Raw genomic sequence first — 72,089 nt, forward strand, 5'->3', positions numbered from 1 at the left:
TTTTGTTATTTTGGTTTTGTGTTATTCATTAAAAATTACTTTATTTTCTGAAACTGATGTGGAATTCTTTTGTGGTGTGTTATCATTGTGTTAGTGTTTGAAGTGTTGCACAAATATTTTCCACATTCCCTGGGAGTTAAACCTGACTGCTCTGTACCAAGCTACCTGAGCACAGGTTAATTTAGGGTTCACTTGTGACTTCACCCTGACAAGGATTGTGGTTTCTGCTTGAGTAGGGTTCACCACCCTAAACCAGGAACCCAATGCTACATCACCTATGACTTCAGTGATGTAATATTGATGCTAGCACCCCACTCTGAAAATTGTTCAAGCAATACTGCATTACATTATGTAAGAATGTGTAACTGTGACCATTTCGGTTTTAAATATGTATTGCTCTATTGTGACAGCTACAATACATGCCTGTTATTGGAAAGATACAAATATTAAAGTTTGGCAGTGCGAATCAGCACTGAGCACCGCAAAATGAAACGGAGCTCAACGGCACATCCTTAAACAAATGCACCATGGTGGAAAATAACGCTTCAAATGGTGCAAAATAGCAACAGTCTAGGTAGTACCACTATGGTGATTTCCTTAATATGAAAGCAATGCGAAGCTCAAAAGTAAAGAAGGAAGGTGTTTTTTAATAAGGAATTTGGGGTCTTCAATGAGCGGAAATGATCTTAAGTGGAGTGGAGTTACCAGAAGGTGTGCCGTGTGAATATCAATAGACTTAGACAGTGCAAGAAGCGGTATTATCAGACGGCAAAATAGCGGGTCTGAAAATCTTACAAACCAGCTCCGGAAAATACCTAAAATAATAGGTGGTGAGTCCAAACATGCATTTGTAAAGGTAGAATTGCAGAACAAATAAGACCGAGAATGAAAAATGCAGATTCAAAACACAAGCTTTCTGTCGTTTTACGGTTGAGTCGGTACACTGCTGTGTAGCTCAGTGCTTGGCGCGCATTTCTGTGCCACAGTCAGAACATTTTAAGTTACTTCATCACGTCCCACATTTGACCTTTTTGAGACTGAAAGTTATGTCTCAGTTGCGGATGTCTGCGGCACTGACATGCTGTCGCCAATCTTTCGGTTATCCACTTTGCACCACCTCTGACCGGTGTGACCGGAAAGGCGTGTGACAAGGGAGGGAGCTGAATCCAAAGAAGCAGCAATTTCGATGTGGAGGTGGTACCTAACAGACTGGCCACTCTGTAGCCTGAATTGTAAATGTTTAGGGTTGTTGCGCCCTTTCCCAGAGGAATACTTTTAGAAGGATGTTTTATTCTGCCAGCAGGACCCGGGTCTTTCTCAATGCAATTTGGGGATCTGGGAAATTTGCGTAATTTGGTTTCCTTTAATTCCGTGAAATTTCTAATAAATTCTGCAAAATTCTGCACAATAGAGTGAACTGCAGTTGCGCCATTTAGGGCCAGATGAGCAACGGTCTTTACCCATTCTGTGTCTATGGGAAAAAGTGTTCGTACATAAGGCCCTTAGTGCCTTATTTTAACGTTTGTGGCCAAAAATAGCACGAAAAATACTGAGTGTAGCGCCACTTTCCCTATGCCTCTTACCACCTCCCTACTGCCACCTTGTGTGTGCCGTATTTAAAATACGGCGCACCATAGTGCAGGGTAGGGGTCAATAGTGTAATTGTTCATGATGTTATTGATGTACTCTGCAAGAGTAGCGCCAAAATATTGGTGCTACTCCTGCAGAGTACATAGGGCCCCCTTCTAAAGAATGGAAGGCCCCTATTAATGCCTGCTCTTGAGTAGGCGTTAAAAGTGCCATAAAAAATGGTGTAAGGGAATCTCATAGATTTCCTTATGCCAGTTTTCTGGCTCCCCTAATGGGTGAACGCCCCCTTTGCATACATTATGCCTGGCTCAGGCATAATGTAGTGCAAAGGGTTACAGAGGGGCGCAATGCATGCATTGCGCCACACTGTAAATAAGGCGCTGTGATTTCGGCCTCTTTGGGCCACATTAACATCAATATCAATGACCATAAATGACTATAAATATACCCCTGTGTGAGCAAGAGCCACATGCGTTGCTTTATTCCTGTCTGCTCACAGTCAAATTTTGCAGTGACTGCCACACAATATGCAACATGACATAAGGGCGTAATTTAAGGTTTTTTGCATGACAAGCATAATGCAAAGTTCCCAACATTAAGTGAATTTCACAGGCTTAATTTAAATTTCACTCCAGCCTATACAATACTCGATGAACGATAACTGTTAAGTAATGAATGGCCAAATCAATATTCTTTTATCTTACTGACAACTTTATCAATGCTTCAGATGTATTATAAATGAAGATATGTGAATTAAAAATCACCATCACAGCATTTCTTCTGTTGGGATGACAGTGTCTAATGCCTTCACCCAAGGACTATGCTACTCCCATACAGGGATCATAAGAAATGCACAATTTGCACTCCCTGAAGTTGTTTCCATGCATTATTTGTGCCATTCATAACCTGTTATAAATCATGCAGCCAAATACCACTTGTTCATGTTTGTGCATCTTGGAATAGTGAGAAAGTATGTGCTATTTCCACTTTATGCCCCACTACAATTTATGAAACTCAGAATGGTGCACTACTTGTGTTCCTAGTAAATATCACAGCCGGGGGTACATGATTTTCTGGGTGTATAATTATCACCCAGAGCTGGCGTAGAATGAATCCATTTGGCCCAAATTTTCTAAGGTTTCTCACAGGTTCAAAAGCATAAAAAGCCATGCAAAAGCTTGCAAGGGTATTTACTTTCCAGTGCAAACGTTTTTTTTCACTGAAACACACCCTTTTCTCAACACAAACAGAACTTTGCACTGTTTTGTGTAGCTTTGCCTCTCTTTGCATAGCCTTGTATCACTTAATCTCTCCACACACAGACCTAAACACACCAGCAGCCTGCCTGAAACCATCAACAACTTCAACAACTGGATCATCACCTGTGCTAACATCCTGGTCCCCCACAGGCATAACAAAGATACAAGATCCAAACCTCAAGCTAGTTGATACAACAGAGAAACTCAGGATGACAAAGTCACACAGTAAACAAATGGAGCGCAGATGGCGTATGTGCCAAGTTATCATAGATAAACAACACTGCTGAACAAACCCTCTGCAGACACATCAATGCCCACCCAGAACAATGCTACCATACCTGGCCAAAGATATGGAGAAACTCATCCACGGATCCCTCACTAACTATCTCAGCAACCACCAAATCCTCGATGTCACAGAGTATGGCTTCAGACCCAACTGTAGCACAGAAACATACCTCATCACCACCACAGAGAACATTTGCATACTCCTGGACAGGGGAGACTCAGCTACTCTCATCCTCCTGGACTTCTCAGCAGCTCTCAACACAGTCTCCATCATATCATTATCCAACGTATTCACAAGATTGAAATCCAAGGACCATTACTCATCTGGATGTCATCCTTCCAGACTGGCAGGACACAAGCAGTCTGCCTGGCCCTCTACTCAACTGACACCCATAACCTTATCTGGAGACTATCTCAAGGATCGGCTCTGAGCCCAATCCTCTCCTACGCCTGTGGAAGAGCATGTTTAATTAACAAAGTATTAGGTGCAGAATTAAACGTGAAGAAATAACATGTAGGCCTGAAAACGAGAAATAAATGCATTTATTTTTATTTTCTCTAATTTCATAGCAGTCACAAAAGCCCAAGGCAACAATATCTGTAGGTTTTAGTTGAAGAATGCATCATTGAGCATATATTTTACTTGATTGTTATTAGATACATAGGCAAACAATATATTATGAATAACTGTTAAAATTTGTTTGGAACATTTGATAATGGTCCATGTTGTAAAGTACTTTCTTTTAACCTTCACGCATTCATAAGTTCAGAGAATGAATTTAACGCTTAGTTTGAAATCATGGAATCTCTTTCGTAATGAATACGCTTGATAGAAAAGGCTGCATAGGAAAGGGAATGTGATGTGTAAATGCACATTACACTAACCAAAAACTGTTTCTCTTCTATTTCTTACAGTGTTGTGAACCTGCATACAGTAGATAGTTTAATTGCAACATTAGAACATGATAAATAACATGTTTCATTGCTGCTTTGTTTAGATAGATTGGCTGACATTAGCTGCCCTGATCCAATGAAGACATAAAAACCTTATTGGTTGAACCACTGGAAGAGACAATGAAAGAAGTTGCATGTTAAAATATTGAACTAATATAAAATGGGTGTTCATAGATTGGGGGAAGTGCTGTGTAGCCATTTTAGTTATAGCTCCATGCACGTTATTTTAGCATACTAGGCCTGCCACTGTGCACTTTAACCTAGATATATTTTATTCAGCTTTGTTTTATTATTGTTACAATAGTCACTTTTACGGTCTTGTTTTAATTATTTCTATCTAACTGTTTTTGCCTAGGCCAGCACTATGTTCTCAAACAAGACATTCTTGCTCACTCTGTGCTTCTTTCAAGGCTACAGTAAGATAGGTTGCCGGTGAACGTGATACAAGTTTTGTCTCTGACATTCATAGAAAACATACATCCTTACGTAGGGACATTTTCTCAGAACATCAGCTGTTTTATTATAAAAACACTTCCCTGTTCCTTACACGTTAGAGGGAGATTCCAGCCAGAGAACCACAACTGTATGCTGATTGCTGAACGCGTCGCTACAGCTGCTTATGCAGACTTCAGGCCTTTGCTCAGGTATGGGGGATGATGTCTTCCCAGGGGAACCTTAAGGGCAGAATTAGAGCTTAACACGCTGTGCTCTATTATAGCCTAGGTAGGAATTAGTCTATTGATTCTAGTGATAATATGGTAGCGTTATTTCTATGCTTTACTCTCCTTGTCACAATTTTAATCTTGTCATGCTGTAACGTCCTGGTTATTGTAGCCCATGCTTTGCTATCTAAGATGCAGTCGCTTCATTAAAACCTTATTGAAACATATACTGCCTCTGCTTGTCATTGTGTATATGACACTACGGTAAATGAGAGAAACGGATAATACCTGAGTGACCACGGTTTCCCTGAGAAATCAGTTATGTCATGAGTTTGCCTCCCCAATCATCCCTGCCCTTGGGTAGAGATGAGACTACTGGATGAGTTAGCCGGAGCAAAATCTGGATTGGGGCGACAGGAGTCACCTGTAGTGGGACAGACACAGCCTCCCACACTACAGGCGATTCTGCCAATCAAAAATCCAGTAGTCTCATTAGGATAATGAGAGCCTACGCGACAGAAGGAATCCTATTTTACTTGTTGAGGGTTTTCAGAATTCTCACAGACCCTCTCTGAGATACTACTCCGACTCATTTTGAGCTGCTTTGAATTCAACACTTAGAATCATTGTGAGACATTTTGCCTGAAACTTATTTCACTTTGAAACTCTACTGAATTTCTCAATGCTTTCATAGCTCTGAATTTACAAACTCTTTCTTGGCTCTTTCAATTGATTGATTATCTTTTCCTTTTACATAACCATTCCTTATATTAGAAAAGGAAATCAAATGTATGGAACATGTTTTATGCATTTTTCTGTTTGACATTGATTTATTGTTCTTTGATATAAAGATTTGATCCTTTAAATTAATATGAAAAACTAAGAAAATGAATAAAAATACTAAACCTTCTTCCAACTCTCATCATTGACTCCTATAAACTGTGATTGATAAACTGAGCATTGTTAATGTTTTGATTTTCAGCTTCTCCCTGCTCACAACACACTTCCAAGATCTATTGCCTAGGAGCCATTAGTAAGCAGAAACCTTAAAAAATATTTATTCTGAAATAATGAGACAAAGAAGCTGCAAAAATTAAAAGTGGCCAAGGTAGATAAATGCACAATTGCCCTTAGCGCAAGTTTGAAGTATGACAGGGTGTGGTTCCTGAAGCGGTTGCCAGTAGTGGTTGCAGAGCAGTGAATTCCAGTTTGCTATTGATTTGAAGTGCAGGTCATTAGATGTTGTCGACTTCACATTTGAGATAGGGACAATGACAACATTTCTGGTGGTTGTACTAATATTGATTAGTGTTGATGAAGCCTAATGTGCTGCCTGAGATTAATTATTGTGGGTGTAAAACTCTTTTTGGTTGAAAAGCATGAAGGTTTAAAAACTTTAAAATTCTTGTTGGTGATTGTTCTATTGTTATTTTATTAGAAGGAGCAGACAAAGATTGTTATTTTTTTGTTGCATAGAATCATAGAATTGAAGCTTTGGATGTGCAGGAAGAAATTGTAAAGGAGGTTGAACTACTGCAAGGAGTGGGATGTGTCATATTGTGCCATTTTGTGTAAATGCAGTGCTGAGATTGACTGAGCTGTGTAGAGAGCTGCACAGTCATTGGTGCCCTGGACTACAAAGGCACGCTGAGATCGGAAGAAGGGCTTTTCTGAATTTGACATACAAGGAACAGAATCAAAACATTGAAACTTCATATTCTGTTTAATTGCCATTTGTTGAATTAAATTCAAAATCATGGACGTTTTCAAAGCCATTAGCAATATTATTAGAGATGATGTGACTATTGCTGTTCGACATGGTGACGAGGCACCCCTGAGGGTACGCCTGCATATCATATGATGATTGAGGAAGGGATACCTACATATGTATGGCTTTGTCAGTGGTGCAAAATTAGTGAAAAAAAGGGTCAATTGACTTTTCCTAAATGGGGGTAATTTAATTTGAGGCTTATAGAGATTATGAGAAATTCTTTGTGAAATAAAGCCACTTCCTATAGCTTGTAGTTACAAAAGAGAAATTTGAGCAGTCAGAGAAACTTGAGAAACCTAAAAGGAAAAAGATTAAAGGAGGTTTAAAAAAAAGGCTGAACCAGAAACAAATTCTTAAACAGATTCGGGAGAAGAAATTCTAAAGGAACTAGTAGCTGGGAATCAACCACCATATGTGGAACATGAAACAGGTGTTGATACAACAGTAAATAATAATGTAACAGTAGCTACAGCTCCTGTTCATTCAAATGTGTATCAGATTACTGGACAATTGCAAGTTTTACAATCTTTGGTTACACAGCAAGTGTTGATAAAAACAACAATACTACAGCCTATCATAACTCAGTTGGTTGTAGCACTGCCGGGTATGACACAGCCTGTAGTTCACAAAGTAATTCTTAAACTTCCAGCTCAAGTAAGGACTGCTGAAGTGATGATGCTTACAGGTGTTACTGCTTCCATAGTGACTGTAGCAGCACCTCTTACTACTGTGACAGCAGCCCAGCCCAATGAGTTAGGTGTAGCAAATGAAATAGAATCCCAGACAAATTTTGCACCAAATACAGTAGCTCAACGAGCCGTTGGGGATAGATCAGTGATAGGATTTTCAACTTCATAAAGTTCTTTGGTTGTTGTGTGGACACCACGCCTATTGTGAGGTTATTTTAGCAGCTTTTTATAGGCACATTATTTCAGCCATAGGCTTGCAGTTTGTGCTCTTACCGAAGTAGTAATTCATTTTATTTTCTGAGCAGAAGCTTCATTCTGCTGTATTTTTTTAAAAATGATGTTATCTAATCTGCTTTTAGCCCACAAACTGTTTTCATTTTTCTTAGTTTGACATTTTCGGTCAAGGCTGTACATGGGATTGTTGTCAGTTCAAAGTGGAACACCACAATCTCTGCCACTTCATGCAAACATACTTTTTTAGCGCCGCATTTGTGTTGTTTTTTTACGCAAATGCAGCGCAAACCTACAAAATACAATTGTATTTTGTAAGTTTGCCCCGATTTTGCGTAAAAAATTACACAAATGCGGTGCTAAAAAAAAATAAACATGGGCCCAACTGTTTTATTAGAAAACATCTCCATGCCCCCTATATGTTAGAGGGAAGTTCCAGCCAGAAACTTGCCACTGCATGCTGTTGCTTCATTGCAACTGTCTGCTGACACTTGGTGATTTTCTGCCTGTATGGGAGAGGACTCTTGGTGGACCAACAGCCCTCTTAGCTACTACCATGTTCAGGTATGGGGGATGGTATCTTCCCAAGGGTCCTGAAGGGCAGACTAGGGCTAACAATGCTGTGCTCTAATATAGTACTTTAGTGGCATTGGTAGGAATTGTAACACTGAGGATTGTGTCACTATGGTGGGAATTTTCCTATGTTTTACTTTGTTTGTCACTGCTCTGCTATCATAATGTTTTAATGTTCTTATTATTGCAGTACATGCCTTTTTAACTAAAATGCAGTTGATTTGATAAAATACATTGAACCAAGTCCTGCTTCTGTTTGCCTTTGCCTGTGTGAGATGAATGTAACAAAAAAAAAGAATAAGATCTGTACCACCATATTTTAACAGAGAAATCAGAATGTCATGCGTACGGCTGCCACAAATCACCGCCACTTTCAGGGGCTGGTAAAGTACTGTTAATATTATGTTTCATTATCCTTATTTTTGCCGTAGGTGCCTTTTTATATACGATTCAGTTGATTAAATAAAATACATTGAACAAAGTCTTGCTTCTGTTTGTCTTTGCATGTGTGAGATGAATTTAACTGAGAGAAAAGGATAAGATCTATTCCCCCACGATTTCCCTGAGAAATCAGAATGTCATGCCCATGGTTGCCACAAACCATAGCCACTTTCGGGTGCTTATGAGGTACTGCTCGCTGGCCAGAGATGTTAGGCCGACAGTTGTCATACATTGTAGGATTGGACTAAGTTCCCCACAATGAGGTGGTACTGCCACCCAAATCCAGGAGTCTAATTGTACAATGAGAGCCAACGGCACACTCCAAATAATACAAGCACCAGGATAGGGAAAGCAATTTGTTTTCATGACACAAACTGTATAGGGAGAGATTAACTTGTTTGAGAACAGGATTTTTCCTCCATGGTTTGAGGAAACTGCTAGGAAGGGTGCAAGGACAGAGGACACAGAGAAACCAAGCACTAGTTCAGGTTTAGAGGCTGAAAAACCATTGAATGTCTCAAGATTAAAAATAGGATTGGAGGAAGTAACTAAAGGATGTCTAGATCTAGATTATGTAAATCATTATCAAGAAAAATAATTGACTTATTTGTGCAAAGATATGACAAGAAGAGCTGCAGTTGTGCATGATAAATTAACTGAAATAGAAAATAAATAGAAAGTTGATCCTTCCAAAAGCATTTTGTTGCAGAAAAGTTTCAGGGTACGAGTGGATGATAAACATTACTGAATTGGTGAAATGCATTTGTAGATGGAGTGAATTTGATGAATTAGAGAGCAAATGGGAAAAGAAAAAGAAGAAGGAAAAAAGAACAATGGAAATGACTGAAATAAAAAGAAAGCCACCTTTAGACTCCCAGGTGAGAAGCAAACTACAGCCTATCCTTTAAGAGAAATTTCATGTTCCATGGCATGGGGGAGACCTTGCATCATTTATGAACAATTTTTCAAAATTGAGAGATAATCCCAAACAGTGATACATACAAGCTTAAAGATGTTCTAAGATTTCAAAAGTGTTATGGACTTATTTGAATACGTTTTTGACATTGTTGTTCCAAATGTTTCATTGGCTGAATATAAGATTGCTGCTAGTGGCCAGATGCAGAGCTGGCAAGAGATCCTCTAACCAATGCATCTTCATCTCTTGCAATGACTAAGTATAATGTGGTGATTACTTTCATGAAAGGCAGAGTTCCTCCAAAGGATTTGGATTATGTGAGGTTGAATTGAATTTAGCAGTAAGTAAAGGAGTCAGTGCATAAGTACTATGAGAGGTAATTGAAAGCATTTCAGCAGCAAAAGGGGCAATTGAATCTTGAACCAAAAGATATGGGATTCTTTATTTCAAAGTTCATACTCAATTTGGGACCTGAGATTAGCCAGCACATACTGCAGAAAGTGATTTGTTAGCAGAACAAGGGCCTGATCTATGAAAAGTTTGTGCCACCTTAGCATCATTTTTTGACGTAAAAGCGGTGCAAATGTACAAAATATAATTGCATTTTGTAAGTTTTCACTGCTTTTGCATCAAAAAATGATGCAAAAGAGGTGCAAACTTTTAATAAATCAGCACCTAGTCTTTAGACGAGGTTCTGAAGTATGCAAAATATTGCAGTGATGAGCAGGAGATGAAACAGCTGAAGCTTAAAGAGAAGTTCGTGTTCGCCAAGACAAAGTTGTTTTTTTTAGAATCCAGCGTTTGCAGGAAATGGTGATGCAATATAAGGTGTTTGATATTCATGGTGGAGTACAAGGAGTTAGATTTCAAGCAGGAATGCAAGATCTTCAAGGAGGTATTGTTGTTTCACAGAGTAGAGGTTGAGGAGCTCCAATTAATCCAAGTATGTGTGTGGATGTAGCAATGCTAAAGAGAATGACATCAAGTCATTTTTGTAACTGGGTGGGCCACTGGAAGAGGGAATGTAGGCTTAATCCAGATAAAATAAACAACAATCAAATACAGGGAGGAAATCAAATGCAAGTTAAAAATGTGTCTGCACAGCAGGTACAAATGTCAATGCAAAATCAAGTTCAATTAATGCCAATCCCACAAGCCTCTATGGGCCATTAGAATGTGGGTAACACAAGACTGAATCAAAATCCATTGCCCTCAGTAAATCAAAATGGAAAGCAAATGAAAAATCGAAATGCTATTCCTATTTTTGATGATCAATCAATCAATTAATCAAACATTTTTATAGCATGGCAAATCACCTTTGAGGGTCTTGAGGCGCTGGATAAGCTGGCTGCTGTACATTGGTTTGCTCATTCGAGCATCTAGGTCTTGAATTTTCTCCTGAACTGCTGGAGCAATAGTGCGGTCCTAAGGAGCAGAGGAAGGATATTCCATGCCTTGGCCACAAGATGCGAGAAGGAACGTATTTTGCTGTTGATCTGACAGATCAGGCATTTGTTGACGTATGCAGGTCCTTCGTGTGCAGGGCTTTGTAGTTTTTTGAAGTGGGGTATGATGTGTGTCCTTCTGGGGAGGTCAAGGATGAGTCTAGCTACTGTGTTTTGTATCGTCTGTAGTCTCTTTAGGAGGCAAGCAGAGATTCCTACTTAGAGTGTGTTTCCGTAGTCCACTTTGCTGCTGTCAAGAGCCTACGTGATGGTCCTTCTGGTGTTGACTGGGACCCACCTGAAGATCTTGCGGAGCATGCAACAGGTGTGAAAGCAGGCAGATGGGACTGTGTTGACTTGTTTATTCATCAATAGTTTATTGCCAAGAATAGTGCTGAGGTTATGGGAGTGGTCCGCTGGGGTAGGGGTTGATTCGAGTTCCGCAGGTCATCATGCGTTGTTCCACGGTGAGATGTTGTTCCCAAAGATGAAGGCTTTGTTGCTCCCAAAGATGAGTTTGAGACAGATGTTCTTCATCAAGTCAGTGATGTTCATCAAGCATCTGTAAAAGCTGGTTCTAGTGGCGTAGGGGTCTTCAGACAGTGAGAGGATGAGCTGGGTGTCATTGGCATAGTAGATGATACTGAGTCCATGTGGTCTGATGGTGTCACCCAGGGGGACATGTAGGTGTTCAAGAGTGAGGGGCTGAGGGACAATCACTGGGGGACTTTGTGGATTATCCTCTTGGGATCCAAGGTGAAAAGTGGGAGGTGGATCCTCTGGGTTCTACTGGAGAGGTATGAGGCAATCCATTTGAGGGCGTCTCCCTGGATCCCGACGTGGTGGAGTCTATTGATCAGGATGTGATGGGAGACGGTGTCAAACGTGGCTGACAGGTCTAGGAGAATGTGGAATGCTGTTTCTCTGAGGTGCAGGAGGGCAACAACCTTCTTGGTGACAGTGATCAGGGCTGTTTCAGTACTGTATTTGGCTCAAAATCTGGAAGGGGAGGGGTCCAGGAGGTTGTGGTATTCTAGGTGATGGGTGAGTTGCTGGTCGCTTTCTCGAGGAACTTTGCTGGATAGGGGAGCAGGAAGGTCCGGTAGTTCTTCAGTTTGGCTGGGTCAGTGGAAGGTTTTTTCAGGAGTGGCCTCACTTCTGCATGTTTCCAGTCCTCAGTGAAGGAGGGCAAGGTGATGTTGGTGTTCAGGATTTTCCTGGGCTCATTGCTGATCTTCTTTCTTCTGAGGTTGAAGATATGATGGGGGCAGGAGTCTGTGGGTGCTCCTGAGTACACAGAGTTCATGATGATATAGGGGCAGATTTATGGAAAGTGGTGCTGCACCAAATGCAGCACCACTTTCCCTGCACCCCTTAGCACCCCCCTAATGCCACTATGTGTGCTCCAATTTAAAAAAACGGCACACCATGGTAGGGGCAATAGCATCATTTATCATAACGCTATTGATGTACTCTTCAGAAGTAGCGCCAAAATATTGATGTGGGCTTTGTCCACTTTACCACTGCTAACCAGTGCTAAAGTCAATTTGCTTTCTAAATTGTGTTGGTGATTGGTTTATCCATGATTGGCAGATTTGATTTACTGTTAAGTCCCTAGTAAAGTACACAAGAGGTGCCCAGGGCCTATAAATCAAGTGCTACTAGTGGGCCAGCAGCACTGATTGTGCCACCCTCAGGAGTAGCCCTGTAAACATGTCCCTGACCTGCCATTGCAGTGTCTCTGTGTGCAGTTTTAAGTTGCCAGTTCGACATGGCATTTGTACCCATTTACCAGGCCGAAACCTTCCCTTTTACCCCATGGGCAGTGTGCAGTATATTTTAAAGGTAGGACGTGCTGATGTGTTTTACATGTTCTGATAGTGAAATACTGCCAAATTCGATTTTTACTATTGCAAGACCTATCTCTCCCATAGTTTAACATGCGGTTTGCCTTTAAATATCTTTTTATTGCCGTTTCCCATTGGGAGCAGATAGAGATGTGGAGTTTAGGGTCTCTGAACTGAGGTGTGTCTTGTATTTCATGATGAGTCATCCTGGGCTAGAGTAGGATGGAGTAGCTGACACCTGCACTTGAAAGGACTGTGCCTGTCCTCTCAAAATACAGTCTCCAACCCCCTGGTTTGTGTCAGGGGCAGATCAAGGAAGAGGCAGGGTCTTGTGCACTGCAAAGAGTTTCCTTTGAAGTTTGCCTACTTCAAAGGCAGAAATGAGTATAAGTATTGGACTGCTGACCCCACAATTTTAAAACACTTCTGGATCAAGAGGAATTTCTGTCAAGGAGAAGTGCAGAAGAGCTGTGAGGAGGAGTACTGCCCCTTTGCTGAGTGTGCTTGCTGGGTTGGCCTGCAGTTGCTGCTTCTGCCTTAGAGAGGACAAAGACTGGACTTTGCTGTGTATCCTATTTGTAAAGATCCTCCAAGGGCTTGGACTGAGCTTGCCTCCCGTTAAGAAGTCTTAGGGACATCAAAGACTTCATTTGCCAGCCCATGGACTCTCTTGCTGAGACCCCCTGATTTGCTAAGTGGTGCCACATCCAGTGCCTGGGGCCCTCGAAAGAGAAGTTGTCAGAACCTGAGCGAAAATCCACACACCCGAGTCAAGTGGCAGAAAAGTTGCTGCAGCGCCTGCACCACAGTTGAAAAATTGAGGCACCAAAATCTTCAACATCCTTGCACGGACACAAGGCTGCTTGTTTGGAAATCTAAGCATTGCTAACCTGGCGGAAAAAGAATCAAAGCACGGCCTCACTCCTCGCGAGTGAGGAATCAACACATTGCTTGCTTTTCCAATGCACGCACACCTGCCCGCCCGCCCATGCAGCTTTATTGTTGATGCATACCAGGTACTTTGTACTGAAACATCGCATCCATTGGTTTCTATGGATTAAGATTCTTTTTACTATAAAAATTCACATCTTTGCTTGTGTATGTTGGATTTGTGTTGTTTTGCTCTTCTTTGATTTAGATAGATATTGGCTTTTTTTCTAAACTGGTGCGGAGTTCTTTTGTGGTGTTTTCACTGTGTTACTGTGTGTGTTTGTACAAATACTTTACACATTGCCACAGAGATAAGCCTGACGGCTTGTGCCTTGCTACCAACGGTGTGATGAGGGCTTATCTGAGCTGTGTTTCTCCCTTACCCTGACTAGAGTAAGGGCCCCTACTTGAACAGGGTGTAAACTGACTGCCAACTAGAGACCCCATTTATAACAGATCTGTTATGTTCACAAGTGTATTTGCAGGAAAAGCAGGTAATCTAATTTCTCGCCACATGAGTATCGCATATGAGGCTAGACCAGTCTTTCTATCAGGTTTACTTCGCATATTCATTAGTACTACTGGTACTGCATCAGGCCATTTCAGTGAAGTTGAAGCACAAACGTTTGCCAATCTGGATTCAGTGGTTGCTTTGATCTGTTCAATGATTCTGGATCCTTCAGGTGATAAGTGCAAGGTAGCTTCTGTTCAATTTGCAAAGCTGCACAAAACAACAAAATGATCTCACTGTTAAAGTGGAACTAGCTCCCTCAAAAGCAGTTTGGCTGCATTGAGACTATCATTTCTCCTTGTTGGGTAGGCTGACACTCACCAAGAGTAAATGCCAGGACATATCTCAGCATGTTAAATACAAGCATCTTGATAAAGTCCCTCTGCATTCTGTGAAAAGGACCTTCTGATCGTCCTACATGGCTCATTATAACTGGTGTTCATTTTATTACATGTTACACATTTGTGACATATTCTTCTGCAAGGGCACTTAATCTGGGGTTAAACAATTCCTTTGAACTACCTAACTATAGTGTCCCTACCTAGATGTGTAGGTCCATAGCAATGTTGTATCACTGGAAATAATGGGCTATCTGGTAACACTGGTCTTCCATCTACTAAAACCCAAATGTCATTATCATCCTTTCCTGCATGGCTTTCAGATCTCCTCAAGTGTCAGCAATTGTCATCAGCATGGAATAGACGGTGTGCTCTTGAGATCCATCTGTGAATGTTCAATTAAATGTACAGGCCTAAATCGCACAGTAGCGTGCCACTTCATCTGCATATCTATTGCCGCCAGTGACATAACAATTGTTGCTCCTGTGTGCTTCACATTTAACAGCATCAATTTCAGTTGGAAGCTGGAAAGCTCCCAAAACTCATCTTACCTGTTCACCGTTTCTTATGGGTGAATTAGATGAAGTCATAAACCCTCTTTATGAACATAACTGTATGAAGTCATGGACCACACCATGGATATACCAACTATCTGTAAAAATTGCCACTCCTTTTTGGGCCTTCAAGCCTCAAGCTCTGGTAAGAGCAATCAATTGTACAACTTATGCTGGAGAAACTACTTGAACTCATGAAGCTCCTCTTATTTCGTGTATTGTGCAGACAATGTAAGCTGTTCTCATCATTTGTTCTTAGTAATGGGCCAACCATTCCCAAAAACATTCTGACTTTTCTTCGTGTGTTTAGTGGACCCATTCACAAAATGGGTTCCACTCTTTTCTTTTGACCCTTCTCTTGTTCATTTTTCAAGAATATGTCTGAAATACTGGATTTCTTTTTGACAGTATTACAACTTGCTTGGGGCCATTTTATATCAATTCTCAGCCAAATGATTCAGTAAAGCAAGGGTGTCTTGTATGCCAGATTCTCTTGTCCCTTATACCATTAATAGGTTCTCAAGGTATTGGACAGGAATTGAGTTACAGAGCATGATCAATGTTTTCAAATTGTTCTATAAAATCTGATTAGCCATCATGAACAGGCCAGAAAAATAAGTAAGGAGGCAAAAAGTTCAGGGATGACCTTGAAAAAATGGCTAAGTCCAACAAGTTCACATGGCACTTGATTATTACAAAGGACTAGCTGATGTGGTGCATTTTGTCTCTCAACAGGTTGAAGCTGTCACTGTAAGTCCACATTAAGAGCATGGCAATGACTTTAGGGCAGGAGACTGGGTCCTTGTCACAAAGCATGTGAAGAAAGTCCTTCCTGAAGCCAAGTTGGAAAGGTTCTTGTCACATCATTGTGATCACTTGTGTTAAGTGTGCTGGTCTGCAAAGCTGGGTACATGCTTCTCATACGCAGAGAACAAGAGATCTTTATGAACAACCAGTGTCTATGAGCCTGAACTGAGAACAGCGGTGAATGTATCACCACAAGTTGTACAGAATCATATAGAGGAAAGGAGAGCTTGTGATCAGACACAACAAAAAGAAAGGGGTGATCCAATTGACAGCTATCTCACAAAGTGGCATCGAAGGTCTTGACATAGAAAGAGAAACTCATGCTGAACTGACAGTTGAAATTCTTTAAGAACTACAGGAAGATCCAGAAGAAGGAACAAGTTCTGGGCCAGGAGCAACAAAAGATGCCCACAATGCTAAATGGCCAAAGACAACTGAAAGGAGCTAAAGTCAAGTGTGTCAGTTGGATCCATACCAACGACAACTGATAAAGAAACAGAATTAGGGGGTATAGGGACACAGAAGGACATCAACAAATACTCAGAAGATCCATAAGAGATAGAGTACCCTATAGAAGATATTCATATCTTGTAGTATACTCCTTAGTTTAGTATATACTAAACTTTGAATATTATTTTTCAAACTTCGACATGGTTCTTCACAAGTTCCACTAATGAGGAGCATGAATTTACATTCAAAAGCAGTAGAGATGGAGACAGCGTGGCATTACTTTAGACTAATTTCTACTGTTTCCACTGTTAAGGCCCGCTAAAGTAAATTAACATGCTTAATGAACCCATTAGATAAAGCTTTCATTTTAATGTTTAAAGAGAGAAACACACAATTTGCAAAGAATGCACATAAACACAAAGATGTCCTGAGGAATTTATGGAAAAGAAAAGAAGATAAAGATAGAAGGAAAATGTCTGTTCCAAAGCTGAAATTAGATAAGAGACACAAAGGGAAAGTATGTTTGTTTGAAATAGGAATACATGGTAGAAAGACATCAGTAGGGAATAGTAATTGTGAGCATGTTTTTGAATTGTCAGGGAAACATGGCAACTTTTGCAGGAAGATGATCCAACTACACCTGGTGTATATTTTATCTATAGAAAGAATGCTTATTTTAGATTGCCAGCTGATTGGGAGGAAACTTGCTACTTAGGATTGTTCTTTCCAAAGATGTACCATATACCAAGTTTAGATGTACTAACAATGCCACATGCACATAGATATACACATGTTGAAAATTGTTGCATCTACATCCCAGGCAAGAAGATTATATACTATGCAAAGAATATTTCTGAATAAAAATCTTGCTGTAGGACCTTTAGAAACCACTAGCATAGTACAAAGCTTTACTAAGGAAATTTCTTCAATAGGCAATTGGATAAGGGCAGCAGGAAGATAAATCCTCAAGTCTATCCTCATTCCTGTATGAAAGGTAAGACTTTGCTACCTACCCAGCAATTTATAAGGCAATATAAATGCTGTTAATAAAGAAGAAGAGAAATAAATGAAAGAATGAAAAAAAGATTTAGAATTGAGGGAGTGTAATATTAGAAAAAATATAGACTAAAAGAAAGTGAAAATCTAAAAAAAGAAATAAGAGATTTAGCAGAAGATTAGAGTGAACTCTAAATACATATGTGAATGTGATTTTGTGATGGTTTCAACCCATCAGACGGGGATTGGAAAGGCATTTATAATTAACAAGATATTAGGTGCAGAATTAAATGTGAAGAAATAACATGGAGGCCCAAAAACTTGAAAGAAATGCGTTTATTTTTCCTTTCTGTACTTTCCTAGCAGTCGAAAATGCACAAGTCAACAATATCTATAGATTTTAGTTGAAGAATGCACCACCAAGCACATATCTTACTTGATTGTCATTAGTGACCTAAGTCAACAAGGTATTATGAATAACTGTTAAAATTAGTTTGAAACATTTAACAATGGTCCATGTTGTAAAGTATATTAATGTAACCTTCACACGTTCATAAGTTCATCGAATGAATAATTTAGTTTGAAATCATGAAATCTGTTTTTTTATGAATAAGCTGGATGCAAAAGGGCTTGTGGGAAAGGAAATGTTTTGTGCAGATATGCATTACACTAACCATGAACTTTTTCTCCTCCATTTCTTACAATGCTATGAACTGGCCTCAAGTAGATAGTTTAGTTGCAATGTTAGAACATGATAAATAAAATGTTTAATTGCTGCTTTGTTTAGATACATTAGCCGATGGAAGTTGTTCTGCTTCCATGAAGATATCAAAACATGATTGGTCGTATCAGTAGCAGAGATGAAAAAGAAGTTACAATAGTGAACTTTTATGAAATGTGTATACCTAGATTAGTGGAAGGAATCCTACTGCCCATTCTAAGAGTCTGTCACTTGTTGAGGGTTTTCAGCCTGCTCGCAAACTCTCTGAGATACTACTCAGACTCACTTTGAGCTGCTTTAAATTTGACACTATTGGCCTCATGTACTAGGAACTGGTGCATCGGCTCCAATGCTCCAATTTCCTTGCGTCGCCCTGCGCTCTCCTAACAACACAATGGTAGCGATGTATTTATAATACAGTGTGTCATGTAACTCGTTAGTACAACTGCGTCAACATTTTTGACGTAGTTGTGGCGCTTTGCTGAACTAGCTTCAAAAATGTTGATGCTAGTCCAGCAAAGCTCAGGGAGGCCCATTGAAAATAGCCAAGCATCAGTTTAATGCATGCCCTGGGCAGGCATAAAAAAATTACGCTAGAATGGTTCAGTGAAATCTTGTAGACTTCATTGCGCCATTTTTTGGGGCCTCCCTGCCAGGGAACACCTCCAGTCCATACATTATTTCTGGCACAGGTATAATGTGGTACAAGTTACAAAAAGGGCCAATGGTGACATTGTGCTAGTTTGTAAATGTGTTGCAGGATGTTGGAGTGTTTTGCACCACCGAAGCAAAATAAATTACTCTACAGGGGCTTCTAAATGAGCCCTTTAGATTCATTCTGAGACTCATTGCCTGAAACTTATTTTTCTCTGGAACTCTACTCAGTTTCTCAATGCTTTCAAGTCTCTTCATTTGATTGATTATCGTTTCCTTTTACAGAACCTTCCTTTAGATTAGACTAGATAAATTAATTGTATGGAACACACTATACTGTATGCATTGTTCTGTTTAACATTATTTTATTGCCCTTTGGTATAAAAATTTGATTGTGCCAAAGATGAGTGTAGGAAAATGTCTCCTTGTTGCAGCTATCCCCCACGTTTTGCCTGATATTGATGCTGACTTAACTGAGAAGTGTGCTGGGACCCTGCTAACCAGGCCCCAGCACTGATGTTCTTTCACTAAAAATGTACCATTGTTTCCACAATTGGCACACTCCTGGCACACAGATAAGTCCCTTGTAAGAGGTACCAGTGGTACCAAGGGCCCTGTGACCAGGGAAGGTCCCTAATGGCTGCAGCATGTGTTGTGCCACCCCAAGGGACCCCTCACCTTACACATGCACACTGCCATTGCAGATTGCATGTGTTGGTGGGGAGAAAAAGGCAAAGTCGACATGGCATCCTCCTCAGGGTGCCATGCACACAAAACACTGCCTGTGGCATAGGTAAGTCACCCCTCTAGCAGGCCTTAAAGCCCTAAGGCAGGGTGCACTATACCACAGGAGAGGGAATAGGTGCATGAGCAATATGCCCCTACAGTGTCTAAGTCCATTCTTAGGCATTGTAAGTACAGTGTGGCTATATTAAGTATATGGTCTGGGAGTTTGTCAAAACAAACTCCACAGTTCCATAATGGCTACACTGAATATTGGGACGTTTGGTATCAAACTTCTCAGAATAATAAACCCACACTGATGCCAGTGTTGGATTTATTACAAAATGCACACAGAGGGCATCTTAGAGATGCCCCCTGTATTTTACCCAAAACTTCAGTGCAGGACTGACTGGTCTGTGCCAGCCTGCCACTGAGAGGCGAGTTTCTGACCCCCTGGTGTGAGATCCTATGTGCTCTCTGAGGCATAAACAAAGCCTGCACTGGGTGGAGGTGCTTCACACCTCCCCCCTGCAGGAACTGCAACACCTAGCAGAGAGCCTCAAAGGCTCAGACTTCGTGTTACAATGCCGCAATAAACACCAGCTAGTGGAGATGGCCGCTCCCCCGACACAGCCCCCACTTTTAGCGGCAAGTCCAGGGAGATAGTAAGAAAAACAAGGAGGAGTCACCCCCTCTGCCAGATCCACCCCTAAGGTGACCAGAGCTGAAGCGACCCCCTCCTTGAAAAATCCTTCCTCTTGTTTTGGAGGATTTATCCCAATAGGGATAGAGATGTGTTCCCCTCCCCAAAGGGAGGGAGCACAAGGAGGGTGTAGCCACTCTCAAGGACAGTAGCCATTGGCTACTGCCCTGTGACCCTAAAACACCCCTGAATTCAGTATTTAGGGGTGATCCTGAACCCAGGACTTCAGATTCCTGATGACCTACAAAGAAGAAGGACTGCTGACCTGAAAACCCCGCAGAGAAGAAGGAAAACGACAACGGCTTTGGCCCCAGCCCTACCTGCCTGTCTCCTGATTCAAAGAACCTGGACCAGCGATGCATCCTGCGGGCCCAGCAACCTCTGCTGACTCAGAGGACTGGCCTGCAACTACAAAGGACTAAGAACTCCGGAGGACAGTGGCACTGTCTACCTCAAGCAAGAAGAAACCCTCTTTAAAGGGACTCTCACCTCACTCCAGAAGCGTGAGTCCCCACCACTCTGCACCCGACGCCCCTTGCCCGTGTCCAGAGAAACTAACGAGAGGATCCCCAGGTGACTCTAACGACATGTCCACCGTGGGCTAACCTCTCTGCACCCCCACAACGACGCCTGCAGAGGGAATCCCGAGGACCCCCTTGACTGTGACTGCCCGGAAAGAAGAAACCCAACGCCTGGAAGAAGCACTGCACCCGTATCCCCCAGGTTCGTGAAGAACCAACCACCTGTGCAGCAGTGACCAGCAGGCTGCCCTCACCCTTGCCCAGTCGGTGGCTGGCCTGAGAAGCCTCCCTGTGCCTGCCTGCAGCGTCTGAGTGACCCCCGGGTCCCTCCATTGATTTATATTACTTATATTGTTTCCACACAGCACTCGGCCGCCCCGGTATGCTGAGGGTGTGCTTTGTGTGACTACTTGGGACCTCCCCAGTGCTCTACTAAACCCCCCTGATCTGCTCCCTAAAGACACAGGCACTTACCTGCCAACAGACTAGAACCGGAGCACCCCCTGTCTCCATGCCTATGTTATTTGGGCCCCTCTTTGACCTCTGCTCCTGATAGGCCCTGTGTTGCTGGTGCTGGGTGTTTGGGGTTGACTTGAACCTCCAACGGTGGGCTGCCTATGCCCCGGGGACTGAACTTGTAAGTGTTTTACTTACTGTAATAACATAACCGTACTAACCTCCCCCAGGAACTGTTGTATTTTGCAGTGTCCACTTTTAAAATAGCTTACTGCCATTTTATGTCAAACTGTGTACATAACTGATTTATTTCGAAGTCCTATCTATACCTATGCAAAGTACCTTACATTTAATGTACTTACCTGCAATTTGAATCTTGTGGATCTAAAATAAATTAAGAAAATAATATTTTTCTATATAAACACCTATTGGGCTGGAGTTAAGTCATTGAGTGTGTGTTCTCATTTATTGCCTGTGTGTGTACAACAGATGCTTAACACTACCCTCTGATAAGTCTAACTGCTCGACCACACTACCACAAATAGAGCATTAGTATTATCTATTATTGCCTCTGTCAAGCCTCTTGGGAAACCCCTGGACTCTGTGCACACTATCTCTCACTTTGAGATAGTATAGAAAGAGCCAGCTTCCTACAGTGAGAATCAAGAAAATTAATAAAAATACCAAACCTTCCAAATCTCATGATTGACTCCTACAAAATGTCATTAATAAACTGTGAACTGTTAATGTTTTGATTATCAGCTTCTCCTGCTCATAACACACCACCAAGATCTATTGCCTAGGGCCCAGAAGGACCTTAAAAATGATCTATTCTGAAATTCTTCTTTAAAACCTACTTGATCTCTTTGCCTAGTGTTATCTGCTCCCACAACACTGACATCCGGTTCTAAGCAGATGACACTAATCTCATACTCACCCTCGTGGACAAGAGTCCTAGCAATTGGAACAAGTTCACCTCTGTGTGACAGAAGTTGCCAACTGGATAAAGACCAATTCTCTCAAACAGATCTCTTTGCCCAGCATCATCTGCTCCCATAACACTGACATCTTGTCCTAAGCTGGTGACACTCAACTCATATGCTCCCTTGTGGACAAGAGTCCTAGCAACGAGAAATAGTTCACCTCCTGCATGACAGAAGTTGCCAATTGGATAAAGACCAACTGTCTCAAATTCAACACCAACAAGAAAGAAGTTGTAAACTTAAGAAGATACTTCAGGAAAACCACTTTGCCATGGGATTTGACATGGTGGCTGGCCACACCAGCACTCATTGCCACCCGTTGCGCCAACGCCACTACCCTTGGGATCATCATCATAGCAAACTTGACATGGCCATTCAACCCCATCACGGCTCCCTGCTTCTACACCCTAAAGATGATGAATAAAATCTTCTATTGGCTACAAAGCATCAAAACCGTCAAATACACTCTCATCACTAGCAAACTGAACTATGGGAACTCCCTCTGTGCTGGGATCAACAAACACTTCACCAGATGACTGCCAAACATTCAGAACTCGACAACCACAATCACTCTCAAATTTTCATTTAGCACACGTATCACACTGCACCTCAAGGAGTTCCACTGGCTTCCTATAACAAGCTTGCACAATTCAAACTACGAGCTCACATTTTCAAAGCACTACACAGCATTGTCTGCGCCTACCTCAATATTAACCTCTTCTTCCACCTCCGTTTGGCCAGATACCTACTCACACATATCCTACCCATATGCAGAACCAGAATGGCCTTCTCCTACATCACTCCTAAAGCATGGAGCGACATACAATTATTTATCAGAGCCTCCTCCTCAAGAAACTGAAGACTTGGCTGTTCAAATAGCTCATCCCGTCTTTCCCTAGGCAAGTCTAGACTCTCATCTTCCCAGTGCTAGGATGTCATCCCAGGTGAAAGTGCACTTTATAAATATACGCATAATATAACACAACATAAGATAACTTAATATAATTTTACCTCAAAGGAGTGTTATTTGGGCATCTCAATGCAAACACTCATAGGACTTGACATAAAGCCTCATCTAACAAGATAGATAGAGCTAGTTTTATGTCATAAGATAACCCTCCCTTGAAGTAAACATTAAGATAAAATAGATTAATTTCTCAAACAAAACTCACACATTACATGTGTGCTGAAGTGCACATCACAAATCCAGATTATTATGAATTCACATAACGTAAACTGTGTCTGCAAAACTTGTACTGATGTTTGCGACTTCTGCTCATTGGTGCAGCACTGATGGGGTTAATTGGCACAGTTCTTGAATCTTGAATTTGCCAACATACTTCAGTCCTGATTCACATTTCGTAAACCACTGCTGTTCTAGGCATCTTTGAGCGCAGACTGGCAGCTATACCAAATTGTGTGTGATATGCACTACGGATTAGACAAGTCTGCCAAGTCCAACTCACTTATAACTAAAGCCAGGATTTTAACCCATAAGGACTGCTTTAACATGTCAGGAACAACCATGCACTGCCAAGATTAAGTGGTGCTATCATTAGAATTTAAAGCAGAGGTAAACATCTGCAGGCATCTGCAGATCTGTAGTATTAAACAATGCCTTATTTATGTTTCTCAAGGAATATTTGGTATAAGGTGAAATCACATTTTTTAAACAGAACTGTCAAACACAGAGACCCTGCCCCAGTGAAAAAATACCCACACTAGAACGATAAGTGAACATTTAAAGTATAAAATTACTAAAATAATTTTGGTGCTAAAAAGCTCCTACAGTGTGCCTTGTAACTCACCATGTATATGTGCATACATGCGAAGGAACACACATTCCTCCTCTATTTCCAGTAGGTTGTTAATACACTGAGATACCTTACTTGGGCCCTCATTATGAGTTTGGCAATCTTATGTCAAGACCTCCGCGCTGGCAGGCACTAAAAGGCCACCAGTGATTGAAGTATCTTAACGGCCGTATTACAAGTCACAAATTGAAGACTAGCTAAATATAACTACAAATCCGACACCGCCAGGCCGACCGAGGGCGGAAGAGAGATGGACCCACCAGTAGCCCTGCCACACCAACAACACCCTGCCCTCCATATTTCGCCCACAAATCAGCACAACAGTCATTGCATGGTGGAAAACCACTGGTGGTGCGAAGTGCAGCGCACTAAAGATCACCCCCACCAGAACCCAACACCACATTGGACAGTATGAATAACCCGCACCTGACATACATACCCACACTTCACACATAAACCCTCTTCGACCACTATAAACCCCCCACACACAACCCACAATCCTTTGCAACAACTACCACACACAGAGATACCAACAGCACAGAAATACACATATGTAGTATTTCCACACTATAGGAACACATATACATCTCACGCAGTACACACATCACAATTGCATAGAAATGTCACAACACCCACCATCAACCTCAAACACCACACCCTTGTGCACATCACCCCCAAACCTCTACACCACCACCATGTCCCCACAAAGGCATCCACGCTTCACGGATGAAGAGTGCAGGGTCATGGTTGATGAAATCCTCATGGTAGAACCACAACTCTTTGGAGCCCTGGTCCAGCAAACATCCATTGCCAGGAAAATGGTGTTATAGCAGAGGATCGTTGACAGGGTCAACTCAGTGGGCATCCATCCATGCACAAGGGAGAACATAAGGAATAGGTGGAACAACCTTAGGGGGAGGTGCGCTCCATGGCATCATGTCATCAGATTGCCATTGACAAGACTGATGGTGAGCCCCTACCTCCTCCCCCTCAGTTCACATAGTGGGAGGAGAAGGTCTTGGACATACTGCATCTTGAGGGCATGACTGGAATCATCGGAGGACTCGACTCTGGTAAGTCAACAACACTCCCCAGGCATCAACCACTCCTGGACAGCATGCGTTCCCATGACCCTATCACTCCCCAATCCATCCCACTCCACACTTCTGCACCCCCCAATTACCACACTCCCCTGCATGCCACTTCACCCGATTCCTACTATCACCACCCATTCCCTCCCTAGTGCACTGATACCAATCACAATGCCAAGCACCACAACTCCCTCAATGCATCACTCCCTACACATCAAAAGATGATAGTCCCACTTCCCAGTGGAACACCTGTACAGAAAACCATAGCACATGCAACACCAACTGGATGCTTCAACTGCGTTCTGCTACATGGCAATTACAGCAATGCCATCCACCATCCTCTACCCTCAATAGAACATGGAAACAATGTCACAATCCGTCACCCGCAAACCATGTCTGCAGTGCTGCCTCTGTCATTGCCATCACTGGGAAGCAAGTCAAGATGAAGATACGAACAAGTACATCCCCACAATGTAACTCTCTCCCTTCCCAGCCACAGGTACCCCTGCCACTGCCAACCTACAATGGATGCCAGAAACAGACTTCCCTCCCCAGGATGATGATGGATGTCTGGACATTGACAACTTGCCTTGCCCATCTGGGACAACTGGTCAGTCCACCACCACCAACCCCACCCTGGACACATCGGAGTCTCCCACCGCAGTGGCTACACACTACAGCTAATCCTTTGTCCCCAAACCTGTGTCCCAAGGACTGTACAGACAGCAGTGTGCCCTACAGTACAGGGACCAGAGTGAAGCCCACCTACCGAAGACGATGAAGGTCCTGGCGTAACTGGGAGTGGGCACACTGTGCCAGGGTCACAGGCACAGGGGGCCAGGTGCAGTGGGGGGGGCAGTCGTGGCCCAAAAGATGCAGCACCCAATGCAAACCACTGGCCAGGAGGCCATTTCCCAAGTCCTGGAAGCATACCACCAATCCCAGGACAAGATGGGCCAGATCCTTGAAACCTTCCAGTAGAACCAGAGGCTGCAGAGGGAAATCCACCACGGGGTCATGCAGCAGTGGCAGACCCTCAATGCCAACATGGCCTCCATTGCAAGGGTACTCAAGGAACTCACTTCCATCTTGCATGCATCCTCCACCCACCAGCATGCCCCTTTCACTGCCGACATTCCAACCGAGGACTCCACTTCTGCAGCAGCTAGTGGAATGGAGGCCCTGTCAGAGGACCTGCAGACCACCAGCACCCCTCCCTCCGTAGCTGCGGAACCCACATGCAAGCGAGGTCGACCATCGAGACAACCTGCAGAACCTGATACCAAAACCACTGCCAGGAAGTACCTGTCTTCTGAACATTTTCCCTTGCATGCAACTGAAACAGCCTGTTGACTGTCCACTTTCATGTCTCCATTTTCCCATGGCCCCTTGGCTACTGGACCTTGACTACCTACAGCTGGGACAACTACTCTGATGATTTCACCCACCATGACCCCACTCATCATCCATTGCACTTCTGATTCACATTTGAGCACAGCTACTGCCTACGTGTCTTTCTTATAACAAGTACATTTGTCTGTTGTACAACATGTCATAAGTCAACCTATTGTCCTGCAAAAGTCAGTGAGATTGACAGAAGAGTGAGAAAAATGCAGCAAGGATGATAACAGAGCAGACATCACCTGGATCCATGTGCCAAGGGAGTCACCAGGTAAGGCAGGGACCAGAGTTGCGCCACACAAATGGCATGCAAATACACCAAGGCAGGGGCAACCATCACCATAGGAGTCAATGTTGGCCTCTCAACACACATGCAGTACACTGTTGAGCTCCCTAGTGTGATTTGGCAAGTGGAAACAATATTTCCATGGCAGATCCACATTTTCTAGACATCCATACCCCGTGGGCCACCCCTCACAACTGATAAAAATCGAATATAGGCCAATTCCACAGTTAGGTTACAGATTCTCCCATTGTGGACTGTGAGGATAAGTAGCAATAATTATGACACCACTATGTTTGGCACTTCAATTGCAGTAGACATAGCAGTACAGGGAACATACAACATGGACATTACTTTGCAGTCGTGATGCTACACAACAACATGTTGAAAATAGCATTCGAATTTGAACAGTTACACCTTCCCTGATGGCCCACATGTCCCCCCCACAAACCCACCCAGAGGGATAGCTGCACTCAGCACCTCCACTGACGACACACACTAGGAGGAGCTATGTCAAAAGGCAGACAGGAGTACAGGTCACATACAAAACTGTTTATACATACCTATTTCTCATTGGAAGTATTGGTGGGTCAACTCAGCTCTAGAGTCAGCTGCATCCTCATCATCTGCCTACTCATCCCTTTCTGTGTCACCATCATCAGCCACTGGTCCAGCTGCTACATCCTCTACATCCAGTAATGAGATGTAACTTCTCAGGGCCAGATTGTGTAGCAAGCAGCAGGCTACAACGATCTGGCAGACTTTTAGGGGTGTGTAGAGCAGGGCACCTCCAGAGACGTGTAGGCAGCGGAATCTGACCTTCAGTAGCCCAAACATCCTCTCAGTGACATGCCTCACCCTGCTGTGGGCCTCACTAAAAGGGTTTTCACCATCTATAGTCAGATATCTCACAGGTGTCAGCATCCAGAGAAGGTTAGGATAGCCAGAGTCACCTGTGTGCACAAAGGTTGGACCAATTTCAATACCGGCAGAGACACAGGGCAGAATGTGAAGAGAGGTGAGATTACAGAGGCACACATACTATTGGATACACACCGATGAGCCAGACCCTATCCATCTGCAGCTGTGTCATCATGTGTGGGACGTTGGTGTTCCCCAGAATGTTGGAGTCATGAACAGAACCAGGGAACTTTGCCGTAACTTGGGAGATATAATGGTCAGCGAGACACACCACCTTAACATTAATGGAATAAAAGTTTTTCCGGTTCCTGTACACTTGCTCAATTATCCTGGGAGGAACCAAGGGAATGTGGTTGCCATCTATGGCCCCTATCACATGAGGGATATGTGCCATATCATAAAAGTCAGATTTAACAGTGGCCAAATCCGTACGTTGGGGGAACCTGATGTGGCTGGGCAGGTGTTTGAGTAAAGCACACAGTACATCCTTCAACACATGACTGAACATCGGCTGTGACAACCCTGTTGCCAATCCCAATGTCATCTGGTATGACCCTGGGGCAAGGAAGTGGACCACTGACAACATCTGAACTGTGGGAGGGATGGCATGGGGATGACGTATGGCAGGCAACAGATCCGGCTCCAACTGGGCACACAGCTCCATGATGGTCTGATAGTTCAAACAATACGTCTGTATGATGTGTCTCTCTTCCAGGGTAGCAAGGTTGACTAGGGGCCGGTACACAGGGGCATGTCTCATTCTCACCACTGCATGGTATCTGGGAATAGGAGAGAGGATAAGCCTAAAGTTAATGTAATTGATGTGTGGACACAGTCAATCTATGCAGTAGTCACCATATTTCATCCATAAAGCACCTAAAATTCACCTACAATTCACTGACTACATGTAAAATGGCAGCCACCTGTCCTGCATGCTCAGGACAGATAGAAGTGACCTCATACTTCCAGTGTTAGTCGTAATGGGGGTAGGCGGTCCTATCTGCCGTGCAACTCCTCATTGGATAAAATGTTTGCCTTTAGGAGACTGGGGCCAATGGTGATCACCACTGGCGCTGATGGTCATGTACGTAGCGGGTGTGCCGGCCATTTTCTGTAGCAGAGCTCACTTGACTCCTGACACCATGGAAGCAAGACCTCCACTGTGTGAGCTGCTGTGTACTCTCTCTCTCTGGGAGCCAGAATGCCATGTCGTACATGAGAGAGGGCCCCAGCTTTCACCCAGGAAGAGCTGGAAAATCTTGTGGATGGGGTCCTACCCCTTTATGGACATTTATATGGGGCATCAGAGCAACAGGTGAGTCTTATGTCAGTGTCCTGTCTGATAGTGATGTGTCTGAGATTGAAAGGCGTTGGGACAGCGCAGACAAAGTGGATGCATAGAGATGGGTCAGGAGTTGGAGTGTTAGTAACACAAGGCCAAGTTAGTGTGGCCATGAGATGTGTCTGATGTGTGATGTCCCCTGCTGATCCTATGGTGCCACTCGACATAACTTTGTTCTTCTGTCTGTGTCACCCATGCAGGTCAGCGCCCATCAGAAGAAGGGGATTTGGCGTGCCATCCACAAGCAAGTGCGGACCCTGGGGTCAATAGCCGGCAGACCACCCACTGCAGAAAGCGGTGGGAGGACTTGAGACACTGTGCATGTAAGACCCCAGGGGCCCAGCTGGGAACAACCTCCCAATGAGGGATGGGTGCCCGTCAGAAGCTGACCCCCCTAATGGCCCACATTTTGGCAGTGATTTAGCCTGAGGTGGATGGGTGCTAGAGAGAAGCACAGCAGCCACAAGGGGGTAAGTCCACACTCACACCTCGATAATGTAATGTATGTATGCCTTTGGGTTACCTACTAGTTGGGAAGATGTCGTGTAAATCATTGTTAGATTCACGTTGACTATAGGTATCAGCCACCCTGGCAGGATTGATATCAAAGATGTGTGTGTATTCCATGCAGACAGTGACTTATGAGGGCATCTACTTCCAATTTTGGATTTGTGTGGTCACCCTTAACAAAGTTTGAGAGCCCAGCTCCTGCCATCAGTATACCTGAGGTGTCAGGGCATTGCCATCAGCATCGCTTTACCACTGTGACAGAGGTAATTAGTTAGTCCTCAACCAGCTGCCTTGTACTGTATGTGCAGATAGACAAAGTGGGCCCAGATGTTACTGTACAATTTGTTAATGAATTGGTAACCATGTTACATACCTATACAGGATACTGTTGAGTAAAGAGTACAGGATAGGTCAATTTAAATGACCACGAGAATGTGCCATGTCCTTGGCAAGTGTGACTAGTATGACCCTCATCAAGTATATGAGTGCAAATGTTCCCACATCAGCAGTTTACATCAGCATTGCTATAGTTTCCCCCATGGCTTCCTACTGTTGTTGAATGTATATGTGAAGGCATGGCCTGCCATGGCATAGCAGCAGATAATGATATTGTTACTCTGTGTAAAGGTTTTGCTTGTATTGATCCAGTGCACCCTGTCTTTTTCTGCCACCCTTCCTCCCTCTCGGCCTCTACCTTTATGTGCATCAGCATCATCAGGCGAAGGGGAAGGGGCACCGGTGAGTGGGGAAGCTGCAGCCCATGGGACCCAGAAGGCTGATACCAGCGAAGCCGAGGGGACCAGTGGGACAGAGTGCGAGGGGAGTGCCAAGGGGGAGACAGGATCAATGACAACTTCTTCGGATTCCTCCTCTGATGGATGCTCCCTGGCGGTGGTGGACACTTATGGGACCATCCCAGCACCATCCTTGTCCTCCACCCCCCTTACCAGCACCACCCTCCCTTTAGCTTCCCACCCAGTTGCCAGTGCTCACTCACCCAGTCAGCCCTGCTGCCCTCAATGAGAAGGCTATTGACCTCCTGAGATCCATCTCTGTGGGGCAGTCAACCATCGTGAATGTCATCCAGGGACTAGCATCACAGATGCAGCAGTCCAATGCCTACCTGGAAGGCATTCACAGTGCCCTGGCTGCCCTACAGAGATCTTTTCAGGCTCTGACCTCCTCATTGATGGCAGCCAGTGTCCCTTCTTCTTCCGTCCCCTCTCCAGCTAACTGTTCTCAATCCCACACCCCTCTCCCCACATCAATCCAAGGAACACTTTTAGTCAAACATGCATCCACATCAACAGACATGGTTCGCAAGGACAAACACAAGCACCATAAAAGCCACCACTGTCATGCACACACACAACAGTCACATGCAGACACAAAAACATCCACTCCCTACACGGACTCTCCCACCACCCCCCCTCACAGAAACTGCACCACTCAAACCTGCAGTCACTACATCATCACTCTCAGATCCTGCCACACGATCCCTCAATCTCACCGTCACCACAATAGCTCAATCAATCAAAATAAATTAATAGAGCGCGCTACTCACCCGTGATGGTCTCATGGCGCTTTTGGAGGGGGGGGGGTTACTGTTCGAACAGCCACGTCTTGAGGTTTTTTCTGAAGAGCAGGAGGTTCTGAGTCTTGCGGAGGTTGGTGGGGAGGGAGTTCCAGGCCTTGGGGGTGAGGTAGGAGAAGGATCTGCCTCCGGTGGTGGCGTGTTGGATGCGGGGGACTGTGGCGAGAGCGAGGTCGGCAGAGCGGAGGCGGCGAGTGGGAGTGTGGAAGTTGACTCTTTCTTTGAGGTAGGATGGTCCGGTGTTGTGGAGGGATTTGTGTGTGTGGATGAGGATTTTGAAGGTGATCCTCTTGTCGATCAGAAGCCAGTGAAGGGATCTGCGGTGTGACGACATGTGTTCATGGCGTGGGAGGTCCAGGATGAAGCGGGTGGCTGCATTCTGGATTCTCTGGAGTTTGCGTTTGAGTTTGAGTGTGGTGCTGGCGTAGAGGGTGTTGTGTAGTCCAGCCTGTTGCTGATGAGTGCGTGGGTGACGGTCTTTCTGGTCTCTACGGGAGTCCATTTGAAAGTTTTTTGCAGCATGCGGAGTGTGTTGGAGTAGGAGGAGGCGACGGCATTGACTTGCTGGGTCATGGAGAGGGAGGGGTCCAGGATGATGCCGAGACAACATGCATGTTTTGCGGAGGTTGGTGGGGGGCCTAGGTCGGTGGGCCACCAGGAGTCGTCCCATATGGTTTTGTTGGGGCCGAAAATTATGATTTCGGTTTTGTTGGAGTTGAGCTTGTGGTGGTTTGCTGTCATCCATGTGGCGGTGTCAAGGAGTGCAATATGGAGGTTGATTTTGGCGGTGTTAGGGTTACAGGTGAGGGAGATGATGAGCTGAGTGTCGTCTGCGTAGGATATGATGGTGATTCCATGTGGTCGAAGGATGTCGGCGAGCGGGGTCATGTAAATGTTGAAAAGGGTAGGGCTGAGGGAGGACCCTTGGGGGACTCCGCAGATGGTTTTGGTGGCTGTGGAGTGAAAGGGAGGGAGGCGGACTTTCTGGGTTCTTTCGGTGAGGAAGGAGGTGAGCCAGTCTAGGGCCTTGTGTCGAATCCCTGCGTTATGGAGGCGTGTGCGGACAGTTTGATGGCAGACAGTGTCAAAGGCAGCGGAGATGTCCAGGAGGATGAGTGCGACGGTCTCACCCTAGTCGACTCTGGTTCTGATGTCGTCAGTACATGCGATGAGGGCGGTCTCAGTGCTGTGGTTCTTGCGGAACCCAGACTGGGAGGTGTTGAGTGTGTTGCTTTCCTCTATGAAGTGGGACATGTGGGTGTTCACTAGATTCTCATCGACCTTGGCGGGGAAGGGGAGGAGTGAAATTGGGCGGTAGTTGGTGAGGATATCAGGGTCAGCTTTGGGCTTATAGCTGACCCCATATATGCACCCCACACACCACATGCATACTCAGCACAACTATCAACAACCCCACATGCAGCACATCCACCCAACCTGCAGACACCACCAGAACATACACTCATACTTCCACCCTGCCATCTCCCTGCATCTTCTCCCCTCTCCTCCCACTACACCTAAACACCCACACTCACCCACCCAACAGTCACACAGCACACACACACATGGCAACCATGCTCACTCCTGCACCCAAAGCACCTCCACACTCCCTCTCCCTCATGTTTTTCCTGTGTCCAAACTTGTGTACCTAAAAATAATTTCCTGCAGGAAGTCTGCCAGTTCCTTCCCACTGTCTCAGTCCCTGTTCCTCCCAAGTGCCCTGTCACCCTCCCCTCCCCATGCCCCTGCCTTCCACCTCCCAGTCCTTCATGGTCCCGCTGGTACAAGCCATGCCCCTTCCCCACCTAAAACATCTACCTCCACAAAGCCCAAGGTTACCCCTCCCAAACCCAAACCCAAGCCCCCTCCCCCAAAAGCAAAGTCCTCACCTAAATCCCCCAAACCAAACCAAAGGACTCCCCTCCAAACTCAAACCTAATGACCCCCTCGCAAACACACACCTCACCCCCATCATTCGTTGGGTGCCTGCATGTTCCATTGATGCCCCTGCCATGTGGAGGCCGCTTTGCTATCAGGAGTCCAGTTGGGTCCATGGAAATTGCCCTGTGTGCCTGGGGCACCATGTTCATTTAGACTGGCCAGTAGGCTTACATTGTACATAGTTCAGAACTTTCTTTTTATTTTCTATTTAATATATCTGTGCCAGAGACCTGTTGGTGTCGAAGGTATCAAACTCTTCCTGGATTTCCTTCCACATGTATGTGTTGTAAATATGTGACTGTGTGTGTATGGTTTGCGTGTGAGAGTGTATGTGCATGCATTGGTACAGGTGTTTGTTTGCGTGTGTGTGTGTGGGGGTGGCTAGACGTGGTGGGGTTGTGTGTTATGTGTCGGTGTGTACTAATGGCCTTCCCTCCAGTGTGTGCTAAGTGGGTGTACTTATGGTAGTTGTCTTCTCCTGCGTCATTGGTTCTGGAGTTGCATGGCCTGCAGGAGCAGTGGGAAGACTGCCAGTTCTGGTTCCATTACGGCTGCAGATGAGAATGTGTTCCTGAAAGTGAGTGCCCCCATTATAGAGCTTGTTTCTGCCAGGCTTTTCGTGGTGGTGCACCTGCGGCCGAAATCCTGGTGGTGTGCAACCTCGAAATGTGGTCAGCGTAAACATGCTCCCCACTGGCTTAAGATGCCTACCACTGTCCATTGCGGTCCATCCGCATTGGTTGTACTGGCGGTATTTTGGCTGTGTTCCATTGGGAACACTGCCATGGTCATAATACGGCGGTCTTCACCGCCGGCCCCGTGGCTGTGCGACCCGTATCGCCACCGTGGCAGTCCTCGGTCCGCCAAACTCGTAATGAGAGTCTGGGTTTGGAATGTATGAGGTGTAAGGTAGAAGGGGGCTTCTTCAGCTGAGTCTTTAACCTACTGAGCTACATTATTGCCGATTTGACATGGATTATGCACACAGATCAATGCAGCAGGGATCCAAACTTTCCAGTGAACTTCAATTGAAGTTCAACTAGCATTTCAGTGTCAGTTGAACATTAAGCCTTGATTACACATTAAGTAGAAAAAAGAGGGATAATTTCTACACTGCTTAACTACCATTACCTCGATGTGAGGTATTTAACGTGTGTTAAATATATCCTGTTCTGAGCTTTAGAACTTGGAAACAAGGTGCAATATGCAAAATCAGGGTTTAACACACCAAACTATGGACGTTTTGCCTTATTATCCCAATAAAGCCTAGCAAGATTGACTTGTTGAAATCTGCTGGGGAAAACAGAAAGACGGTTATAATTATCTAGCAACACAGAATTCCGTTGCTGTGCAAATCCCTCCGTTTGCACAGTAGTTAGAATTTCAGCCTTGAAAAATGTGAACTTTTTTAGGAGCACTACGGCAGACAGGGATTACTGGGAAATGTGCTAAACAGTGCCATTTACCAGCCTTTACAAGTTAATATTGTCGTGTTCTATCAGTATTTGAAATAAGTAAGGGTCTTTTGCAGGGACGCTCCTCCATATGGGCAGAGAAGTGTTGCCCCGTGTGTTTATGATTGTTTTTTGGGAAAAGGGACGGGGCCACGCGGGTGACAAAGAGGGGAAGCCCCCTCAGAGTGCATGTATGTTTGGCTGGCCGTCTAGGGCCCGGCCAAACACACGTTCGTTCGCACAGGGCTGGAGAGAGCCTGCCCAGGCTCCCAGTCTGCCTGGGAGAACCCTGGCTGGGTGCTACCAGCCAAACCTAACGCTGCTCTAAGCATTGGCGCAGGGCAGGCTGGGAGCCTGTGCCTGCCTCAAGAGAGATGGGAGGAGGCAGAGGAGCGGCGCAGGGACGGAGGTAAGTGTTTTTTTGGGATTATTTTTTATTTAATTTAATTCTTGTCCCCCTCGCACGTGCGCCATCCTGCCCCTTTCAATTAGCGCGAGTCGCGACTCATCTTTTGCTAGACTTTGGTGTAGTGGAGGTAATAATGCCTGCTGCCTTGCAGGACTTTTTCCAGGCATATTTCGAGATTTGTGCTGCCTGGAAATGAAAGTTTGCTTAGTGCTGCATTGATAAATGTGACCAATCAGTACAACTTTTTGCTGACGAAAACAAACTCCCGAAGTGAGAGCTTGTTTTTAAGACAAATAATGGCCCTGATACCCTGAAGTTGTTTCCAGGGTCTGACGGTCATTTTTAAAAATATTTTGTGTTCAGAACCACCAGGCTTCCCTTGCTGTTCAGCGGTCTTAGTCAGACTTTCCCTATTGGCCCTGAAGCAAACAAGAGTATATCCGACCCTCTCCTCGAAATAGGACAGACTGTCTGAGGTACATATAAGAATAGCCCCAAGTCTGTCGGTCCATTGTTTCAGAAACAGAAACTACAAAGATGTACAAAAAACATTTTCTCATTTTCAAGGTTGTTCCAAAGGAGTTGCCAACCCTATCACCACCGAATGATTATAGCAGGAAGTAGTGCTAGCTACTCCTGTGGGACAACTTCAAAAAATTGTTTACTGTGCCACAGTCTTCAATTATTTCAATACTTTGGGGGTCATTCTGACCCCGGCGGTCATGGACCGCCGGGGCCAGGGTTAGCGGGAGCACCGCCAACAGGCTGGCGGTGCCCCGCAGGGCATTCTGACCGCGGCGGTTTGGCCGCGGTCAGAAGTGGAAAACCGGCGGTCTCCCGACGGTTTTCCGCTGCCCAAATGAATCCTCCATGGCGGCGCAGCTCGCAGGATTCTGACACCCCATACCGCCATCCTGTTCCTGGCGGTTCTCCCGCCAGGAACAGGATGGCGGTATGGGGTGTCGTGGGGCCCCTGGGGGCCCCTGCAGTGCCCATGCCAATGGCATGGGCACTGCAGGGGCCCCCGTAAGAGGGCCCCACAAAGAATTTCAGTGTCTGCTCAGCAGACACTGAAATTTTCGACGGGTGCAACTGCACCCGTCGCACCTTCCCACTCCGCCGGCTCCATTCGGAGCCGGCGTCCTCGTGGGAAGGGTGTTTTCCCCTGGGCTGGCGGGCGGCCTTTTGGCGGTCGCCCGCCAGCCCAGTGGAAAACCCAGAATCACCGCAGCGGTCTTATGACCGCGGAGCGGTGTTCTGGAGGGGGGAACTCTGGCGGGCGGCCTCCGCCGCCCGTCATGGTTAGAATCACCCCCTTTATTTGGTTATAAAACCAGCACAATACAAAAAACGAATACAAACTTCATCAATTTAAAAACAGAATATAATATGTATGTACAATACACAGTGGGGCATATTTGTACTCTGTTTGCGCCGATTGTGCGTCAAAAATTTAAACGCAAAATCAGCGCAAACCGTGCACCATATTTAAACTTTGACGCTGAAGCCTGCAGACGTCAAAATTCCTCTGTGTGAATCATTTTTTAGCTGCGGGAAACTGCCTTGCATTAATGACATGCAATGTAGGCGTTCCCGCCCAAAACATGACTTTAAGGCCTGTATGCCTTATTTATACTCCTGCCGCATTTTGACGCACAAGAGAGGGCGGGCCTTAAAAAACGTTGCACAGCCTGATGTGCGGCGTTTTTTAACGCCTGGGTCAGGGCAGGCGTTAAGGGACCTGTGGCTTCACTTCCATGGTCTCTGACCATGGAAGGAGTCCAGAGGTGCCCTTCCCTGCACCCAGGGACACCCCCTGCCACCCTCGCCCACCCCTGGAGGACACCCATCCCAGGTAAGTACAGGTAAGTTGAGGTAAGTATTTTTTTATTTTTTTAAAGTGACATAGGCGGGCCTAAGTTGGGCCCTCCTACATGCCACGGTGCCCAATGACCATGCCCAGGGGACCAAAGTCCCCTGGGCATGGCCATTGGGCAAGGGGGCATGACTCCTGCTTTGCTAAGACAGGAGTCATTTCAAAGGGGGTTGTGCGTCAAAAAATGGCGCAAGTCCGGTTTGAGGCATGATTTTTGCCTCAAACCTGACTTGCACCATTTTTTGACGCACAACCCCCATTTTCCCCTACGCCGGCACTGCCTGGTTTGAGTCATTTTTTTTTACTCTGACCAGTCCGACTAACGTCATTCCTTAAATAAGGTGCCCACATGGCGCGTAGGAATGGCGTTAGCCGGCCGTTAAATGTTTGATGCAAACCAGCGCTGGTTTGCGTCAAAAAGTATAAATATGGGCCTGTGTGTCCTAAGGTGTCAACACCAAGAATTCTATATAATGAACAAATCTGAAAACATGATTATTATAAAAATGTATTAGCACTCAATACCGTAGATTCCACCCCCCCCCGGACATAAGTAAATTGACAAGCCATGTGTACTCCACAATAGCAACTCCTGGAGGGATGCTAAATTCTAAGAGGAGCAAATACAAGGATGGACTTATGACAGATCATAAATTTAATTATTCAACAACCGATCATCAGAGGCAGGCAGCAAAAAAAACACAATCAACCTAGATTCCACTTTGGTCAGACGTGGGAGGAAAGACAACAAGTTGAAGGAAAGTAAAGCATAATCATAGTACAAGCTCCCTAATCTTGGTACAGTGGGGACGAATCAGGTTGAGTTAATAGCTTGCCCCTCTTATACCAGACATACCTCAGAAAATGGCTCACAGCAAAAACTGGAGTCGTAAGTATCAAATTTCAGCATTCTGAGGGCAGCACAAGGAATCCTAATCCACTGGGTCAAGCACGCACTTCTAATCCTCTTGTATCATAAGCAATGGTATGCTGGGCAACAGAACAACATATGTTCCTCAGTTTCAGAGGCAATGCCACAAGCTGGGCAAGTGCTATGTATCCTACCGTTGCACCTTTAGCATACAAAGCATTAAGCGGCAAGCTCCTCAATCGGAATCATTCCTACAAGCTTTTTGCTAAGGTTGGCATGATATTGTCTAAGAAGGTTGCAAACTGTGGACAATTTTGCATTAAAAGTATTGAGTAGTTAGATGTCCATTTCCTAAATTAAGAACACAATAATCGTAAGCAAAAATCCAATAGTATAACTTTAAGACATTTACGTCAGATCTTTTAAGAGATGAAAGATTGACCCAGAGTCTTCTAAAGCTTAGTTTAAAAAGCCAAGTGGGAACATGCTTAAACTGCAGCATTTTGTGTAAGCTTGTTAGGCTCACTATTTCCATTAGACAGTCCCTATGGTGGATAAGCTCCGGGATGGACCACAACATTAGCCAATAGACCAGGAGTTTCGGTTTTGCTACATCAGATATTCTTTTTAGCCCAGTATCATAAAAAAGGTACAATTGGAGTACTTGTTAGAACAGGAACTAAGGCCCAAATTTAAGAAAAGTGGTGCTGCATTATATGCAGCGCCACTTTTCTTACACCAATTAGCGCCCCCTAATGCCACCATGTGTGTGCCGTAGTAAAAATACGGCGTACCATGGCACAGGTTAAGGACAATAGTATCAACATTTTTGACGGTTTTGTAGCACATTGTAAGATTAGCGCCAACAAATTTGGCACTAATCCTGCAAGGTACATAGGGGCCCTTAACAAATAATGGTGAGCCCCCTTTTAATGCCTGCTCTGTGCAGGTGTTATAAACAGCTGCTAAAATGGCGCAGTGGAATCTTTTAGATTCCACTGTGCCATTTTTGTGGTCCCCCTAATGGGGAAATGCCTTCCTTGCATTCAGTATGCCTGGCTCAGGCATACTGTGGCACACAGGGTTACAAATTAGCGCAATACATGCATTGCCACTTTGTAAATCTGGCACAGTGAATTTGGCCTCTTTGAGCCACATTAGCATCATAAAGAATTATGCTAATGTGGCACAAAGAGGCACAAGGACCTCCTAAATTTGGGCCTAAAGATCTTAAAGAAAATATTCTTTACACTAGCTAGTTTATGCGAATCATTAAAGCCCTCTGGTTCGCTCCATGATGAGCACCCTTCTGAAACTTTGCCCTACAAGCTTCCAAAGCTGGGGAAATGAACGTGGGCTAGTTTTAAAGTTCATGTGTGCAATAGCCTTGGACCTATGCTGAATAAGTAAGGCACTTTTTTTTTGTTGAGGGTTCCCACTTAAATGTATCAGACAATTTAATCCCCTGATACACAAAGCCATAGACTTGCTACAACTCGCTGGATCCAACCCTCTTTACGCATTTCCTTGGAATCAATTCCTAAGAACCACATACTTTGCTTCAGAGGCAGTCGGTTCCAGCTCTCTTTGGTCGCTGAACTTAACAAAGCGATCTATAGCATTTTTCTGTCCAATTGGGGTCTTGGAAATAAGTAAAGAGTCGTCTGTAAAGACTAAAATAGGTACCTTAGAACCTTACAAGGAGGAGAAATCATTTAGATAGTTCAATAAATATGTAGCTAAATCATTGACATACAAGGAACAATATTAGAGGCACTAGTACACACCCCTGGCAAATGCCTGTATTTACTGGAACACGTTCAGTTAGTGTGCCATTGGCTCCCCATCACACTTGGACATAATTGTCTTTCGCAAGGCATACACTGAGGTTAACCAACTCAGGAGTGGCTCCCAGTCCAGCAAGAAAACTCCAGAACTAATCCTGATGGACAAGATCAAAGGCCGCACAGAGGTCAACAAAGGCTGCATAAGATTTAGTTTATTTAGCCAGGCATATTTCCTATATTAAGTGGCAAACCGAAACACTTGGTCCACAGTACTGGGTTTAGCACAAAAATCAGCCTGCAGTGGAATCATTATACGATGCTCATTCATCCAGTCAAATAGTTTATCTAGCAATGTTGCCTGGCGAAGATCTTCTGTACATTTTCAATAAGGCTAGTGGGGCGATAGTTGGAAGGATTGCCACATCAACTTTCTTATAATATGGGATGATCTCCACTCCCTTCCAAATATCAGGAATGTCATGACCAGCTTCAATAGAGTTAGACAAGAGATTGATGTAGCTAGACCAAACTATGGGCTCAGATTTAAACAGATTGCCAGGGATCTTATCAGGTGTGGGGACCTTTGCTGGCTTAAGGCGATCTTGAGCTCCTCTGGTTTCGGAGAGAATGAAAGTTACCTGACAACTCACAACATGGATGTCATTGCAAAGCGAGGTCATGTCACTTGAGCACACAGTGCACCAGCACACCAATACAGCAAAATTCTCCCTATCTTGTAAATATGGAATATTTCTGCTCTCTCTCTCTTTCCCAGAGCAACACAAGCAGCAATCTTGCTTTCTACCCTGCAGTGCATGAACGAGTAGTAAATATGCCCCCAAATATCATTGCTGTGGATGTTAAAGTCTCATTAGATTAAAGGCTGTTAAATGGGTTTGGATTTCCAGATTCTGAAAAACTGTTACAGCCCTTTTCTTTTAATTGTATCATACAAAGGAGAGACCAAAAAAAGTGCACAAGGGCTTCTGGTTTCAGAGACAGCAATTCTAAAGTGTACTGAAGAATTGACCTTTGTTAGAAATGGGGTCACTAGTTGGCAGGGGTATGCACTCAGTCCAAGTAGAGACCACCTCTCTAGTCAGGGTAACTCAGATGCACACTTAAAGATAACCTGTGATCACCTTCTGGTAGCCTGGCACAGAGCAGTTAGGCTTATCTATAGAGGCAATGTGTAAAGTATTTGTGCAACACACACACAGCAACACAGTAAAAACACCACAAAAGACTCCACGCATGTTTAGACAAATAGACAATAATTGTATGAATAAATGAAGATCAAAATGGTAAAATTAAATAAGAAGAAGTCGAGTTATGAATTTTTTAAATTAAAAAGAGTACTAGTATTTCAAAGCAAATAGAGCTTTAGGGGTCACTTGAGGTCACACTGGATCTGGACAAAGTCAAGAGTTCAGGCCACCCTCGCTAGAGCGCGGGCCGGCTACAGGACCCAAGCAGCGCCCGCTGAGCAAAGTACCTTAATCCTGTCCGCAGTTACAAGATGCGTCTATTTTCCTCATGCAGTGCTGGTAATACATCAGTTCCAAAGGAGAAGCACCGGAGCTGTGAGGTGTTGGTTTCGAAGGTGATGCTCTGGGTTTCTCCACCCAGTGAAGGGATGCACCGATATTCCTTCAGCAGTGGTGGTGATGCTGTGGTTCTGATGCAGTGATGATGCAATGGCAAATCTCTGGTTCCAAATGCAGTGCTCCTGTTCTACTCCCGCAACAGTGGCAATGCATTGGATCTACCTCTTGCAGTAGATGATGAATTAATTCCCGCTGGAGCAAGCATCTTGGTCTACTTCCAGTGAACCAGGCACAGGAGCAGGGGTGGAGACTTTAATATCCTTGAGTGCCACGCAACAGGATCAAGCCAATAAGCCTGTGGAGATTACTTTGGGGTGCACGGCAGAGTCAGCAAGGTCAGAGAGCAACTGGAAACTGAACAGCACAACAGAAAAGCATTCTTCCCAGGTCAGCACTCCAGCAGGGTGACAGCCTTTGATGCAGCACAGCAGTTCTTCTGACTGAGTCCATTTGTAGGTCCAGAAGCGTCTGATTTGGTGGGGTCAGAGACCCAGCACTTATACCCAAATGTGCCTTTGAAATGGGGTGAGTTCAAAAAAGGGTCTTTGAAGTGCACAAGTATCCTTTTTTCCTAAGCCCTGGCTCCAGACTATCAGGAGTGGGTAATGAGCACTTTAATGTCGGCACAGGCACTGCCTATTCTGGTGTATGTGTCATCTCCTTCCTCCCTTCCTGCCCAAGAAGAGCTATCAGAATGCAGATGAATGCATAAGAGCACCCAGACACACCTAACCCTCCTGTGGTTGTGGCTGTCTAGAGAAAGTGCACAAAGCCTAGCAGTCACCCATCCCGGACACATATTGGAGACAGGCTGCAGGTGCACAGAGCTGTAAGAGCAGAGACATGGCCAATTTAAAAAAAGGCATTTCTAAAATAGTAAAGTTAAACCCGACTTTACCAGTAAAGAGGATTTATCATTACCATTCCAATGATATGAAACATGACACAGCTACACCTTTCTAATCAGGAATTACAGCTTGAAAGGGTATTAAGGAATTCCCAATGTTAACCTAGAAGAGGAGTAGGCTGTATAGCAGTGAAAAATTTCCTTAGGTGTTTTGCACTACCAGAACATGCCAAACAGAAAAATACATGTCCTTCCTTTTACTTACACAACGTACTGCTTTATGGGCTTCCAAGGGTCTATTTTAGGGGTGACTTCAGTGTAATAAAAGGAAAGTTTAAGGCTTGGCAAGGGGCTTTAAATGCCAAGTCAAGGTGCCAATAAAACTGCACACACAGCGTCTGCCGTGACAGGCCTGAGACATGTTTAAAGGGCTACTTAAGTAGGTGGTACAACCAGTGCTGCAGGCCCTGGTAAATAGCATTTTACGTAGGACTTACAAGTAAATTAATTATGCCAATTGTGTATACACCAATTTTACCATGTTTGAGAGAGAAGTACATGGTCAGCAGTGGTAAAGTGCTCAAAGTCCTATGGCCAACAAAAAGAATCATCAAAAGTATAAGGCAAGCAGGCAAAAGGTCTGGGGAGCCACACTAAGGCTGCCAGGTCTAACAGACCAGTTCATTGCAAAAACTCGCTATTGGCAATACGCCAAATCTGAACTTAACATGCATTGTGTTGACAAGGCCAGGCTATATTAAATCTAGGTGATTGCCTAATCTAGGAATGTGATTATGCAATACAAACCATTCAATTCAATTGTCAAAATTGTTGCTCAGCAGCCTTTCCTGATCCACATTATCCTCTTAAGGAAATTAGCTTTAGCAGATGCCATTTGTTCAGGTTCATACCAATAGTGTGAAAGTTCCAGCTTTTAGTAATGTGATACGAACATATGGCAGGCAGTGTAATTTCTTTGAATTCCTGATTGTGAGGATCGAACTAAGGGCTAGTGTGTAGTGCAGTAAAGCATCATTTGAACATACCCTACAACAAAGAGTCAAAAGCTTAAGTTTAGTAGTTTTATCCATACTGAGGCTTCCCTGATGCTTGGCAATCTGAGAAGTGCTTTATAGAAGCAATTTTCAGAACGTACCATCTTTTTCAGATCCATAGTTCCATATAACTTTGCACTGTAAAGTGCAGCTGTCTGAGCCTGCATTCTGTATACCTCCACAGGTAGAGAACCCATATGGGATTCTGTGAAACTTGCAAACGCTAATACGGCTTTAGCTGTATGGATTAAAGTATTTGTATATTTAGCAAACTTGAGTTGCCCATTTAAAATTAGTATCCATGATGGCACCTAAGTAATAAAATATGTGGACATGCTGAATTATCTTGATCTTTGGGTAGGCCACACTTGCAGGCCAATAGTTGTGGGGGGCTTAGCTAACGTTCTGGAACCTTGGACATGCTGGTGTTCCAAACTAACCTTTGACCATGGAAGCATACAGCTTAGTTATGCTGTGACAGGTCTTTAGGGCCTAACCCTCATGGTGGTGTGCAGAGCTATCTCTGATGCACAGCAGTCATCTTTATCTCAACCCACCTTGGTTCCATTACAGCCCTTCTTCTGAGCAGCATCTCCCTTGTGGAAGGACACTTCCTAGGTTCCTCCTGAGCAGTGGGTCAGCTCTCTCCCTTAAAGCAGAGTTTAGGCACTCCACCTGGCAGTCTTGATCAGTAATTCTAGGATTAAGGTGCTGAACCTGGCAAAGGGCGTTGCTGGTGGGCAACCCAACCACAGAGTATGTGTCACAGTGTCCTTTCCTCAGGATTCTTGACGCCTCCGAACAACGGGCCCACCTTCTGGCATCACCAACTCACAAAGCTATTATAGCACAGAGTTATGGTGAAGCCAGTTGGGGGGAAGGGAATTAGGGTAGGGAACAGCAGGGAGAGAGATCTGAAAAGAAAAAATGGTTCAGCATGTATATATATACTTGTTCATAACAGCATTAACATTCAGTTGTACATTTAGAAAAAGGCGTCTCCGTGAATGCAAGTGTTGAGACCCATATGGAATAAACAAAGGTGTCTTAGTGGATGCAAGGGTTGAGACCCTTATGGAATAAACAAAGGGGTCTCCGTGAATGCAAGAGTTGAGACCCTTATGGAATAGACTAAGGTGTCTCCGTGGATGCAAGTGTTAAGACCCTTATGGAATAGACTAAGGCTTCTCCATGGATGCAAGTATTAAGACCCTTATGGAATAGACCAAGGCATCTCCGTGGATGCAAGTGTTGAGACCCTTATGGAATAGACAAAGGCGTCTCCGTGGATGCAAGTGTTGAGACCCTTATGGAATAGACGAAGGCATCTCCGTGGATGCAAGTGTTGAAACCCTTATGCAATAGACAAAGGTGTCTCCATGGATGCAAGTGTTGAGACCCTTATGAAATAGACAAAGGCGTCTCCGTGGATGCAAGAGTTGAGACCCTTATGGAATATACAAAGGCGTCTTAGTGGATGCAAATGTTGAGACCCTCATGAAATAGACAAAGGCGTCTCAGTGGATGCAAGAGTTGAGACCCTTATGGAATAGACAATGGCGTCTCCGTGGATGCAAGTGTTGAGACCCTTATGGAATATACAAAGGCGTCTCCGTGGATGAGGCGTGGCCCTTCTGTGAATCATGGAACAAGAACAATTGGTAGAATCATGATACTTCAGAATGTCATAAACCTTAGACAAAACTGGGCGTGGACCTTCTCTGAATCATGGAACAAGAACAATTAGTAAAATCATGATACCTCAGGATGGCATGAGCTTTAGGCAAATAAATGGGGGTGGCCCTTCTCTGAATCATAGAACAAGAACAATTAGTAAAATCATGATACCTCAGGATGGCATGAGCTTTAGTCAAAAAACTGGGCATGGCCCTTCTCTGAATCATGGAACAAGAACAAACTGAGACCTCTGAACCTTGAGAAGGCAAGAGCCTTGGACTATGGACATACTCTGAGTATCAATCATGCAACTACTATACATTCATAAACATAAAACGTTTGATCTCAGTCTAGAAATTCGCAAAGACTTAAATATGTATCTCACATATTATGTTTCCAAAAACAATGAAACTATGATTTGCTTATCTTTGAAACATTTTCACATTTGCCAACTAGGCCTGAAAGTTTTACTCATGTAAACTGAAACGCTTTGATTATTTGTCCTAGGGCGCTTTACTCATGTGAACTGAAGCGCTTTGATTACTGTGCCAAGGGCGCTTTACTTCCTGTGAACTGAAGCGCTTTGAATGCTGTGCCAAGGGCGCTTTACTTCCTGTGAATTGAAGTGCTCTGAATGCTGTGCCAAGGGCGCTTTACTTCCTGTGAACTGAAGCGCTTTGAATGTCGAGCCTGATGCACTTTACTCCTGTGAACTGAAGTGTTTTGATTTGCCGTGCCAAGAGTGCTTTACATCTATGAACTGAAGTGCCTGAATTGTCGTGCCAAGAGCGCTTTACATCTGTGAACGGAATTGCTTTGAATTGCTGTGCACAAAAGCGCTTTACATCTGTGAACTGAAACGCTTTGAATTGCTGTGCAAAAAAGAGCACTTTACATCTGTGCTTTAAAATGCATTTGATCATTGCGCCAAGGCCGCTGTACTCTAGAAACTGAAAACACTTTGCTTGTTATGCTAAGGGGCGCTTTACCTTTTGGAAGTAATGACTTCCTCCAAACTTGGATTCAGCAAGGGCTTACTGCTACGAGTACGACCTACTAGTTTTTGAATGCACCATGGAAACAAGGATACTTCTGTTGGGTGACACTCTGCCATTCAGGAACTCTGCTCATTTCCAGAGAAACCCCCCTGCATCAAAGTCTTCAAAATAGTGAGCAACGTGCTTGGGTGTGGCTGGGCTTTATAGACCTGCCACACCCCAAGATGGCTGCTACCTCTAAAAACATGGGAATTGTAGTCCCTTCATGGAATAGCACTGATAAGTGCATCTTGTCCACCAATGACCTGAACCTGCAGCTCTATGAGCTTTGCCACAGGGCAGACGACATTGATGGCCACCTTGGGAGCAAGAGGGGATGACAAGTGGTGCGCAGAAAGCACTGCAGAGCCGCGCAGTGGAGTTTCGGGCGGGACCTGGACCTCGCATGGTTGTATTCCTGACAGTATGCCTTGTTGCAAAAGTGTGGAGACCCAGAATTCAAAGTAGAGAAATCTTGGCACCACGTCTGGGAATCTTTGCCTGTCTTCATACTAAAATGGCACACAAGGCTTCTGTAGTTCAGTAGTTGAGTTCTGAGAAGCATTCTGGAAAGTTCTGCTCTTTTTCTTTTTCCACTTAGGCTGGTTCAAGTAAGATCTTTGTCACTATGTGTGCGTAGAAAGGTGTGGTTGATTTGTACGTCTCCAGAAAAAAGAAACCTAAGTAAGGGCCAAAAAAGCAAGAGAGGGTGGCCCACTTAACCATAGCGATCTAAGGATCACAGTCTTATGGCGGGCGCTCATCAGATTTCATCTCCATTTTTTTTAGATACCCATCCCAGGATGTGAATTGTTCCCCCCTTCAGCCTCTGCTAATGGGGCTCTATAGCACTGCCACCTCTGGATAGGCCCACTTCAAGATGTCCTCCTTCCAGATCAGAACCTTCCAGGCCATAGCTATGCATCTTTTTGTGAGACTGAGAACCAGTCACGGCTCGCGGGTGTTAAAGGGGTGGGGCGGCGGTTGTGAAGGGGTGCCGGCAGGGTAAAAATATTAATAAAATTAAAAAACTAAACTTACCTGAACGTCGCACTCTTTCTTCCGCCGCTCCTCCATCTCTGCTGCCTTCTGCTGCAGCCACAGGCTTCTAGCCTGCCCTGCGCCAAACCTGACACTGCTTAGAGCAGCATAAGGATTGGCTGGGAGCGCTCAGGCAGACTGGGAGCCTGTGCAGGCTCTCTCCAGCCCACCAAGTCTGTTGCTGGCATAGAGAGATTCCAGTGTGCATGTGTGTTTGACCAGCATGAGAGGGCCGTCCAAACACACATGCACTCTGAGGGGAGTGCTCGGTGCTCCCCCGTGGCCCCACCCCTTTTCAAGAAAAAGATAATACACACAGTTTATTATCTTTTTCTTGAAAAGGTTTTGCAGCTGCCGCTGCTGGTGCGGTGACGACCCTCCTCCACCCTAATGGAGGAGCCGCCCTTGGTGAGAACTAAGGACCAGATTTAAGAGGGCCTAGCACCTCCTTGCTCCACATTAGTGTAATTTTTTCTGATGCTAATGTGGCCCAACTAGGCCACATTCGCTGCACCATATTTACAAAGTGGTGCAATGCATACATTGCAACACTTTTAACCCCTTGTGCCACATTATGCCTATGCCAGCATAATGTATGCAAGGGGGAGCGTTCCTCCGTTAGGGCGACCGCAAACATGGCGCAGTTAAATCTAAGGGATTCCACTTCACCCTTTTTAGCAGTTATTTTTGACGCCTGCACAAAGCAGATGTTAAAAGATAGCATACCATTGTTTCCAAAGGGCCCACATGTACTCTGCAGGATTAGCGCCAAAATGTTGGTGCTACTCCTGCACAGTGCATCAAAGGCGTAAAACATGTTGACGTTATTGCTCCTACCCTGCACCATGGTTCGCTGTATATTGAATATGGTGCACACATGGTGGAGGTAGGGGGGTGCTAAGGTGTGCAAGAAAAGTGGTGCTGCATTGGATGCAGCTCCACGTTTCTTGAATGCGGGCCAAAGTCTCTAAAGGCGCATACGTGCCTCTTATTTTTCTGTGAGTGAGCATGTAATTAGGTCTTTTGGTGTCAACTGTCCTATCACTTCCATCAAATCATGAATCACGATATCCCAGAAGGGCAATATAATTGGACTTTGAAATACCATTAACAGAAAATCCGCTTCAGTCTCGGTACATCTAGGGAAGGTTGTGGTAGCCTCTGTGGTCAAATACGTATGGTATATTTACTTGAATTGGCATAGCAAAACCTGGAGTTTCTGGATATTTATTTAACTGAGTTAATGCAGTGTATCCATGCAGTGTCACTAAGAGGAATATTTATACTTTTTGGTGCAAAACTGCAGTAACGCAGTTTTGCACCAAAAAAGTTTGCACCGGCTTGCACCATTCCTGAGCGTAAGCCGGGCCCCATATTTATAGAATGGTGCAAGCAGGCGCAAAGGGTAGGCAGCGTAAAAAAAATGATGTTAGCCGGGTGGGGGTGGGGGTGGTGGTAGGGGAGAAGGGGGTTTTGCACCAAAAAATGACATTAGGCAGGTAAGAGTAAAAAACACAATGACTCTAACCAGCCTAGCGTCATTTTCTGATGCAAAACGATCCATACCACATGACTCCTGTCTTATAAAAGACAGGAGTCATGCTCACCACCTCAATGGCTTGCACATGGAACCAGGGTCCCATGGGCATGGCTACTGCATCCAGTAGCATTTTGTGGGGCCCATTTCAGGGTGCCCAATGGCACTTTAAAAATAAATACTTACCTGTACTTGCCTATACTTACCTGGGATAGGGTCCCCCATCCTCTGCTGTCCCTCTGGTGTGGGTGGGGGCATCCATGGGGCCTGGGGAGGGCACCTATGGGCTTATTCCATGGTGTTCCACCATGGAAATAGGCCCACAGGCCCCCTAACGCCTACCCTGATCCAGGCATTCAATAATGGTGCAAAGCAAGCTTTGCACCATTATTTGACCCCTCCCCCCCGTGTGTGATTTTAGCACGGGGGAATAATAGAGTCATTTTTTTCACGGGTTACGTCTACCTCGCATGTCATTGACGCAAGGTCAGTTTCCACATCCAAAAAATTACTTTACCTCCATAACGTTGGCGCTAGACAGGTCTAGTGCCAAAGTATAAATATGGAGTTAGTTTTTCACCGAACTTGCATAAAACAATTATGCAAATTTGGTGCAAAACAAGTATAAACATGCCCCTCAGTGTCCAAATGGCTGTTCCTACCAAGATCTCAGGTGTGCCTAAGTCGGGCCTAGCATCTATAGCAGAGCTGAGTAGAGGCATGTGACTGTCCTTCTGCAGGTATCATGTTTCAGTGCCACCTGCAGGGTTTGAGACACAAAGGTTCTGTATCACTGCTCTGCCATTGCCTGTGCACTAACTGGACCATGCATGCATAAAGCAGGGACTGACCAGGACCCCTTACAAAAATCTTGGGTATTTTGTCAAAGGACTACAGCAGTCAGTCCTTGTACATATCCTTCCAAAAAAATATGTCTGCATCAACCCATGGGCATGTATCATGCGTCCGGGGTAGTGTTGCGCACCATGGCAGTGACCATAGGGGCACGGAGCATAAGGAGGAGCATGTTGCAGTCTAATTATGTATCTCCCCAACACTATGGGTGCGAACCTCAATAGAAGATTAGTGGGCACCCGTACACTACTTCCTGCCATCAGCCATTCGTGCCATCTAACATCCCATAATTGTCATAACACATCACTGCTCTTTGGGTCCTGAATGTTTTCCAACCATCTTGTCAGCCATTGGAGTTGGACCACCGCATGATATCATTTATAACTAGGTGCCCCTAATCTACTGCTTGCTGATAGGACATATATTTGGGAGATGGCCACCTGAAACCTAATGTTGCCACATATCACAGTGGTCAAGATAGACTGCAGCTGTCCCAAGAATTGATTCTAAAGTATAACAGGTAATGGTGGGAAGAAATATGATAATCTGGGTATGATCAACATTTTAGACATGGCTATTCTGCCAGTTGTGCATAGTTTTTGTGCTTTCCAGAATTGAATTGAATTTCTAATGGAAGTGATTGCCTTTCCAGGATTACCATCCACCAGATCATGCTCCTCATGATATATTTGAGCTCTTAAGTATTTGATGGTGTCTAGTGTGAGACGTAAATTCATACTCAGGAGATGTAGGTCTTGCTCTACCACATGTCAATTGGAACTGGGGATTTGTCCCAGTCATCCCAGGTGACTTTCAGTCCTGATATGGTGGCATATTCATCCAACAGTGCCATCACAGAGGGCAGAGCTCGTCAAACATCTCTCAGGTATACCAATGCATCGTCCACGTGTAGTGAAATAATATGATGGTCATTATCAATGGCAATGCCCCACTCAGGGCTCCACAGTCAAAGTGTGCAAGCAGGTAGCTCAATTGCCAGTGTAAAGAACACTGGGGTCAATGGGCAACCTTGTCTGGTGGCTCTATTGATGGTGATTGGTTCTGATATCTCCTGTCTGGTGCAGACCTTGGCTGTCGGGGTAGTATCCAATAATTGTGTTAAACTCAGCAGTTCTTCGCCTAGGCTGAATCAGTACAACACTGCCAACAGGAAGGTCCAACTCAATTCTCTGAAAGCCTTCTCTATATCAATGGCTAACGCTCAATGATCCGCCATATGTCACCTGGTACAGTCCATTATTCAGAAAAGCCTACCAAGATTTATAAATGTTTTTCTGCAAGTAATTATGCCATTTTGATCAGTGCACACTAGTCCCTGTGCCACTGGGAGTAGATGATTAGCAAGGACTTTCCCCAATTTTTTTAAAGTCTAAATTCAAAAGTGAAATGGGTCCATATGAACCCACTGAAAGGTGGTCCCTGCCCCATTTAGGGAACACCATGATTAGGGCCTCATGCATTGCGGTGGATAAACCTGCAAGTCGCCTAGATTCCTCGTACACCTTCAACAATCTAAGGGATACTATTCAACTATAAGCAGCATAGTTTTCTACAGGGAGGCCTTCTGGTCCCGGCACCTTGGCCCTGGACATTTGTGTGATGTCCAATTGAATTTCATCTCTTGCAATGGTTAGTATAGTTCCAATTGCTATCTGTCATTCACTTTAAAGAGCAGTAGGTGTTCAAGATAGTGTGTCACCTCAGTCTTGTGTGTCCTCCGGAGGTTCATATAAAGCTTTGTAATAGAGCCAAAACACTGTTTTAATGCTCCTTTGGATGTTAAATATCTGTGCAGTGATATTAGAGATTGCAGCTACCATTGTCCTAGAGGTCTCTTTCTTTACGAGCCACATCAACATCGGGCCCAATTTGCCTGCCTCACCATGCTGTTTGGAGGCATGCTTCCTGAAATTCAATTATCCCTGGCACTCCAAAAGTGTTCAGTATTCCGGTCTGAGTTGTACCAGTTTGTATCTGTGGTGTTCTTTTGTGACAGCATTTATTTCCAATGTGTGGTTTCTTCCCTCCAATGCCAAGTGTTGCCGGAGCAGAGTCTGTTAAATTATGAGGTTAGTTTCTAGGAAATCACCTCTTGTCACCTCTTTAAAAGCATCCCATTCTACCAACCTTATGGTTGCTAACCCGTCATTGTCAGGAAAGTAATGACTAATTGTGTTCCATAGCTCCTTTTTGATCAGGGGTCATGTAGCAGTGCCTGGGATTGGCAATATGTGGATATACACAGAGTGGCCTGGCCCCACTGTAGTGGTGGATTGACAAGATTGTTATCCAACAATGGATGGCCCAAGTACTCAGCATCACCCACCCTCATGGCAGCTACTAGATTGCGATAAAGTTTGTCGGTGCAGGTGTAGGCAGTGCACCCCAGAATAGATGAGTATCCATGGTCGATTGGGTGTAAGTTTCACCATGCATCCATTACTTGGGAGTTGATTGGACATTGTGATAAATGGCAGGAGGCAACCACATACTGGGCCTCTTGTAACAGCGGGGTCAATCTGCCCAAGTCTAAATTAAGAACGCTTTTGATAGTCCCACCCTCAAAGACATGGGTTGTCTACAGTGAAAAGCAAAGATCGGGTAAGCATGGCCAGGAAATCAAGCCCTTTAGCACTGGGGGCATACGCAGACACTAAAGACAATACCTCTCCATCCACTCTGCTCTCCTGCACACATACCTGCCGTCAGGGGTCAATTTTGCTCCTTGTGGTCATGCAAGAGACCCCCAGGAGGACCCATATGAGGACACCTTGTGCATAACTAGAATACTCAGGCCCTCATTACAACCCTGGTGGTCGGTGGTAAAGCAGCGGTAATACCGTCAACAGGCCGGCGGTAAACAAAATTGAATCATGACCACAGCAGACACCGCCAACACAGACTTTAACACTCCGACCGCCATGGCGGTAGCAACAAACACCATGGCGGTAATCGCCAACAGTCAGGCGGAAGACAAGGTTATGCCCACTGGATTACAAGGGGGCTATCCGCCACTTTTTCCGGGGCGGTACCAATGCCATCAAAAGCACAGCGGATACAGTGTTCTGAAGGGAAACAACTCATCTCTCGACACTCAAGGAAGAACCACGACGCCATGGAGCCTGAGCTGCACGTCCTTCCCATGCTGGTGTATCTGCTCATATACCAGGAGTACCAACGCCGGCGACGACAACCACGGTGAGTACTGCACCTAGTACACAGGGGAGAGGAGGAGGAAAAAGAGAGTGACACACACAAGCAAAACGCAACACCCCCACCCTCACCCCCAACACCATACACACAAACACATGCAACAACATTACATTTACACCCCGTAACCCTATGTTATAATATTAGAAATTTAGAGAAATACATTCATAAATAAATAAACAGTATGTACAATATATACAATATATCCAAAATGAGGGACAATGTCCACACAAAAATAGTCTGTGGCCCACTGGGCCAAAACACATAGGCCAAGCCCACACTTGACTCCTGCCACAAAATGGAGAGAACACTGCAGGGGCATCAGGTCGAAAACACCCAGGCACTTCAGGGGGACGGGGACACCTCAGCCGGAAGATGATACTACGCCACTTCTCCTGGAGGGAGCTCCATGCCAACTACTTGGTCCTGGGGAGTGCAAAGCCACAGTCTCTCAAGTGGGAGCTTTGCCCACTGCTTGGTCCTGGGGAGTGCAAAGCCACAGTCTCTCAAGTGGGTGCTTTGCGCACTGCTTGGTCCTCGGGAGTGCAAAGCCACAGTCTCTCAAGTGGGTGGTTTGCCTACTGCTTGCTCCTGGGGAGTGCAAGGCCACAGTCTCTCAGGCCACATTCTCTCAAGTGGGTGGTTTGCCCACTGCTTGGTCCTGGGGAGAGCAAAGCCACAGCCTCTCAAGTGGGTGGTTTACCCACTGCTAGGTCCTGGGGAGTGCAAAGCCACAGTCTCTCAAGTGGGTGCTTTACCCCTGCTTGGTCCTGGGGAGTGCAAGGCCACAGTCTCTCAAGTGGGTGACTTCTTCCACTGGTTCTGGAGGGGGCTTTGTGCCCAGTGTGCTTCATCCTGCCAAGGATATGGTAAGTGGATGCCTTCTTCCACTGGTTCTGGAGGGGGCTTTGTGCCCAGTGTGCTTCATCCTGCCAAGCATAGGGTGAGTGGATGCCTTCTTCCACTGGTTCTGGAGGGGGCCCAGGACACCTCAGCCCCCCTACATGTGGCTTACACACACAGCACTCCATACATTCATGGCCCACGCATCATGATCACAGTGTACTCACCTGTTTGTCTGGAGGACCATAGAGTAAAGTGTACTGGGGTAGGACCCCATCCACCAGTCTATCCAACTCCTCCGAAGTGAAGGCAGGGGCCCTTTCCCCAGATACATGAGCCATTGAGGCTTCCAGACACAGGTTACAGCAGCACTTGCAGTGTAGGTCCTCTCCTGTTGAAGGTCAGGTAGCAAGTGAGTGAATAGATTGAAAATGGCGGTCACGCCCGTGGTGGTGTGTACCGTCACCGCCAGCGTACATCGCCATTGGCTCCTGGAACCCATAGGGCCTACTGTTAACCAATGCGAAATTGCCCGGCGGTCGTTGAGTAATTACCTCATTTCCACTTGTCCCTCCTCACAGGTCAGGCAGCCGCCATTTCAGGGGGGGCACAGGCCATGGCACCAAACTGCGTCACAGCAACTGACTCTCGGATTCACATACTGGTTCTGTAAAGGAAAAGATGCATCATTATTTCAATAGATGTGTGAATATGATCCTCTGCTCACCGTTTTCCTCCCTAGACTTCAACCGCTGAGGATGAATATGAGATGGAGACATCCTCCAGTGTACAGACCCCTGGAGGACCTGGCGACAATGGAGGACAGACACATTATCCTAACCTACAGACTTGATACGCCCACAATCCAAGAACTGTGAGCCCAATTGCAGCCATACCTGGTTTCAGCTATCCGCCACCCCCCGGGTATCCTCCCTCTAGTGCAGGTCCTGTCAGTGCTCCATTTCCCGGCAAGTGGTTCGTTCCAAGTGACAGTGGCCATGGCATCAGGGATGTCACAGACTATGTTCTCCAACGTATTGACCAGAGTGTTGCCTGCCCTGCTGAAACACATGCGCAACTACATTGTATTCCCACAGGTGGAGGATTTGGCAACAGTGAAAGCTGACTTCTATGCCCTGGGACATATCCCCAACATCATTGGTGCCATTGATGGTACACATGTAGCATTTCCCCCCCACCGGAGGAATGAACAAGTGTTCAGGAAAAGGAAAAGCTATCACTCCCTGAATGTGCAGATGGTGCGTTTGGCGGACCAGTACATATCCCATGTGTAAGGAAATGCCTCCTTGGCATGGTTGCCCCCTGACTTTTTGCCTTTGCTGATGCTATGTTTACAATTGAAAGTGTGCTGAGGCCTGCTAACCAGGCCCCAGCACCAGTGTTCTTTCCCTAACCTGTACTTTTGTATCCACAATTGGCAGACCCTGGCATCCAGATAAGTCCCTTGTAACTGGTACTTCTAGTACCAAGGGCCCTGATGCCAAGGAAGGTCTCTAAGGGCTGCAGCATGTCTTATGCCACCCTGGAGACCTCTCACTCAGCACAGACACACTGCTTGCCAGCTTGTGTGTGCTAGTGAGGACAAAACGAGTAAGTCGACATGGCACTCCCCTCAGGGTGCCATGCCAGCCTCTCACTGCCTATGCAGTATAGGTAAGACACCCCTCTAGCAGGCCTTACAGCCCTAAGGCAGGGTGCACTATACCATAGGTGAGGGTACCAGTGCATGAGCATGGTACCCCTACAGTGTCTAAACAAAACCTTAGACATTGTAAGTGCAGGGTAGCCATAAGAGTATATGGTCTGGGAGTCTGTCAAACACGAACTCCACAGCACCATAATGGCTACACTGAAAACTGGGAAGTTTGGTATCAAACTTCTCAGCACAATAAATGCACACTGATGCCAGTGTACATTTTATTGTAAAATACACCCCAGAGGGCACCTTAGAGGTGCCCCCTGAAACTTAACCGACTATCTGTGTAGGCTGACTAGTTTTAGCAGCCTGCCACAAACCAAGACATGTTGCTAGCCCCATGGGGAGAGTGCCTTTGTCACTCTGAGGCCAGTAACAAAGCCTGCACTGGGTGGAGATGCTAACACCTCCCCCAGGCAGGAATTGTCACACCTGGCGGTGAGCCTCAAAGGCTCACCTCCTTTGTGCCAACCCAGCAGGACACTCCAGCTAGTGGAGTTGCCCGCCCCCTCCGGCCAGGCCCCACTTTTGGCGGCAAGGCCGGAGAAAATAATGAGAAAAACAAGGAGGAGTCACTGGCCAGTCAGGACAGCCCCTAAGGTGTCCTGAGCTGAAGTGACTCTAACTTTTAGAAATCCTCCATCTTGCAGATGGAGGATTCCCCCAATAGGGTTAGGATTGTGACCCCCTCCCCTTGGGAGGAGGCACAAAGAGGGTGTACCCACCCTCAGGGCTAGTAGCCATTGGCTACTAACCCCCCAGACCTAAACACGCCCTTAAATTTAGTATTTAAGGGCTACCCTGAACCCTAGAAAATTAGATTCCTGCAACTACAAGAAGAAGGACTGCCTAGCTGAAAACCCCTGCAGAGGAAGACCAGAAGACGACAACTGCCTTGGCTCCAGAAACTCACCGGCCTGTCTCCTGCCTTCCAAAGATCCTGCTCCAGCGACGCCTTCCAAAGGGACCAGCGACCTCGACATCCTCTGAGGACTGCCCCTGCTTCGAAAAGACAAGAAACTCCCGAGGACAGCGGACCTGCTCCAAAGAAAAGCTGCAACTTTGTTTCCAGCAGCTTTAAAGAACCCTGCAAGTTCCCCGCAAGAAGCGTGAGACTTGCAACACTGCACCCGGCGACCCCGACTCGGCTGGTGGCGATCCAACACCTCAGGAGGGACCCCAGGACTACTCTAAGACTGTGAGTACAAAAACCTGTCCCCCCTGAGCCCCCACAGTGCCGCCTGCAGAGGGAATCCCGAGGCTTCCCCTGACCGCGACTCTTTGAATCCTAAGTCCCAACACCTGGGAGAGACCCTGCACCCGCAGCCCCCAGGACCTGAAGGACCGGACTTTCACTGGAGAAGTGACCCCCAGGAGTCCCTCTCCCTTGCCCAAGTGGAGGTTTCCCCGAGGAATCCCCCCCTTGCCTGCCTGCAGCGCTGAAGAGATCCCGAGATCTCTCATAGACTAACATTGCGAACCCGACGCTTGTTTCTACACTGCACCCGGCCGCCCCCGCGCCGCTGAGGGTGAAATTTCTGTGTGGGCTTGTGTCCCCCCCGGTGCCCTACAAAACCCCCCTGGTCTGCCCTCCGAAGACGCGGGTACTTACCTGCAAGCAGACCGGAACCGGGGCACCCCCTTCTCTCCATTCTAGCCTATGTGTTTTGGGCACCACTTTGAACTCTGCACCTGACCGGCCCTGAGCTGCTGGTGTGGTGACTTTGGGGTTGCTCTGAACCCCCAACGGTGGGCTACCTTGGACCAAGAACTAAGCCCTGTAAGTGTCTTACTTACCTGGTAAACCTAACAAATACTTACCTCCCCTAGGAACTGTGAAAATTGCACTGTGTCCACTTTTAAAACAGCTATTTGTGAATAACTTGAAAAGTATACATGCAATTTTGATGATTTGAAGTTCCTAAAGTACTTACCTGCAATACCTTTCGAATGAGATATTACATGTAGAATTTGAACCTGTGGTTCTTAAAATAAACTAAGAAAAGGTATTTTTCTATATAAAAACCTATTGGCTGGATTTGTCTCTGAGTGTGTGTACCTCATTTATTGTCTATGTGTATGTACAACAAATGCTTAACACTACTCCTTGGATAAGCCTACTGCTCGACCACACTACCACAAAATAGAGCATTAGTATTATCTCTTTTACCACTATTTTACCTCTAAGGGGAACCCTTGGACTCTGTGCATGCTATTCCTTACTTTGAAATAGCACATACAGAGCCAACTTCCTACACCATGTGAATGCCCAAGTATCCTTGCTCTGTGAATTATGCCTTCATCTTGAGGAATAGCAGCATTCCATATGTGATGTCTCAACTCCAGAGGCACAGGGTGTGGCTAATAGGTGAGCCCATGGTCCCCACCCAGTTGATGTAGGTATATGGGTGTCGGCTTGTCACTAAGGGTGAGTGCATGTCTAACAGGTATCCCTCGAATATTTGCAGGTGACTCTGGTTACCCCAACCTCTCATGGCTACTGACCCCAGTGAGGAATGACAGGACCAGGGCAGAGGAACGTTACAATGAGGCACATGGTCGAACAAGGAGGATCATTGAAAGAACCTTTGGCCTCCTGAAGGCCTGGTTCCGGTGCCTCCATCTGACAGGTGGATCCCTGTACTACTCACCTAAGAAGGTGTTCCAGATCATCGTTGCATGTTACATGTTGCACAACCAGGCCTTGAGACGCCAGGTGCCTTTTCTGCAGGAAGATGAGCCTGGAGATGGTCTTGTGGCAGCGGTGGATCCTGTGGACAGTGAGGAAGAGGAGGCAGAGGAAGAAGATGTGGACAACAGAAGATCACTCATACAACAGTACTTCCAGTGACACACAGGTAAGACACTGTAACTTCACTTTCCATTGCAGTTTTGTTTTTGACATTGGAAATGCAGCCTGATTTCCCTATTTCTATGGCCACTTACTGTACCCTTTGGCATCTCTATTTTCAGATCTCTGTGCCACACTCTGGCTACTGGTGTGTTTACTGCTTCCCACTACAGGTTATACCTATGTTAATATTACAGTTGATTAGAAATGCAATGTTTACAGTTTGTGAAACTAATACATTTGTAATATAATCCACAGACTCCATACTTGAATTTGTTCAAAGGGTGTTTATTTAGGTGCTAATAACTGGAGGGGGTATTGCAACGGGCTGGGAAACAACTCATCTCTCGACACTGAAGGAAGAACCACGACGCCATGGAGCCTGAGCTGCATGTCCTTCCCATGCTTGTGTATCTGCTCATATACCAGGAGTACCAACGCCGGCGACGACAACCACGGTGAGTACTGCACCTAGTAAACAGGGGAGAGGAGGAGGAAAAAGAGAGTGACACACACAAGCAAAACGCAACACCCCCACCCTCACCCCCAACACCATACACACAAACACATGCAACAACATTACATTTACACCCCATAACCCTATGTTATAATATTAGAAATTTAGAGAAATACGTTCATAAATAAATAAACAGTATGTACAATATATACAATATATCCAAAATGAGGGACAATGACCACACAAAAATAGTCTGTGGCCCACTGGGCCAAAACACATAGGCCAAGCCCACACTTGACTCCTGCCACAAAATGGAGAGAACACTGCAGGGGCATCAGGTCGAAAACACCCAGGCACTTCAGGGGGACGGGGACACCTCAGCCGGAAGATGATACTACGCCACTTCTCCTGGAGGGAGCTCCATGCCAACTGCTTGGTCCTGGGGAGTGCAAAGCCACAGTCTCTCAAGTGGGAGCTTTGCCCACTGCTTGGTCCTGGGGAGTGCAAAGCCACAGTCTCTCAAGTGGGTGCTTTGCGCACTGCTTGGTCCTCGGGAGTGCAAAGCCACAGTCTCTCAAGTGGGTTGTTTGCCTACTGCTTGCTCCTGGGGAGTGCAAGGCCACAGTCTCTCAGGCCACATTCTCTCAAGTGGGTGGTTTGCCCACTGCTTGGTCCTGGGGAGTGCAAAGCCACAGCCTCTCAAGTGGGTGGTTTACCCACTGCTAGGTCCTGGGGAGTGCAAAGCCACAGTCTCTCAAGTGGGTGCTTTACCCCTGGTTGGTCCTGGGGAGTGCAAGGCCACAGTCTCTCAAGTGGGTGACTTCTTCCACTGGTTCTGGAGGGGGCTTTGTGCCCAGTGTGCTTCATCCTGCCAAGGATATGGTAAGTGGATGCCTTCTTCAACTGGTTCTGGAGGGGGCTTTGTTCCCAGTGTGCTTCATCCTGCCAAGCATAGGTTGAGTGGATGCCTTCTTCCACTGGTTCTGGAGGGGGCCCAGGACACCTCAGCCCCCCTACATGTGACTTACACACACAGCACTCCATACATTCATGGCCCACGCATCATGATCACAGTGTACTCACCTGTTTGTCTGGAGGACCATAGAGTAAAGTGTACTGGGGTAGGACCCCATCCACCAGTCTATCCAACTCCTCCGAAGTGAAGGCAGGGGCCCTTTCCCCAGATACATGAGCCATTGAGGCTTCCAGACACAGGTTACAGCAGCACTTGCAGTGTAGGTCCTCTCCTGTTGAAGGTCAGGTAGCAAGTGAGTGAATAGATTGAAAATGGCGGTCACGCCCGTGGTGGTGTGTACCGTCACCGCCAGCGTACATCGCCATTGGCTCCTGGAACCCATAGGGCCTACTGTTAACCAATGCGAAATTGCCCGGCGGTCGTTGAGTAATTACCTCATTTCCACTTGTCCCTCCTCACAGGTCAGGCAGCCGCCATTTCAGGGGGGGCACAGGCCATGGCACCAAACTGCGTCACAGCAACTGACTCTCGGATTCACATACTGGTTCTGTAAAGGAAAAGATGCATCATTATTTCAATAGATGTGTGAATATGATCCTCTGCTCACCGTTTTCCTCCCTAGACTTCAACCGCTGAGGATGAATATGAGATGGAGACATCCTCCAGTGTACAGACCCCTGGAGGACCTGGCGACAATGGAGGACAGACACATTATCCTAACCTACAGACTTGATACGCCCACAATCCAAGAACTGTGAGCCCAATTGCAGCCATACCTGATTTCAGCTATCCGCCACCCCCCGGGTATCCTCCCTCTAGTGCAGGTCCTGTCAGTGCTCCATTTCCCGGCAAGTGGTTCGTTCCAAGTGACAGTGGCCATGGCATCAGGGATGTCACAGACTATGTTCTCCAACATATTGACCAGAGTGTTGCCTGCCCTGCTGAAACACATGCGCAACTACATTGTATTCCCACAGGTGGAAGATTTGGCAACAGTGAAAGCTGACTTCTATGCCCTGGGACATATCCCCAACATCATTGGTGCCATTGATGGTACACAAGTAGCATTTCCCCCCCACCGGAGGAATGAACAAGTGTTCAGGAAAAGGAAAAGCTATCACTCCCTGAATGTGCAGATGGTGCGTTTGGCGGACCTGTATATATCCCATGTGAATGCCCAAGTATCCTGGCTCTGTGAATTATGGCTTCATCTTGAGGAATAGCAGCATTCCATATGTGATGTCTCAACTCCAGAGGTACAGGGTGTGGCTAATAGGTGAGCCCATGGTCCCCACCCAGTTGATGTAGGTATATGGGTGTCGGCTTGTCCCTAAGGGTGAGTGCATGTCTAACAGGTATCCCTCGAATATTTGCAGGTGACTCTGGTTACCCCAACCTCTCATGGCTACTGACCCCAGTGAGGAATGACAGGACCAGGGCAGAGGAACGTTACAATGAGACACATGGTCGAACAAGGAGGATCATTGAAAGAACCTTTGGCCTCCTGAAGGCCTGGTTCCGGTGCCTCCATCTGACAGGTGGATCCCTGTACTACTCACCTAAGAAGGTGTTCCAGATCATCGTTGCATGTTACATGTTGCACAACCAGGCCTTGAGACGCCAGGTGCCTTTTCTGCAGGAAGATGAGCCTGGTCTTGTGGCAGCAGTGGATCCTGTGGACTGTGAGGAAGAGGAGGCAGAGGAAGAAGATGTGGACAACAGAAGATCACTCATACAACAGTACTTCCAGTGACACACAGGTAAGACACTGTAACTTCACTTTCCATTGCAGTTTTGTTTTTGACATTGGAAATGCAGCCTGATTTCCCTATTTCTATGGCCACTTACTGTACCCTTTGGCATCTCTATTTTCAGATTTTCTGATCTCTGTGCCACACTCTGGCTCCTGGTGTGTTTACTGCTTCCCACTACAGGTTATACCTATGTTAATATTACAGTTGATTAGAAATGCAATGTTTACAGTTTGTGAAACTAATACATTTGTCATATAATCCACAGACTCCATACTTGAATTTGTTCAAAGGGTGTTTATTTAGGTGCTAATATCTGGAGGGGGTATTGCAATGGGCTGGGTTGATGATGGAGGAAAGTCCAGGGTAGAGTCCAGTCTATTGGTATTACAGGTGCATTGTCCAATGGAGTGTAGGGAGGGGAGCAATAGCAGTTCAAGGTGGACAGGGTGACAGAGTGGGACAGAAGGGTGACAATCAGGAGAGTCTTATTTCCTGGCAGATGTCTTGGCAATGTTCTCTGGCTTCTGCTTGGATCGTAGGGACCGTTTGTGGGGTGGTTCTCCTTCTGCAGGGGGTCTGTTGGTCCAGTGGTGGGGCCTCCTGTCCACTAGTGCCGGCGGAGGTGGAGGGCTGTTTATCGATGTGGCTAGTGTCAGGGACCCATTGGTGTGCCACTGCCTCCCTCATGGTGTTGGCCATGTCAGCCAGCACCCCTACAATGGTGACCAGGATGGTGTGGGTGTGTTTGAGGTCCTCCCTGATCCCCACTTACTGTCCCTCCTGCATCCGCTGGGTCTCCTGCAACTTGTACAGTATCTGGCCCAAGGTCTCCTGGGAATGTTGGTATGCTCCCAGGATCCCTGCAAGTGCTTCGTGGAGAGTGGGTTCCCTGGGCCTGTCCTCCCCCTGTCGCACACCAATCCTCCCAGTGTCCCTGTTGTCCTGTGCCTCTGTCCCCTTAACAGTGTGCCCTCTGCCACTGACCCCAGGTCCCTGATCGTCCTGTGTTTGTGGGGTTGCCTGGGTCCCTGTAGTGGTGGAAACACTGCTGATGGACGTGTCCTGGGGACAGAGGTATGGGCCCGCTGGGTGGGTGCTGTGCTGGTGTTTACTGAGGGGGGAGGCTCTGTGGTGGTATGGGACTGTGGCAGGGTAACCGACAGCAACACCCATTGCACGCCCCTTCCATGCAAAGGGTTGCGTGGGAAGGGCCCGTATTTAGAAGGTGGAGTTAAGCCACAAAAAATGGCTTAACATCACCTTGTAAATACAGTGCAGGGCATTGCGCCACCAGAGCATCACAAAAAGTGACGCTCTGGTGGCGCTAGGGGCTCATAAATATGCCCCTAAGTGCGTTAGAGGCAGAGGATCTTTGAGATGTATTTAGTGTGAGTTCAGCAGGAGCTCCCTGGACTCTTTTCAGTCTCTGATGATATAGTCAAGAGCTCCAACGAGGATGGCGTTACAATAATCAAGCCAGCTAAGTACAACCATCCGAGCAATTAGCACCTTAGCATGTTCAGGTAACACTAGGAACAATTTTCTGAGGCCACAAAGCAACACAAAGCATACACCATTTGTTCACATGCTTCTCAAGAGAGGGATGTGCATCAAAAGTAGCACCAAGGGTACAAACAGCCTCTGAAGAACACATCTCTACTTCAGTAGGTAGTGGCCAAATGATTGTGGGTAAAGGCAACTGAGCCTTATTAGATAAACAACAGAGAAACTCAATTTTATCCCCATTTAGTTTAATGGAATTTTCATTCCTCCACTATACAAGAGCAATCAGACAGTTCTAGAAGGAATTTACCACAACCTGCTGATGTTTATTAAGAGACAAGATCAACTATGTACTGTATTGTTAGCATAGATAATCACAGAGGTGTGATGCCTTTTTATTAAGGAAATCAGTGGTTTCATACAGATGTTAAATAAAACCGGATTAAAGGGCTGAACCATGTGGTACTTTATGTTGTATACATCTAAAGTCTGATCAATAAGGTGGCAAAGGCACGCCTGGTAACGATCCTGCAGATAAGATTTTATCCAATTTAATATGGTGCCATCACCACCCAAAGATATTGATCTATCTAGCAGAGTGTTGTGATCAATTGTGTAAAATGCTGCCGACAAATCAAGCGGAATTAACACTACAGACTGATCAGTGTCTGCCCTCCTGCGCATTCCATCCATAGCACTCAGCCGGGGCTGTCTCATTGACATAGCAAGGCCTGAAACCAGCAGTGAGTGAACTTCCAAATATTGAGATAGGATCCTGCTGACATAACACTCCAGTATCTTTACCGGAATGGGAAGAATGGTAATGGTCCTATGGTTACCAAGTACTGGCATGTCCGCTGATGTTTTTTTTCAGTAAGGGTGTTATTATGGCCGTCTTCCAGCTGTGTGGTACCAGCACAGAGTTCAAGGATTGATTACAAAGTAACTTCAAGGGTGGCATTAGCTTGTCTGCCCATTTTTTCCATTGTCTGGCCAGGAGAGGATCTAACGGGGATCAAGACATAGGCTCTAATTATAACATCAGCATCACTACCTGCCTACCTCCTCTGTGACGGCCACCAATATACCGCCACTGCGGCTACCATCCGTCCACCATATTATGAGCACTGCCTGACTTCTGCCACAATAAGAGCGGAAATCGGCAGTGTTCATGGTGGTGGACGGTGGTAAGCTGGTGCTGCTAACACCAGCACCGCCAAGCCAGAAGAACGCTGTCAGCCATATTATGACCAGTAATACGGCCTGGCAGTGTTCTACTGGCGGGACGCTGCTGGCAATAGCAGTGCCCCTTCCCGTTTTCTGCTGGAAGACCTCTTCGCCCAAGGTAAGTCAGGCTTCCGACAGGACAGCGGGGTGGGAGGGTGGGGGGTGTTGTGTGTGTGTGTCTGAGTGTGTGTATGAATATCTGAGTGTATGTGTGAATGCGTCTGTGTGTGTTGTGTTGTTTGCGTTGGTGTATGCGTGTAAATGAATGCATGTAAGAATGGTGAAGTGAGTGTGTGTCTGCATGTCAGTGTGATTGTGTGTAGGAATGTGTGTGAGTATGTCTGGAAGTATGAAGGCATGTATGTCAGTTTGTGAATGAATGCATGTATGTCAGTGTAAGTGAACAGGTGTATGCCTAGTGTGTGTGGGTGTCTGTGTGTGTGTATGATGGGAGGGGGTGTGGTGCGTTGTGACTGTAGTGGGGGTGGTGGGAGGTTGATGTGTGTGTATGTGTGGCTGTTGGGGGTGGGGCAGTTGTGTGGTGTGAGCGTTTATGGGGGTGAGTGAGCGGATCAGTGGGTGTGAGGGGATTAGTTTGTGTATCGGGTAGGTGGGGGTGAGTTTGGATGGAGGGGGTGGGAGGTGTCAGTTGAGTGTTGGGGGTGGGAGAGCCACCTACCGGTGAAAGGGAAGGAATTCCTGTCACGGGTAGGGCCTACTGCCTTGGTTTTCGTGGCATTGCTAACGCCACGGAAATCATGGTGGTAGGCCGGTTCACAATGCCATGGGTCGTACTATGCCAGCCGCCGAGCTGGAGATAGACATCTCTGGCCTGGTGGCTCATACCGCCATGGTGGTATGAGTGGAGAAGTGGCGGGTTGGCTGCAGCCAACCTGCCAATCTCATAATGTGGCGGTATATACCGCCAGCCTGTTGGCGGATGAACCAGGACATTATCCCTGGTGATCAGAAGCCTGCCAGGGACTTAATGACCCCCATAGTGGTTAAAGCAATACTGAGAAAATCTTCCTCAGAAATTGGGTCAAAGCATTCAATCCGACAGCTGCAATTCACTGCCAATTCGTGTTGTGCCTCTGAGTCATTATAGTCAGTTTGGGCAGTAGCAATTCAAAAAGCAACATCCATAGTGGTTCTTTAATAGAAAAGTGACTGATCTACAATTGAAGGAGACATCAAAGTACTCTAAAATCTTATTAATCTTGTTTTCAAAGAAGGCTGCCAATTCATCACATAACTTCTGCAAGGGGAATATTTTTTATTTCAAGCATTGGGGGTAGGACAAGTCACGAAAAATCTCAAAGACCTTTTTTTCACTATTCGAAGCAGCTAGGATAGAATTCATATAACATTCAGCCTTCAGTTTCCTGATCTCATTCCTGTAATTATTCAGAGCAATCTTCAGCTCTTGCTTGTCCTCTTATATGTAATGCCAACGCAATTTCCTTTCCAATTGCCTACATACTAACATTGCTGTTCTTAATGAGTCATTATACCATGGAGCAGATGGTCGAGTATGAGGTCTTTGGTAAGTGAGGAGAATAATTTTATCTAATCTAGCAGTGATTTCTTCATCAAAGATAGAGCAAATAGTTTCTATGGAGTTCTTAAGACCACACGAATTGGAGAGATAAAGCAATAGTCCCCGAGAGGGCCTAACAAGTTTATGCCAAGCTCTGGCCAAGGTTCACGGAGTTGCAGCCATCTTCAAGGACTGCGTTTCTGTATGGATAGATGGAAAGAAATAAGTGCATAGGCAGGCCAAAATAGAGGGGTAATCTTATTTACTGAAATCAAGCCAAATATAGGAAAATGAGATCTATTGTACGGCCCCCTTAGTGAGTGGGGCCATGAACCAGTTGTTGAAGTCCAGCAATTTCACAGGCACTCCACAGTTCTTTGCCAGGAGAAGACAATTCCCCTTCTGCCCATACATTAAAATCTCCTAGGATAAAGAGGTTAGCATGAACAAAAGTCATATTAACAGGCAGTTCAGTAAATGAGTGAAGATGCGAGATCAGAGTCTGGGGGCCTATAGCATGAAGCCCTTGCAAAGGCATAGTCCCTCTTTGTCTTCAGAGAAAACCCTAACACCTCAATACCATCGGAGTCACCCATTGAACCTGCAGAAATTCCCACTTTTCATTATATAGAATACCTACTGCCTTCTTTCTTACTAAGATTATTAACAAGGGTTTATGGAGAGCCTTAAATCCCATAGGGCAGGCCTTACCCAGACCCACTGCTGATTTGGTAGTAGTCCAGGTTTCTGTAATGAATAAAATATCACAATTTCCTGATTCAAGTAACAGACTAATTTCTTCTGAGAGTTTCACTAGGGATCTGGTATTAAGGAGCCCATAATTCAATAATGCATGCTTGCTGCTAACAGCAGAGGAATCTTGTGTGGCCTAACGAAGGAATCACAAACAGATAGTGGCTTAATCACTACTTCTGCATCATTATGTGTACAAGGAGTGTGGGGCAACTTATAAATACATAAAAGTTGTTCCCTAGAGTAACTAATCCTGGTGTTAATAGAAGACCCAGGCTCTCCCAAACTCCTGGCATGCCACTAGCAGCATAGTTGGCGCTGAGCGTGGTTGGTGTGCGTAAGGGCACAGACAGGCTTACCTTTGCAAAGCTTTTGCTCCGCCAGTGGTGCACCTACTGCGCATAGCTGCACCAGCCTGTTAATTTATATAACTCCTTCCCGGCAACACTAGTGCGGCAACAAAGATGTTGGTCCTGCTATCACAGACAAAGACTGCTTAAAGTGCAAAACACGAGGATAAACAAATTAAACATGTAATGCTTCTCAACACAGTAATGTGCACTTTTTAGCTCCCCCAAGATACAACAACAGCTCTGTTTGTAAATATGAGTTCACATGTAAGTGGCCGTGCCACTACAAAGCTCCACCTGTCTGTCGTCCCCCCTCATTAAGTCCCCTCCAACTCCCTACCACCAAGGTTTCCTTCCCATTAATAATACACATTCAGTTCCCTTGCAAAACTGCAAATGGTTGAAAAGAAAAAAATATATAAGCTGTAAGGCTTAGTGGACATCATCTGCTGTCATGGGAGTTCATGTCTAGGTCTGTTGCACCATCCTCCTCTACCTCTCCTTTGAGTCAGTATCTCCGCTTGTTTGCTCTGCAGCGGAGCCACCCTAGTGTTCCAATACCTCCTTTGCTAAAACTCTTTCCCGGGCTGCCTGTTTCCGGGATGAGTAACTTTTCACATTACTTTGAACACATTGTCATCAACCCTTCTGCTTCTACTGTGGGACTTCTTGATTATGCTTGGACCAGTGCACTATACTTTTTGCTTCCAGCCATGTATAGGCCTGGGACGCATTCATAAAAAAATAAGTCATGTCAGCATCAATAACCCGCAGTTTTGTCGGTATCACAAGGAGTTGCAGAGGTGCAAGTGGTGTTTGACACCCTGGTATGAGTCTCTTTGATTTTATACCACTGCTGTGTAGTCAGGGTAAATATATGCTGTACTGTTCTATACACTCCATGGCCCCTTAGTGCTGGAATTTTGAAGGATATGTTCATGTTCTCTATAATTAAGGGGACCACTACTGAGCACAGCAGTGCCTTTAGGGGGAAGGTACAGCTCTGTACTCTGTGAGCTCTTTCAACCAAGAAGAAAGTTAAGTAAGTACAGTGTTCACCAGCCATTGCTCGAAGTAGAGTTCCATGCTGTAGCCCTCTACATTTTCTGGGTGGCCCACAATATGTACATTATTTCTGCAAGACTGGCCTTCCATGTCATTGGCCTTAGCTTTTCAGAAAGAGATTTCTTCTGCAGATCACATAGCTGCTCTTGCAGACCATTGATGGTGGGTCACATCATAGCCAGAGCAGATTTATTAGTCTCAACCATGTCTTTCAGTTTCCGATAGTCCGCTTGAAGCAGTTCTAGATCAATTACAATAACATCTATCTTAGGCTCCAGTGCAGGTTTAATGGCCAGTAAGGCCTGCAGAATGGCCTCCAATTTTCCAGTGAGATCTCAGAGTGTGGCTTCTATGTTCTCATGGTAAGAGAGTGATGGACCTGCAGGTGCATCACTGTGGTCCCCATGTTCCTGAGGCTTCGCCCAGCATTGTTTTTCCCTCATCAGATCGTAATTGGGTTACCAGGGGACAGATAGTGTCACTTAGCACTTCAAGTGGTTGTGGATTTAATTTCAGGAGAGGAGAACAACCCAGTACCGCAGGAGTAATGTCTTATTGTGCTAATCGCAGGGATGCAGCGGCACCGTAGAAAATAAGAAGGCTCATTTGGTGTAGTGCAATCAATGAGGAGTGCGAATAGCAGGGAGACCTGCCCAGGGTCCTCTCACCATGCTCAGCTGGTCTGTGTGTTAATTCGCTACTCAGTGCATATGGCAGAAGGGGAGGTAGTCCACAGGACTCCAATCTCATAGGGTGCACCTGTTAGAAATTGGGCTTCTGGTTGGCAGAGGTATGCACCCTGCCCAAGCAGGACCCACAATCCTAGTCAGGGTAAGTCAGTTACACACCATAAATTAACCTGTGCTCACCCTCTGGTTTCTTGGCAGAGAGCAGGCAGGTTTACCTAAGGAGACAATGTGTAAAGTGTCTGTGCACGACAATAAAACAGCAAAACCACCACACATAAACCAGTTTAGAAAAATAGATCTTAATTTAATGAAGAAAACAAGACCAAAATGACAAAAATGAAATACGTAGAGGTTGCAATATGAATTTGTAAAGAATATTTGCATATATGTTGCTTAGAAACATAAAGCAACAACTGGGGTAATCTGGTTGCACTTGAGCAGGGTAATTATGCATATCCAGGTCGATCACGAAGGAGCGAGAGTTAGATACAAAAGCCATGCAAGGCCCACTGAAAACAATACCTTGATTCGGGGATGTGTCGACATTGAGGAGCATTTCACGGAGCAGTGGTGTCAATGCATTCTCATGCATCCTGGTGCTGTAGGTGATGCGTCGGTTCCGAGCCTTTGTTGGTGAATCCCTGAGATGTATGTGATGCGCAGTATTGAGCCGCACAGCTGGAGATGTGAGATCCTCAAAGAAATTCGGAACTTGATGATCTATGTTCAAAAATGCAGATTTATTTATATTTACAGTCAACTGCATCCATATTGTTAAAGTCAAAACTCATCTACACTCTAGCAGTGTTTGATAAAGAACATTGATCAATCTGATACATTACTATATCAAGGCCTTAGCTTCCATCTTTTTGAAGAAGACTTTGAAAGATGTTAGTAGGGCTACAATGTTTCATTAATTGCTAAAGGTTCTGTTCCTAATCCATTCATGTTCTATTTTTTTATTTTGCAGGTTTCCAGCACACAAACCATCATTTTTAAAAAGATCTGTACAATCCCAAATACTTACAAAATTCTCAGTTTCAAAAGTCACCAAATTCCCCTGATTAACGTGGCTACCTATCATAAGTAATAACAATACTATGTAAATAGAATAACAAATAATAACCATAATGATATACTAGTGACAATATCATAAAAATGTTTTGAGCATTTTCGCATGCGATGCCACAAACATCCCTACTTTCTAATGACCTGTGTCATTTCTCCAAGATTACCACTGGCCTTGATCCTGAGCGAAAGCGCCAAGGAAGATATGTATTTTATTTTGGGAAAAATCTTTGTCCACTTTAGCTGTCCATCAAGTATATGAGTATTTCACAGGGTTTGCAACCGAAAAATGTCTTTTTGTTATGAACTAAACTGATTTCACAATTCCGTAACAGATACCGAATTGCAGAATCGGTTTCGAAATCCATAACAAATCACTATTAGGAAAAACGTTTTTTATGGTGTCCTTTCCAAATAGCCTTTCCTAAAGAACTGTGGTAATGGTTGAGGCCGAAATCCTGTCTCAAAACATTGATATTTTATCAACTCCTCAAAGGAGGTGGAAACCAAATTGCAAATGAGAAGAGGCCACTTTGTGAATGTTAAAAAAAGTTTATTGGAAAGCTACTGCTTGCCATAGGACCACTGCTAAGTCTCAAACCAACCCAAAAAAAAAACTTTTTAAAAGCAGCCCAGTTTCCTTGAAGCAAAACAGATCGCTTTAAAAAATGTTTACTTTATTTAAAATGTAACCACTACATGGATGTCTGTTGACCCCATACACCACCATTCCTGTGATGGCATCCAAACATAGGGCCTAATTTATGAGGCACTAGCAGCACACTGCGCTACCGGAGCATCATTATTTTGACGCTCCGGTGGGCAGTGTGCATGGTGCACCTTGCATGGCTTTGCAAGGTCTTGTAAATATGGACCCCTTTCACACATAACTCTGCGTGAAAGGGGCGATCCATGGGTGTTGCTTAGGGTGTTCCCACACAACACCCATAGAACCCTTAGGAATCTGACGCATTCCCAGATTTACAAGTCTGCATTCTGCAGCACACATAGAAACAATCTTGTGATTGTTTTTGTGCAGGAAGGTGTCCCTTCCTACACAAAAACAATCATCCCCTCAATGCAGGCATCCTTGCACTGTGGTGCAAGGGTACCTGCATTGGCACTAGGCAGCAATTTGTAAGCTTGTGCAGGGGGAGAGGACAGAAATGTAATGTATCTTGTAGATACAGTGCATTTCTCCCCTTTCAGAGTTGAGCAGGGTGATGCAGCAGGCACTTTCTGTGCCACCATGGGCCATGGGCATCGTAAATGAGGCCCATAGTGAGTCACAATCTGTGACCTACCCCTTAAATATTTTTTAGGTACTTCGGATTAGGACCTAGTGTGATTTTGAATTTTGTGACCCGACCTTTAAGTACTAAGGGGCATATTTACGAGTTGGTTTACACCATGTATGCACCATGCAAGGTGGTACATGTGTGACGCCAACCTTACATGTGATTTACGAAGCCACACAATGCCACTGTGTGTGGCTGTAAGTGGCTCCATAAATCTGGAGTAAGGCAAGACAGAGAAAATTGCTGCATTGCATTTCTCTGCCTTGGGAGGCATTCAATGGACTTTGCATGGTGGTTCCCACACAACTCCCATGGTTTTTGATGCATTCACAGATCTAACAGTAGAGTTAGACCTGGGAATGTGTCTAAAAGATATTTCTTCTCAGGTGAGGCATTACGAGGAGAAATATCTTTATTTCCCCTTGTTACTTCCTCTTTCTATATATTCTGCATTCTGTAGGACACATAGAATTTGCCTCTGAGGATTGTTTTTGTGCAGGAATGTGTCCCTTCCTGCACAGAAAAGTGTCTCTTCCTACACAAGAAGGTGTCCCTTCCTGCACAAATATAATCCTACATAAAATGCAGGTGCCATTGCACCATGGTACAACATGCCTGCGTTGATGCTAGGCAGCCCATTGTGTGCCAGCATTGGTGAAAGGACAGGAATGCACCATTTTGCCTTAAATACAGCACATTCCTGCCCCTTTCTTGTGATGCAGTGCAGGAAGGAGACTTGATGAGCCGCACTAAGTCAGATTCTAATAAATAGGCCCAATAGTTTGGTTCACAAAATCACTTTCTATTCGCAAACAGTGGGTGCTCAGTTAGCAACTATTTTTTACAAATGGAAATTTTGTTCATCAGGCCCCAAATTCCTTACCAATAATGATTCATTAGTGTTTGATATTTTTGGGGGGTTAGTAACTCCCTAATGAGTCAAAAAGCTTGTGTAATTCCAGTGCTTAATTCATAAGAAAAACAGTTGCAGAAACCCCTTGTTTTTCTTAAGAGTCCACTACCAATGCTACTGAATAGGGGGCATCGAATTCCAATTATATCAAGTCTTTTTCCACCTCATTTAACTTTCCTGCAATACCCTATGATCAATAACACGTTTTCTATCTCTAGCAGTTTTTTTATACCTGCATTCTCCCATTGTCACCCTTTTCTACTTTTTTCTTTTTTTCTCACTTTTCTGACTTTTTTTCTGGCTTTTGGTAAATGTTTGATACTCACCACATTCCTTCAACCACTAGAGCAAATTCTACTGTTATTTCAGCACCTTGGCCAACCGGTGTGGCTCCATGTCTTCACATGTCTACAGCCACCATCCAGAACCTACAAGAGAGACTGATGGCACATGACTAAAAGCTCCATGGCCAGATTTACAGGGCCCTTGCCCCCAATAGCCTCACATTTGCTCCAAAGGTTTTGCCACAAATGTGATGCTAACAGGCCACTACTGCAGCACCATATTTAAAAGGTGGTGCTAACTAGGTTTGCGCCACCTTGTAAACCCTTTGTGCCACATCATGCATAATGCATGATGTATGCAAAGGGTTGTTCCCTTGTTAGAGGGTCACAAAAAATGATGCAATAGAATCTACAAGATTCCATTGAGCCAATTCTAGTCTCATTTTTAATACACGCTTACAGCAGGCGTTAAAATGAGGCTCCCATTGATTTCAATAGGCCTCTTAACACTACACTGGATTAGCGATATATTTTTTTACGCTAATCCAGTATAGCATCACAATAGCGTAAAAAATGACGCTATTGCCCCTAACATGCACCTTGGTGCGCC

This window comes from Pleurodeles waltl, chromosome 11, assembly GCF_031143425.1.
Source record: "Pleurodeles waltl isolate 20211129_DDA chromosome 11, aPleWal1.hap1.20221129, whole genome shotgun sequence".
Taxonomy (NCBI): domain Eukaryota; kingdom Metazoa; phylum Chordata; class Amphibia; order Caudata; family Salamandridae; genus Pleurodeles; species Pleurodeles waltl.